Raw genomic sequence first — 71,554 nt, forward strand, 5'->3', positions numbered from 1 at the left:
GGTCCATTCTGGGCTACTGCAGAAACATGGTGGACTCAGCAAAAGAGGACGTCTTCCCTATGCTAATATGAAGGGCTCATTCTAAGGTAACAAAATATACTTTTAATACTGATTAAAAAGACAGGTTTATCTTGGCAAAGTTTGTTCACTTAACGCTTTTTGCTCTGAAGGAAACAAAAGAATGCCCAAATATGCTAGATGCTGACGTCCTTTCGTGGGATGTGTGTGCAAACCAAAATATGAGTTCTGAAGTTAGAGTCAACACAAACTTAGCATTTCTGTGCTTCTTCACTGACTGCCAGGCATAGAGATCAGCTGTGAGATTTCTGAAGGAAACCTGCAGCAAATCAGTCCATTTATCTAGATCATCATGCAAATGGAAAAAAGCTTTCAGTGCTTCTGTTGAAAGTACTAAACCCTACCTTAGGTGGCAAAATATAGGACGTTGTTCTTGTTTTTTTTTTTTACAAATATCTCACAACAGTGCCAGTGTCTCAGTGGGGTACTGTTGTATTTCAGGTGGTAGATTAGTGGTAGTAGAAAAATACAAACAAAACAATGGAAGATAAAATTAGTCAAACTTAGTGGACCAAAACTTTAATAAAACCCTTTATTGTGTTTGTCAAAGTCTGGTTGCCAGACAAAACTTACAAAAGTTATCATTCAGATTCTACAACACATTTATACATGACTGTGCAATTCTGTGTTTACATGGATAGTCCTGTCACCTATTCTCAAGTAAAGCAAAAGACATCTGGGTCAGAGTAACAGGAGTCAACAACATAAATATTTGACTTGGTAGAGAGGCAAAGTAATTGATTATATACAACAGCTTAAGTCACAAAAAATACATTACATACATTAAACAGACAAAACCAACATTTTGCCGCTTCAATTTTCCCAAGTCAGTCGTAAGTCCAGTTGTTATGCAGATATTTACAGATTCTGTATGTGTTCAGGGCACAATACTTGGGTTCTTAACACAAAAAATGAGTAAAAGGCGTCATGAACTTTCAAATGCAAAAAAACTGTTTCCATTTCTTAACTGTTCAGCTGGAGCTGGAACTGATGACATTTGTGCACTGAGGTTCACAGAAGGCGCCAAAGCGCCCATAGATGTCTTTGGCTCGAACAGCAAAATGATAAGTGGAGCCAGACTGGAACTGGGTCAGAGTACAGGCCATAGGCAGAGGAAGGGCCTTCACCTCCCCAATCTTCTTCCAGTGCTGCTGAGCTGCATTGCTGTTAGAGTTGTCTTGATGGAAGGCATAAAGGTGATAGCTATCTACAGCTGCACAGGTCCGATCAGTTTCTGCCACACACCAGGACAGCACAATACCGGTCTGACTTGGCACCAGCTTCAACTGAGGCTGCTGGGGATGTGATGTCCGTTCAGCCTCAGGAGGTAAGCGCGGAAGTGCAGGTGCAGCAGGGAGAGGGGGCAGTACCATGCTGGAGGCTCGGGTTGGCGTAGCAGTGGTTACAGCCCGGGATTTTATAGGGGAGTCCTATAAAAAAGAAATCTATTGTTATTGTTACTCTAGCAAAGGGGGCAAATATGATTAAAACAGCTATTTCTTGGAAAACAAAATAAATATCTGGTGGTCATTCACATAAAATGAGTACTGAATGTTTTCCATAAGCTGGGATAAATACATTCTCATACATAATTCATTTCAAACAACTGCCCATTGAAACTTTTAAAATAATTTTTAAAAAATGTAAAAAAATGTGTGCACTGGACAAAGGCAGCTTGACTAATTGTAGCTTTATAAGCAGCCTGTTATAGATCCACAAATTTGACATTTAATATTATATGCAAATAAATATTACTGAGAACATCACAGATACATTATAGAATCACAAATCTGTATTTGCTCTGTGAAAAATATGTCAGATGCTGTTCCAAGTCCTCACCAGCGGGGGGCGGTGGTGGACTGTCAACTGAGGCTTGCTGGGAGGGTTCTGATGGCTTTGAGGAGACGACCTCGCTCCTGCACCTGAGGACAAAGTGCACATTAGAATGATAGATGTATAATTTAGATAATTACAAAAGACATATACTTGTCATGCTTTTCTTTACTATGTTTTTTTAAAAACAGAATAGTGCCCAATAGTCAGGCTTAACTGTTAAGCATGGCGTTATATTTTGGACACAAAATCAAAATCAGTCTTTCGCGTCCTCAATATAATGTGTTGGTCTTACTGTTAGGAATGCTGATGGTTGGATGAGGACGCTGGGTTGGTGAGGGAGCTGCAACAGTGGCACTCTTCACTCCTGTCACTGGAGAGCATAAAGTATAACATCTTAAGACTTAAGCCAACTTTTCAATATGTGAAGGTATAGAAAAGAAATCAAGATATAAAAATGGATTTTATTGCACCTAAACCTTACCTTGTACATCATCGTCATCCTCAGTGAGATCTATGACAGAACCTTTGGGACGTGCTGTGGGAGCAGCAGCTTTGGATGGAATGGATCCTGTGGCTTGGTTGTCTGAGAAGAGAGACAAAAGTATTGAGCAAGAGATACATTCAAGAAAAGAAAACAGATGATGACGGATGACAATGTCTGGAGAATCCAGCCCAGACATTTTCCAGACATGTATCACACAGCATGAGACGTAAGACAAGTTCTTACCTAATGAAAGTCACAGACATATGTAACTTTATGTTCTGCTTGTTCGACGGTTGTTTAATAAATTACTCGTACCATCTCCCTTACTGATGAATTTTGTGGTGCTTACAGCAGCGAGCAATTGTAACCCACTCGCTTGCAGGGAATTTTCCAGAAAATGACCTGCTGTATTCACACATGGGCTCAATCTGATATTACACAAGACTTTGTACTAGGTAAGTAGCAGGTAAAAGTCAGTTTAATGCTACTACGGTTAAAATCTGTACAACTTCAGGGTTGCTGTGCATGTATGAAAAGGGCATCACAAACCCATAATCATCATGTCTTTATATGTCACTGACATTACCAGAACTGACCACATTTGTACAGATTTGTACAAGCTGCTGACTGCATGACTGCAGCCAAGATGACATTTAAAATATGCCCAAAAATAACCTTAGCCTTGTTGACTAAAGCACACCCCTACCTGTCTTTGATGTCAGAGATGTCCCTTGTGGGGGTCCTGGAGCAGTGGAACCTGTTGCTGCTGGCCCAGACGTTGCAGGTGAAGAAGCTGAAGACATAGCTCCGGCTACAGAGACAGACTGAGCTGGAGTCCTGGCTGTAGTCACAGATACACCAGCATTGGGTGTAGTTATCCCACCAGCTCCCCCCTGGTACATGGTTCGGGTAAGAGCGATCTGAGTGGAGGACATCTGGCCAGTGGAGGCCTGTAGCGCTGGGACAGTGGCAACAACGGGGGTAGAGGCTGCTGCAGTGGTAGTGATGGGAGCAGGCTTGAGGATAAAAGTGGTGGTGGAAGCAGTGGTTTTGGCCTTGTTGAGTGAGCTGGCTGCAGACAAAGAGGAGACAGGGATGTTGACCAGCGTTCCCGCCTGGCCATTAGCCATTGATAAAGGCAGCTGGATTAGGAGCGGCTGGCCTGTAGCCATCATGCCACTCCCATGGGCTGTCTTCAGCAGCAGGGTGCCTGTGGGACTCTGAGTGGTGATGGCAGTGGCCAAGGTACTGGCGGCATTAGAGGTGGAGGTGATCAGCTGTAGGATGGGGGCCTGTGAAACTATGGCTGTGGAGGTGGACGTTGGTGTTGGAACTGCAGCTGGCACAGCTGATGGGGCTGAATTTGCTGAGGAAAATGGGAAAAACTTTGTTTCAGACAAGTGTTGCTGATATTTTCAACTCTGCCTCTGCTCACAGTCTATTAAAAAGGTTCAAGTCAAAACAAAAAAAACAAAACAGTTCTTCATCATCTCCTCACACTGCTTATTGCTATTTAGGGTAATTGCAGATTAAATGATGCCCTGGTAGCCTAATGGTTTAAGACACACTGCAAACCGCACACTGGTGGTTCAATTCCAGTTGCTGGTGTGTTTCCCATGTTTCCAGTCTCTGTGCACTTTTGACAATCAAATTTAAGGAACAATGCCAAAAAATAATGAAAAAAACCCCCATCTACAGTAGTTCCATCTGACAAACTCCATCACACTAATTTAGTCTAATTTTCTAGTCCACTTATCTGCACTGTTTGACTTCTCCCACCTGTTTCCCTCAATTCCAAACCCATCCCTTCTCACTGAGGATGTAAAGTCCATGTTCATTGCAAGGAAGGGACATGCCACCAAGTGCTTTGATTACACAGGCAACACTTTAAAGGATTAATTCACTGCTAATCTTTTTCATTTGCTGGCTTATAAGGCATCCCTTATCAATATCGAAGAAAACCCACATCCCTCTGGCTCGGAAGGGAATGTTACTAACCATGGTTACACCAAGCGGTCCTTCCCCCTTATCTCATCCAAAAGCAAAGACCAACAATTCATCCAGTAGAATGGAAATCTTGCTACTCACCAGCTGTGTTGGACAAAGAAACCGTAGCTGTAGTCTGTTTTAACTCCATGGAAGTCCGGACCGGCCTGTTTAGAAAGATTGCTTTTGCTTAGAGCTGTTTAAGCTTACAGTTGATTATGTCCACATCAGGAAGACGACTGAACGTGTTATGGTGTTGACATTTAACTTTATTCCATTTCATACAGTCATCTCTGAACAGCTTGTGGCAAGTTTCAACCTCATGACAAAAGTACATGTCTGAGTTTTCATTAAAGCATTAATCAGCATGTCTCAATGTTAGTGTGGTACCAATTCCACGTTTAGTGTACGAGTCACCAGGGATTACTACTCCTTTCAATATGAAATATGTTTTTATGAACGCTGATGACAATCTAAGTGCAATGAGTGTGATATTTAGACAAAATGTTTAGTTAATTCAATGACGCATTATGACAATTGTCCCAGTATGCTTCTGTTCCTGTTACATAAGACGGTCAAAATGACACTGTAGTTCTTTCATCATATTCTCGAAAAAACTCAGGTCTTCTCTTCACTCGCAGTATTTCATTGATAACATCACGAATCTCTCTCCAGCTGTCACAGGACAGTTCAGGGAATCGACGCTCAATATACATTCTCATTGTCCTCCTCAAGTTTGTGGGCAGCGCCTCCTTGCCCAATAATCCAACATAGTTGACCTTGGCAACCCACTCACAGTAGACGTCATATGGGACTAAGTAGCGGAACACGTAGGATGCGTAGCGGTCAGCTCTGGGATTCCCTGAGCTTCTCTTGCAGTTGTGGTACAGCACTTTCTCCAAGTGGGAAGTGATTGTGCGGAGTTTAACGTCTGCTCTGCATTTTCCTTCACTGTATTCGGCCAACTTTTTTGCCATGGCAAAGTTGCGTAACACACTTTTCTGCTCTTCATCCTCCATTTGCTCTTCTTCCTTCTCCTTCTTGACAGACATTGCAGGAGTCTTACCAACAGAGGGCACCACCCCCTCTCTGGGCACCACAGCCTGCGGCTCCACTGTCTGCCGACGGAGCACGCTGTTGGGAGGAGAAGTGCAGTTTTAACTACACTCTGCACTGCCTGAGGAAACGCTCAGACTTCACATTGTAGAACGTCACAAGACTCAGGACCTGGACTCACGCGGGTGGTGCAGACTGGGAAGTGTGTTTGTTTATTCCAAACCAGTCTTAAGAAATATTTTGAGTGAAGTTAAACGTTTTAAAAGTTGATCCTGACAAACCGAACAAGGGACATGGAATCTTGGTTTCCAAAAAGGTATGGATTTGGAGGATGTAAAAATTCCTTATTCGTTCCATTTGTTTTAAATTCAGTCTGTTAGTGTTTACAGATAGCAACCTGGGACAATGTCAACTATTCACGCAGTAAACAGCTCTGTATGTAGTACTGGCTTCAGTCCGGTATTGTCACGTTCATACAAAGGCCAAATTATATTCACACAAAATACAAAAGTGCACAGACTGCTGTATGATTCAAAGAACATATGTAAATACATTTATGCTGTGGATTTGATTAATTAAATATTTACACACATAATGAAATGGTCTGGCAAACCTGTGAGCTTGCTATGAAGATATATATTTAAAAAAAACTTCCAAAAACCTTTAGAAGGTCATTGCTAAATTCATAAGTTAAAATATATAGTATGGTTGGCAGGAATCTAAATGATAACTGGCTCCAGGCATGGAAACACTTACCGTTGGACTTGAGGATTGTTTACAACAGTTGCAGTCTTGGCAGCAGTAGCGACAGTAGCAGCGGTAGCAGCAGCAGCAGCAGCAGCAGCAGCAGCAGCGAGGGCCTGCAGGAATCAGACAATGTGACGTCAGAACACTGTTAGGTAGTATCACTTGCATACCAGATGCAAAGATTTCATCAAGTAAGTAAAACCATTTCATACCTCCTGTTTCCTTTTGTTCTCAGACGCCTGATTGGCCTCTCCAAACTTTTTTGCTAGTCGGGCTATCTTGGCCTAAAAGAAAAAAAAAAGGCAGGAAGGATTTAGATTTGAGCCTTGAGTGAATCTCAGCATTTCTTAACTACATATAACTATGAGCAAGACAGCCTTTCAATGCTGCATGTCTTTTCATTATAGAAAAATGTATTTAATAAAACATTAACATCTACTTACTTGAAGTGTGTTAATGGCGGTTTGGTGTTTCGTGGCACAGTCGATATTATCTACTCTGCCTTTCAGCTCTTGGAAATGTTTGTCAAAAATGGTCATCTCCAAGACCCTCAACCGTTCATCCACTAACTGTTGCACAATCTGAGAAAGAATATCGGATATAAGGGCAAAAAAGTGTCAATTTTCAATATCCAAATTCATGAAAAACAGTTCAGTTAGCTTACACTTTGGGGATGAGCAGCAGGATTTGCATACAAACCTTTTCAAGTTTATGGTGATTGCCAGCTTTTGCAGTAATCTTAAATTCCAGTTGTGCTTCCAACTCTTCGCGCTCCATCCTGGGTCTCTTACCTTCCCTTTTCACACTTTTTCCATCTTTCTCATAACCCTCTGACAATGTGCGCTTCAATCCTGAAGTGGAGCACTTGTCCTCTTGCACTGCTTGGGGAACAAAGAGAAAGACTTGTTACCACCCTGTATGTGCCACTTATTGCCCTTAATTCTTTTATGCATAATATGCTTTCTGTTTTCAGTCAGTCTCAGTTGAAGTAGGACCAAAATAAACAGGAATTCAAGACAACGGAAATAGCATTGAAAGTCTTCCTGTCTCTGATTACATGTTTTTATTTCTGATATTTTTATCACAGAAAGCCAGACAACATAAATACATGTCACCTTCAGTGATGCAAGTTCAATTGACCTACAGGACAGGTAAAGCAATGACAAACTGGGTTCCTATCAGAAACTATAGCCCAGTGACATGGCAGCATTAACAGGATTTGCTTGAGGTGATACTTTGCATTACCCCAATACCCCATCTCAGACTCAGGATGATCAGTAAAGCATATATTTTTATTTAGGGGCAGTAATGCAACACAGCTTACTTGTTTGATAACTAGTTATAAAACAATATGTTTTGTTTTAAATCTGAACAAACTATTTAGCTTACATATGTTTCAATACCTTGGGACACTTGTGTGTGTATGTGTGTATTCAAAAAACACTTATGCTCCTTTTATCGGAAAGAAGATCAAAGTGCAAATACTATCAAACATCAGAAGCTACCGCAATTTCTTGCACAGCATATTTAATTTAATGTAATATGAAAGTGTTCCTAATATCTAACCATTTGATTTATTGAATTTACCAATTATAAATCATGCATAAAGTGTTCTCTGGTTCATTTTCTCTTTAGATTTCTGCTAAACTTCATCTATAGGAAGATTATCTTGAAGCGGCCTGACACGTGATCTACACTCTGTTGTACCTGTGTTAGATGGTGGGGTGGACGATGGCCGAGATGGCTTTGCTGTTTGTCCAGCTTCCGTTTTTTCCTTTTTGATCACCGCATTCACTGAGTCCACCTCCATCTTATCCTCTTTTACTGTTGCTTTCTTCACATCATCTTTGTCATCCTCCTCTTCTTTTATGTCCTCTTTTATTTCCTTTTCCTGTTTTAGTTCCAGGGAAGAAGAAGGAGGACAAGGAGGAGAGGAATCGGAAGTGGTTGATTTAGGGGAAGAAGGCTTTTCATCTCTTATTTTGGCTGCGGAGGCCTCAGCATCCTTGGCCTTTGTAGTGTCACTATCTGTTTCCATTGGTCCTGTGCTGTCAGATACTGAAGGTGGCGCAGGAGAACATGGAGCTAAACCTTTAACAGAATCTTTGGCAGAATCCACAGTGGAGTCCTCTTTTGTGGTCTGTTCCTCCTGAGGAAAAGCATAAATGATTCATGAATGAAAATACGTTTTTAGGACTCTCAGTTCACACTTTGAACAAGTTCAATGTAGACCCAAGTCACTGATACTATTCGACAAACAATTTCCTAAAAGATTCTAAGCCTTTTACCTTTTTCTTTTCCATCTCTGGGATCATCTCTTTTCTCTCCTGTTCCTTGGATTCTGTTAATACTGGTGTAGGAGACTCGTTTGATGAAGGCAATGGAGAACCTTTCTTTTCTTCCTCCTCCTCGTCGTCCTCCATCTTTTTCAGTTCAAAGTTTATAGAGTGGAATGGTGATGTAGGAGAGGTGTCCTCCTTTGCTTTTGGACTTTGTGAAGAGGCAGAAGAGGGGGACAGATTTAGGGACAGGAAAGGAGCAGGAGAGCTCAGAGAGGTCGGAGAAGCAGGTGATGTGGTTTGGGGAGAGTTTGAGTCCAGGATGCTGTTTTGTTCTTTGTCCCCAACTTTTTGTCCATCCTCTTTGTGCGTGCCATTCATAAGCGGTGGCGGAGATGGTTCGGACAGACTCGGAGTTGCTGTCAACAGAGTGCTGTGAAGAGTCTCCAGTTGCTGTCGATCACTGATCTTCATGGTTTTCCTAGCACGGAAAATCTTCTTCTTCTCCTCTGTCACAACAACTTCCATTGCTGCCTGTGGAGTGACAAGGACAAATTAGATGCTATCAAAGATGAAGAGTCTGAGAAAGATTCACAACACCAAAGTGATGGCTGGGAGAGTAACAGCACAGCCTCTCCCACCTCTGAGTCTGCTCTGATGTTTACGCAGTGCATAGTAAAGAAATGGCTGCAACTTTTAAGAGGAAACACTAGAGGTCACTGTGGAGCCCTGTGTTCTTGTTAGTTCTTTTCTAGAAGGATCTTCTTTCACAGATCTGCATACCAAACCGGACGGTTCCCCAACAGCCTGTTTTTTTCTATAAATTTGACTCCAAGCCATCACTGTTCTCTGGGGATCTGCCTGATTGCACATTGTTGTATCTGTCCTGAAGTAACAACACTCAAGGTGCAGCTCAGTGTGACAGAAACCCTGTTTTTAAATGTTAGTCAGAAAAGCTGTTCTGACAAATTCCCCTTGCTTTAATTTTTTTGGATTAAGCTATAGATTTCATGTTTACCTGAGCCCCAATCCAGTGAACAGAAATGACATTGAACTTAACAACAGGAGCAACCCAACTGTCATCCCATCCCCCCACGTTCCTATTGGTTCAGTCCTCAGCGAATCAGAACGGTCCAACAGAGGCTGTGTTGGCAGCAGTAAAGAGGTTATGCAAAACATGAAGGATTTTCCGTACATAGTTTTGAATGTTGCACAAATTGTAGTTTTGGGGCTAGTTTCTTCATGTTCATGCATTTAATGTGCACATGCCATATTCACCTCTTGATTTTAACTAAGAGCACAAGCAAAATTAGAAATGCATGACAGCTTAGCTGCAGTAAAATTCTCATTTTACACTCAGTGGCAAACAAGAAATGATATGATATGCCGTTTTATTAAATAACATGCCATGCATACACTAAATAAATCATCTGTGAATCACTCACCTTCAAGCTGAAAGGATGCTGGTCATGGATTTACCAGAGTTCTTAAACAGAATTCAACCTGAGGGAAACACAGATGTTTTTTCTTTTAGTAAATTGTATATCATTGCTTCAGACTTGGACTAAAATATCAAGTATGTATGAAATTCACAGTCAAAACTAATGTGTAAACCTAAATTTAGCTCCTCTGAATTGGGCAGTGATTCTCCCTTGAGCTGTAACTGAGATCTTAAGTTCAAAACGAGACATTTAATTATGAGGTCAGTAAGAATTTAATCTAACTGAATAGAAGATTGTGTTGATGACAAATTAAATCCACATCTATCAATAATTCATATAATTACATCACATTATAATAGATCACCCATTTGGACACAAAAGGCTACTATATGCTGGATATTGATGTAACTCTAGAGCCCTTTGATGTGCTGCATGTTAATGTTACGACAATCATTGTTTTATTTGCCCATAAAGTTTTACGTTAGGACTCTTTTTTGTGTAGTAATGCAAAGAGGTTTTTTAATGTGTTAATTTGCAGTGTTAGGAGTATTAGCAAATCTTTTGTTTGTTATAGGAATTTGTGTGATGACACTAATATTTTGGATGTGATCACTAAGACATGATAATTTGATATAGGCTCCTTCTTATTCAGCATTTGTATTAAAACACAGCTTGATTTCAAAATACAAAGATGGTGCAATACAACAAAAATGTTTCCGGTGACTCAACAGCTATTTGCAGGCAAGAGAACCTTATTACAGACAAGCATGCTAGGCAAAGCACACACAAGTAAACCAGATAATACAGCCATGGTTCAAATCACTTCACCAACTCATAGTTTTAGTTAATAAAAGCTACAGTATGTTCAGCCAACACAAGTGTTTATTTTTCTTTGCTCCTAAAATGAACCCAGACTGTCTGTTAATAAAACTGCACCAGTATAAAAAAAGGCAGAGATATTTAAATGGTAGATACTATATATAATGTAAATCTGCATGCTGGTTTAAGCACAGGAACAAAGCATATAAAGCCAGTCACTATTAAAGTAATCTTTCGTGGTGAGAGCAATAAAGCAACCTGCCTCAGTTTTACACTGTGAATTTGGTTAGCTTTACGGTGGCTGCATTGCTGACCTGCAACACTGCAGCTGACAGAGCAATCTGAAAAGGCCTCGTTCTTTACTTTTTCCATGTGCAGTTTTCAACTTGGCAGACTGTCACATGTGTGCGGAAAAATGCAACATTGACTGGTGTGGGATGGGTGTAGACATCACACTGTAAAGCTGAGTAGCACACTGAGACGCTGGCGCATACGCACAACACTGTGCTCAGCTTTCATACCAGCAAACATGCTTCCTGCAATGACCTCCAACTCCTTATTGTAAAAGGATATTTCAGCATGATTGCTTTACCTGAAAAAAGCATCATGCAAAAGTTATCACAAACAAATAGAGTGTTGCACATTGCGAGCACAATCACTGGTACACTTAACATGCCAATGTTATTGCACACTGCACAGAGCACAATATCCCCTCCCCCCATCCTATGGCCTCATTTACAGCGCCTGGATTCAGTGCAGAAACCCAAAATGGCCGTCAGTCCTGCTGGCTGCTGCCAGGCTGAGCTCTCAGTAGCTAGCTGAACAGGATTGTCCATCAGATATATCAAGTTGCAGCACTACCCGGCTCACTAAGAATTTTATGTTGAGCCTGAGGCTCGAGGCTTGTTGGTAAAGCCACAAAGAGAGATTATATCAACTTCATGATACTAAACAAATATGTTAAAAAAAAAGAGAAAAGTTGGACATTCCTCTCAAAACATTTTTAAAATGTTTATTTTCTATTTTTCCAAACTATCAACTCACACAATACAAGCTGGAACTAATCGACAAATATTTCTACTGTGCTGGGTGACAAAACACAGACTGCTATGGTCTATTTTTTTGTTTATATGTTCCATGTATATTAGCCATAAGGATATTGTGGTAAAAATAAGATATTCGAAATATCCTTTTTCTCCAATCAAGTTATCAAGTTAACTTAGTAGATAAACCCATATCAGGAAAACATGACTGTCTGCAGCTATCAGTGAAGTCCTCTGCTGAGCCTGACTCAGGATAAAGCAGCAAACAATCATTACATGTGTCACATGAACACGGACAGGTTGGGTGTGGCATTTAATGCGCACCTCAGGTTATGTCATCAAAAACTACAAAATACATTTTTAAAAAGGAAATCCACTTTGTTTTAGATTTATTTTCTCAACACCATATTTATAAGTACGGCACTCACACCTGTGCCTCTACGCTGTCTGATAAACAAAGTCTGATGAACAAATGGGAATATTAATTTCTGACTTCTCACACAGACAACTGATGTCTCTGAGGTTAAAGTGCATGGGTCTGAATTTACACCATGTAACGCTGTTTGACGCAAGCTTGTTTCCTGTGATAGTCTGCACTGACTGCTGATACAAAACACTGACTAGTCATCCTTAAGTTTGTCTTTCTCTCTACTAAAATCATGCATCTTCTGCCAAATGTATCACCCGCAGGATTAAACTGGAGTCATCAAGCCAACATGCTCCAGTTTCAATGCACAGAAGAGAGGGATTACACAACTTCTAACACATTTTAAAAATGTATTTATGTATTATGTATTTTCAGTTGTTGCATGACTAGAGTGTGTTTGATAACTTTGCTACCACACATAAGAACGAATTTTCACAAATGACTTTGCGCTAAACTGGAGGCTTCACAAACAGGAAACGAAATGCCCATCTTTTTTCTCTTTTATGACTGAGTTTTGACTTCATTTCTCTCGAGTAGATGTTTATTTTCTATTCTCTCATTACTTTGCCTCTGCAACGCATTGTTTAAACACCAGGAAACTAGTCATGGAGTTGCTGGTCAAATCTTATTAAGTGGTAGCAACGCTGTCAAACTTGACATGCAAGTGTCTCTAATTTAATAGACCCAACAGAATAAATATTTTGAGAGCAGTGACTACATGGTCAGCAGAACTAAAGCAGGAGGACTCAAGTTCAAGGCTCAGTGACAGAATGCAAACAACAGAAACACGTCATTCCAACTTTTCAGTCAACAGGAACGTCAAGACTTTCTCTTCCTGGAACAAATACATTCTTGGTTCAGATGTGGAAGATGAAACCACATTTCAACAGATTTCACGTTATTTGCTCATCAAACTTGACTAACACGATTCAAGGCTTTTCTGAAGATAATGGGTAATGAGTTGATGACCATTTTAGTACAAGTCACTTCTCGTTTGGGTAAATTAACTTGCATGTACTACTTGGAAAAGCAAGTCCACCTTCCAAGAACAGCTTACAGATGTTGAAATATGTTTGTGATGAGGTATCATTCATCACGGATACTAGCTAGGTATGTCCTTCTCCAACATGCTGGACTCTTACTGGTACTAATGAAAGCAATTTTTAAATGGATCAGTATCACATATGAAAACCAATCAATTTCCAACCTATTGTTTGCTGTAACCCAGTGTGCTCGAGCCTCATCGGCTGTTATAAGTGCCTCATTGTGCTCCATTTAAAAACACTGGCAGGTTCAATGAAAACATCCACACTGACAGTGTGCGTCAGCAACTGAAGCAAGTGGAGCCACTTTGGGACAAAAAACTGAAGCACCATCGCCATTTTGTAGGTGCAGTATGACTCTGAAGTGCTGCTGAAAACTGCACAAACGCATCTGTATTATGTCTGTGTTGGTGATGATTTAAGGATGTCCAAATCATTCTGCTACAACAGCTCAGATTAGCACTCATAACTCTATGGATATTATATATAACACCACATGACCCACTAGTTGTTGTTTTTTTTAATTATAGACTGCTGAAATATAAGCTATATGTAATTATTTTCTTAATGTTGTGCTTTTTAAGTACTGAACATATCACAAATGTATTGTCTTACAAACTTAAAACACTATTTATGCTTCTGGGAAGATTTATGCTAAGGATAATAAACAAATGAATGTGATCTGGTGTAATCACGGCAATGCTACATTAAATAAAAATCTTTCAATTCAACCTTCATTGATGGAGCATCAGGGATCCTTCACACCTGTGTGATACCCGAGATGTGAGAGTCACATACAGAGCAAATATTGCTGAATTACAAATGTGTAGATGGTGCTATAAATACAAAGGTAAAGCTGTGTGTATGGACACATCATGAGTGTATCTGAGCGCTATTAATTTAAAAAAACATGTTTACTCCTGGTGGCGCATGCAGTACTGCAGATAACAAAATGTCCCTACCAACACTGTTGATCAATCAACTTAATTAGTGAAAAACCACAGCAAATTTCATCACATGCTGTGTACAGGCCATTATTTACGTTTCCCATAAAAAAACAGATGCATAATAACTAAAACTCTACATTTTTGGACTAGCATAGCACCCTCTGCAAGTATCAAAAGCTTATCTTAACAAGAGTGTGAAGCTGCATTAGAAAAACTGAGTTAGATTTAAATGAGAGCGAGACAGAGATGCTAAACATGCTTCAAAAACAAAGAAATGTCAACCTTTAGCAGGATGTGTGGGATTGAGGCCTTCCATGTATTTGTTGGTTGAGGGAGCAGGGAACGGCTGAGAGGCCAGCAGGAGAACATAAAAGAAAGGAGGAGGGACTCTGTTAGGACTAGTCCATCTTGTTCCTTGCAGGGGTGTGTCCTATAACAGAGTATGTGGCCTAGATGAGCCTATAATAAGGTGTCACTTCAGTCCTGTAATAAGAAAAGTCAGCCTAATGCTCTTGAGAGAGCAATCTGCTGTAATGCAAAATATGACACACCAAAAATGTGTTTTTTTTTCCTTTGTTCTTTTTTTCTTTCCAGTGACATGGATACAACAAACACATACACATCAAATATTGTGTCTACATCATTTTATTCTATACTATTGGTGGTTATCAATACAAACCCTAGCTAGCAGCGCACAGACAGAGGGGAAGTGCACTGCACAGACAGTTGCTTAGCAACACCCATCCCCCAACTCTAGCACAGACTAGTCCACAGTATGGAAATCTACAGCGAGCATGGACTAAACCATTCTGACTCAGGGCAGGGGGGGGGCCTGTCCTTTATAACAAAAAAAAACATTAAAAAAAACCCACAGGCAAAAAAAGTGTGATAAATAAAAGGTCAATGATAAAACTGTAAGACATAAAAATAGTGCAGAGTCCAGTCCTTGACGTTGTAATCCTGCAGTGGGTATGTTGAGGATTCACCACCGTAAAATATTAAAGATGTGTTTCAGTCCATTAATACCATGTGATGGCTTTAAGCTGATTTCTGATGTTGCAATAGTTGAATTTATTCTCACAATAGTCATACAAAAGACACTAAGAAACACTGACTTAGCTGTAAATAAACCCTCTGTTAGGATTTCGCTGCTGACTACCATATATTTTATATACTGCCTGCATACATGTAACTTGCTCACTTGAGTCTGTATGTTCAATATACTTGCTACCACTAAGCTGAGTACCTAGTTAGTCTCAGCCTACCACTATCCCTCTAATGGCTCGGGCAGAGGACCTTACTCAGGTCGTTGTAAAATGATCTCCCATGTTAGCGCTCCTCCAGATTACACTAGAGGCCAAATGAACAAGCTGCCAGGTGAAAAAAAGAAAATGTTGTGTCTGTTTAAAACTCTGATATCAGGTGAAATGCTCTGTGTAGTTATCAATAGATTCAAACTTTAAGGGTATGTCTCTGACACACACGCACACACCCAATAATGCTGACATCTATAACAAAGCCGAATCATAAATCTGTACTAATCAGCCACAACCAGTCAAACCACAATATCTTTTTTAACCACTGGAAATGTTAATGATGATTCCATTCCAGACATGATGGCTCATCCTTTCAATAGTCGCTGTATGTCAGCGGTTTCCATCATTGCTATTGATGAGTTTAGTTTGCTTGTAATGTTTCATTTGTTAAAACAGTACAAAATATATCCTGTACACAATCATAGGTTTTTCATGAATGTCTCTTTGTTTACAGACACTCTGTTGCCACTTTCAAGATAGATCAGCACAGGCTCTGGGGAATTTCTATTTCACTTTTTCTGAAGGCGAAAAGTAAAGAAAACAGCTGAAAATCTAATTGTGTGGGGCACATATTCTGTCCATCTCTCTATCAAACAGATGCAATTAAATAAACCAACTAAAAACTAAATTAAATAAAGTAGTGGAAAAATCTTTTAGCTTTGACAGGAGGACTTGAAAAACAAATCTATGTTTCAAAAGATCTTACAAATAAATGTGATGATCAATGGCGCACATGGCCAAAAAGGCCCAAGGACAGGCCTGAAGTAAATGGGAGGAGCCTCCTTCAGACTAATCCATCTGACCTAAAGCCAGGATCTTTTTAAAGCAACTAGACCCTTTTAAATATCTGTGGTAACAATTACAGACCAAGTTCTGGACAATGTCTCATTGTTTGAGCTATTAAACAATAACCAGTAAAACTGTAAACAGTAAAACTAACAAAGACACTTCAACATGACAAAGCACCACAACATGCACTTTAGTCAGAGACTAGCTAGCAGCGCACAGCCAGCGCTAAACACCAACAACACACTCAACCTATTGCAGCTGCACCCTCCCCTCCCCCATCTCTCGCTCCGTGTCTCTCTCACACTCTCTGACACTCACACTCACACACACACACACACACAGTCTCCCTCCAGCCTCTCCAAGTCAAACATGGATCAAACCATTCAGATCTGGGGAGGGAGTGGGGGTGGGGCGTTAAAAAAAGAGATAAAGGATTAAGGATTCAGGTATTCGAATAGTCGAAGTACAGATTTACTTAATGAGGGCAAGGTAATTATCACACAGAGAGTGATATACTACCGCTACAGCCAAATAAGCACTTTGCACAGAAACATGAATATAATTACTTCTTCATGATTAACTACAATTAGCGCAATGGAGGCTGATTATTTCAGTATTGGTCAAGCATGCTTGATATTTATAAGCAAGAAAAAGCGCTTTTTAGCCACACAGTGCCATGCTAACTGTGCACAGACAGAAATTAGAGCACAGCTTGTGAGCAGCCTGTATCCGCCCAGCCTCTCCCACAGCAGACAGAGCTGCTGCTGAACGGACTGAACCATTCACACACAGAGGGGGGGATCTCCATTCAGGAGGAACAAAGAAACACAAGTGAACAAAATGTTCACTGAAACTACACTCAACACATTTCTACTTCCTTTAATGAACTATGCAACAATATATTCTTCACATAACAGTTTAAGTCATTTCCTGATTTGTCTCCAAACAGACACAAATATGTATTATTGAAGAGGAAGTAGCACACTGGAAATGTAATTTTTGATTACAATTAACTTTTATTTCTGTCTTCATAATAAGCAGTGTTGTGTGAGTAAATAAAAGCTTCCTGTGCGCTCTTTGCCTATCCCCCCCTCCTGTTACTGCAGAAACACAAAATGGCCACCAGCGCTGCTGCGAGCAGCATGCTGAGCACAGGCACGAGCAGATCCTTTAACAAACTCCGCCTACTAACCAGAAAAAAACAAGTACAGACTCTGCAGAAATCTCCATACTCTTACATGGACCTCGAGGGAAAACTGAACAAATATCTACTTCTAAACCTGCAAATGTGATTGAATGATTTTGATTGATGTTATCTTTCTGTCGCCTCAGTGATCACCTCTGAATGCTGGTTTAGAGTTTCACTACAGTTATAAGAGCTCTCATGGGATCTGCTCACTGCTCAGCAACACACTAAACTGAGAATGACCTGTTATCTTTTTTGACCTCATGAGTTCAGAGCTTATTGTTAAATGTTTTATGAACTTAACTCAAGATAACTGGGTAAACAAATAATGAAGAAAATGTGCAACAGCTACATTAATCTTTGTCTCCTGCAGGCTGCCGGAAGGGCTTCAACCAAAATGTCCAATTGTGAACCTGACACTCAGCTGCCTCAAACTGTCACGCACAGGCGATGCTGTTAATTCAATTAATTAATGCAAAATAAACCACACCAAACACTGAAAGATGACTTTTCTATTTGCTATCTGACATTTTTTCTATGGAGGCTAAATACTGAGTGGAAAAAAAAAACATGTCAGCTAGTGAGATCAGAGTCTGCATTCCTACATTACTGCGCACGGTACGCAGTCCTCCCCACCCCCACCCTCACTGCCTGCATCTGGATCCACTGAAACCCAAAATGGCCACCTGGTCTGCTGTGCGCAGACACATGGAGCCATCAGAGCCTGCTATTATGTAGCAGAACATCTTGTCATGTCACAGCAGCACAGCATCATTGAAAGTAATTGTTATGTGCATACTTCTCACCAGGACATTTGATTTCAACTTGAATAGAGCAATTACAATATTTAGCGAAATTAAACAACATTTTAATGTTTAGATTATTCTAAAGCAGGTCGCATTGTCACTTACGTAGATGTTACAATTATTGAGATTTCACTCAAATCTCTTGATTGAAGCAACTCATTCATTCGCTTGCTGTGCAACCTGTTAAAAGGCTGTCTGTATTTCCTATTTTGAACAATAAATCCCAAAGCCTGTAGTTACTATTAATAATGTTGACTTATTTAGCTTGTACATTAATTCAATTGCAAATAAGAATAATAATAATAATAATAATTTTCACGGTGAGTCTGGTCTCTTTTGATATTCTCCTTGCTAGCTGATTTTACAAAAACCTGCTTTGCTGCAGACAGAGACTGTGTGATCAAGATGGTCCAGAAAGGAACTCTGTACAGGGGAAAATAAATGCCCTCTATGTATTGCAACCTAGATTTAATGGAGTTACCATGTTCTTCCCCCTTTCTGTGTTTCCTCTGGGAGCTCCAGTTTCCGATCATAGTCCAGTGACATACAGGGCAGGTGCTCTGGAAACTCTGAATTACCCTGAGGTGTGAAAGTGGGGGGGGTGTTTGTCAGTCTGTGTTACCTCTGTGATAGACCGACAACCTGTCCGCAGGGTTACACTGACTCATAACCAATGTACCAAGATAAAATGTACAAACAAAGAGCTCATGGATGTACTTTAATCAAACATGTAATCACATGAGCAATATCACTAATTAAAAACTGATGAATAGATCTAGAGCAGTTGGTTTATCTTGTCAATCTCATTTATGTTGTGGTAAGAAGTAAATCTAATCTTCTGATATGTCTAAGACAAACACATATACATATAATGTATTTTAACTATAATAATACATTCTACATATGCTACTAGGTGTAGAAAATGTGTGCTGCAATGCAGGCTGTCTGAGCACTTAGCTCAATCATTTAACAACAAACAAATTAAGTGAACTGCCTGGCAAAGTAAACATTAACCATACATTCAGATATCCTGGTCAAGTAGAAGTGCTCCCATTTCCCTTGTTCAATTGCACTTCACATTAATCTCACTCATGGCCTGCAGAAAACTGAAAACTCAATCCCATCAGGTCCCATCCACCACCTACAGCTGTCTATTGCATGCTTTCCCACAAGCTCAGACAGTTTTGCTTATTACATTTTATATCTGCTATCCGACAAGCATGAAACCAGACGGAGCCAAGACTTTGAGTTATTCTAAGCAGCAGCTGATTATTGATCTTTCCTGTGACATTCCCTCATGTATGTCTATTTGACTCTTGTTTTCCACCCTGTCACGTGGGTATTTTCCCTTCAAATGTTCGACTAGGTGAAGAGCCCCAAATATAATTTTCTACACATTATTCAGAATTTAGCACCTAAATGTGTGAATCTGTTGCCCATACTTGGATCAGGCACCTGTCACACACTGGGTAGTTTTTAGGTAGGCAAATGAGAAATGGACAGAACATGAGAGTTAACAAATCAAATATATCAAAATATACTGTTATTTCTTGTTATCAAATCATGGGTTAACAGTTCAACAACAATCTAAATAGAAGTGCTTCCTTTCCTCCTACTGCCCAAACATTTGTACGCGTGATTTGGATTTTTTTCTTTTCCACAAATGAAGGCTAGCAAGGGCTGGGTAGAAGGAAAAAGGGAAGAAAAATAGGAAGAGGGTGGGGGAGGGCAGAACCAGGAGTTTGAGTGTGAATCAAGAAAGCACATGGTGATTATGCTTTAGCCATATCCTACTGAGGAGGCTCATCTCATGGTTACAAAAAAACAGGCCAATGAATGTTGATTGACACACTACAGAATAAACAAAAAGCACCTGGGTGGCAAACAGAAATAAGGTTCCCTCCAGAGATAAAAAATAAAGGCGCTCTTTGTTAAATGTGGAACTGAAATATGTGCATGCACTAGCTCCATTTTTGTTTTTACAAGCTAAAGAGCAGTTTTGAAGGAGCTACAGTTGAAGTGAGGTTGGATAAACCATAGCTAGCAGCACACTGTCAGATCTGAAGTCCACAGACTGACACAGAGCGGCAACTCCCCTCCCCCACACCAGCAGTCGGCTCCAGTCTGGAGTTATACAGCCAAGCATGGGCTAAACCATTTCAGCAGAAGGGTGTTTTCAGTTTTCACTAACGAGGGAGGGAGCTAAAAAGGTGAATGACATATCTAAGGTTATCTAAACAATGTGAAATCTATATATGGAAGTTTAAAACTAAATTAGTTTATTTAGAATATGAAAAAAATCCTACTGATTTCTAATTTTCCTAAATTGGCAGAAATTTCAACCCTGACCCTGAAAGAGCATTTCATTCCCCTTGAGATATTTGATTAAATATTATTTCTTTCTAACTTATCTATCTTCAAGTCTACACTGCACATTTCAGTTTTTCACATGAAAGGCAAGGAAAAAGTAATGCTGTTTTCATGGTAGGATAAATCCAGTGCTTTAAGCTTCCTATTCCTCTCTGCCTAAAACACACATTTTGAGTAGAAAGTAGCTATGAGAATAAATATTGTTTTCTGTGACAAACTGGCATACCAAGCAGCTAACATTTCCCTGAGCTCAATGATTTGGATTAGTCAACAAGCTAGGCTACTCGACACTTTCCCCACCCCCACTCCTTTCCCTTTGATGGATTGCCTGCAGTGACTGCTACAGCATAAAATGGCTGCTACTGTTGTACTGCGTATATCAGGAAGAGTCCCTTTTACCATGAACACGACTGATTTCGCCTGCTTATGAGTATCTTGTTACTCTATTTAGTTAAAACACATGACATCTGTTGCTCCTCTCCCTGCTGGTTTGTTCTCTCAAGGTCTTTTTTTTTCTTTCTGCAAGGCGTAACACATTTTGGTATCTGAGGTAGCTCTATTTAAACTGTAACACTAGGTGAATGTTCTTATCATTATTTATATCTCTGTGTTTAGCGAGCCCTGAGACTAATGTTCTATGAGTAGAAAAAACTAATTTAAAATCCAGCTGACATTTGTAATAGTGCAAATAAATCCATGCTTGGTCACCTTTCTCAACAGTATGTTGTGTTGTCGGGTATCATTATCAATACCGATACCACTTATTGATACCAATATTTATTAATGGTCTTATTGGTATTTCTATTATCTGGTGTAAGGATGACATATAAAATAAACAGTTATTTATTTACAAATATAACAGTAAAATTAGACGTTCTTACACCTGATACTAAGCGTGTCCTGGGTGAACATCAGTTTCGATATACCGACACCCTTTAACTGGTAACTAACTGGTTTATTTTTGAGAAAGGTTGTGATGTAGCTTTTGTTCGTGAGAGCCGTCCAGCACTCATGGTCAGAGCTAGCTTGTCTGACCTGGTTAGTTTAACTTTTAACTCATCCCTCAAAGTGTTTCCAATGTGTTCAGTCACTGAAATATCCATTTCAATCCTTTGCCTTCTACAACACTGATTAACAGCATATCGGTCTCAATCATTCAGCAGACCAACTAGGTTATGGCTTAATAACAAAGTAACACCTACATTGTTACAGATAGCCTGTAGGATTACCATGCTATCCTAACAGTGACTCAACGGCGTGATTTCTGAGTATGCAGCACTATTTTTTGGCAACTAGTATTTAAGGTGCACACCTTTGTGACACTAGAATTGGCAAAGAATCCATTCAACAATTTCAGTTACTTTCTAAAACTAACGATTGAATGAATGCGCCTGCTTGGCAAAGTTTGTGTGCGTGGGTAATATGTAGGATTTAAATTTCTTTAAGTTTTCAACTGGACCATCCCAACCAAATGGTACCATGACTTGCACTGGCACTGGTACAGGTTCCCAAAACAAGTAGGCTTACATAGCTAGCTAACGTTAGCATATGTAACTTCAGTTTCGTCTTGTGGCAGTAAAGCTGCAGAGTGAAAATGAACCACTGGTTCGAAAAGTTATTTTTTACCACTGTAATTCCAATTTGGGCCTCTCCTCCCACTGCTAGGCTGATGACACCCTGCTATTCTTCCCATTATAGCCATCTGCCATTTGACTGGAGGCTGCAAGATTAATAAGACTAAGCTTGTGCTCCTTTAGGGTAAAGATGTCCAAGACCTTTGTATGACCACTGACAAAAATGTGGTGATACCTACTTGGACGGCTGCTGTTATTTTCTTTAATACAACATTAAGAGGACTGTCGCTATCCCATGTGAGTCGCTACCCGATTTGAGTTGCACATGCGCAGTCGCGTCCGCCATCATGGACAGCTAATTACGGCAACTCCACTTGGACAAACTACTGTTGTAGGTTGGATAGATGTATTTATACATGTTTTAGCAGTTGGATGCGAGTCTGCACAAAGTATAGAAACAATAGAAGTTAAACACAAGTTTGTACATCTGTATGTAACCAGAAGTATTAATACATGAGCCGTTTTTTGCGCATGCGCAATGTCACTACCCAATGTTAGTCAGACCAAGCAGCGCAGTGTTTTTTTTGTTTTGTTTTTTAATATAAACTTTATTAATATATCCTGATCTGAATTAGCGGCTGATGTGACTGGGACCTTTTTTTTTTACTTTGACTCTACATATTGTATTTATGAGTATTAATGTGAAAAATACAAAGAAACACAAACTTTCCTCTGGTCACGTGTGTAATGACTGACAGTTCTACACTCCCTCTGCTGAAGCCCTGCAGTAACTACGACAACACTACTGCTGCTGTTAAATTAACATTATACAGCTAAAACATGAGGAAACACAGAAATAACTCTTATCACAGTGCTGCAGCTGACAAAACAATATTTAAAATACGAGATAAACTATAACCGTAGAGATGTAGAAAGCACTCAAAAGTTAATATTTCTCACAAATCGCGATTGAGTCGACTGAATAATGTGTTTTTTCCAAGCAGAGTTGCCATACATAACTGTCCAATATGGCGAACCTTGGCGGACTCAACTGCACATGTGCGACTCAAATCGGGTAGCGACTCACATCGGTTTACGGGTAGTGGAAAGGACCACTGCAACTCCTAGCTAATTCACAATGGAGTCACCCAATGGTGATCAAACTTTCAACCACAGTGCTTCTCCATTCAATAAACTGGCTCCCTGGTGCTGCCCGCATCCAGTTCAATACTGCAGTGCTTACTTACAGGGCAGTGAAGGCCATCTCTAGCTTGCTTGACTGCCACTTGCACTATCTCTATCTGGTGCTCTCAGCTCACTAGTCTCTTCCTGTCTTCTTTTTAAAAATGGCTTTGGAAGTCATCAGCAAAGAAACACTTTAAAATTAACATTAGCTGCAGCATGACATTAGATTGTGTTTCTCCAAGCTGATTCTTATTCAGCTTTCTCACCCAAGGCAGCTGTGGCACTTCTACAGTCCCAACCCCTACAGCCAAAACATAACCTCTTTCAAATAAATGGGACGACGTTTTCACCGCAATGCCTGATTTGGTATGAATTTAGCTTAACTCTATTTTGAAGTTCCCCAGAGCTCAATATTGGGCCCACTCCTCTTTTTTTCTTAAATATCCACAATCTTTCACACAGTTGTCAAATTTTACTCTATTTTGCCAGTGGTCCGGACTTTTTAGTGTTGCAAATCCAGTTGCCTCACAAGGTGGTGATAGATGGCCATAGACAGATGGTTAATCCACTCGCTTGCCAAGTATTTTTTGATAGTACCTGTCCTTTTCCAAACAGTTTCCATGGACGACTTCTCAGATGGTTCTGTGCAACAAACCATCTAGCGCCTAAGGTCATCTCTCTGCTTAACCTTTGACAAGCACATAGTGCTCATCTTCTTTAAAGAAGTTCTGTCTTGTGCATCAGCTGCCTTGATCTCTGGTGGCTTCTGCACTAACCACAAGGAATGTCAAAGCAATCCTCAAAATATTGGTCGCTGTAGAATGAGGTACAAATTGCAGCCATATTTTAATTCTAAAGGGAACACTGTATCAGATCATTCCTCGCCTTGTATTCTGTCCACTGTACGCCCTTCTTACATTCAAAATGATGCAAAGACACATGTGTGTGTGTTGAAAGGGAAAATATGTTCTTATTAAGAAACTATGACTACACTTAAAGATTAACTACATGCTCAACCTCTGCTGGATTGGAAGGCAGACTCTACCAAATGTGGCCTCGTGGCTCCATGGTGTGTGACGCAGAAAGTCAGGGGACACTGACGTGCAGAGACAGGATGAAAAAGGGCAGGAAAACAGCACAAAGAACTGGATTTCCTGTTATGATTTGAGAGTCTGATCTGTAGAGGTGTGCAATTTGTTGGCACTGAGTTGTACCTTGAAGTGACAGAGCGCTTTAAGTGACCAACATCAAACAAACTTGCTGCCTCAAGTTCAATCATATTATGCTCTTCAGACAGCTTCAGCTGTGAACACTGACAATGTTCACATTACTTGGAGCGCAAAACTGATAAAATATGTGTTGCATTCACCAAGTGTGGAGATAGTGCACACAGCAGCAGAAGTATTACTGGCTAGTAATGGGGCTTTACCATGATACAGTTCTAGCACTACTCAGCTCGACCTTTTTTTTTTGCTTTTCTATTAGGGATATTACCCGGTACCTTTTTAGTACCTGCTCTGACCAGGTAGCGAGCCGAGCCGATACTAAAATGTGATGTCAACAGACTGCCGGCCACTAATTGGTAAGAGAGTGTCATCACTGGAAGAGTGATTAGCGCGACATCCCACACAAGAATCAAAATTTTTAAATACCGCCAACAACAGTTACAGTGAATTTTACGCCAGTTCGTTTCATGCGAGTTAACATGGCTCCTTTGCGCAAAACTACACTGTGGTCCTTCGACAAGGTTCAGACGTTCCTGTGTCACGGAAGTTTCGTGCAGCGAAAACAATGTCTGGAAACCGTTTTGGTCAACTCCCACCGCTTTGACTCTTTATAACCAGAGATATAACAAAGACAAACCGGTTTCATCTCGTACATGCGTGATCATTAAATTTATTACGAGATAGCCACAGGCAGCCACCGTGTACGGTAACACTGCTATCAGATAATTGGGTTCTGCTCTATTGGGGTGTTAAAACATACCGTAGCATGCTCTTGATTCAATGGTGAGAGCAACTTTTGTAAAGCACATGAAGTAATTACCGTAAATTCCGGACTACAGAGCGCACCTGATTAAAAGCCGCATGCTCTAATTTTAGAAAGAAAATCAATTTTGTACTTGTACAAGCCGCACCAGATTTTAAGCCCACGTTGTAATATGAGATATTAGCTAGGGTGTCCATCGGTGATTGCGCCCCCCCCCCCCCCGCTACTCTAACTACACACTGTTCATTTAGGGTGCACTAGGCAACCGTACCGTGCCCAAGCACGTTTGCCCCCTAAAGTCCGGATTATTTGGCTAGTGGGAGTGCAAGTGTACCCTGCTTGAGGGAAAAGAAGCCAAATTTCCAGGGAGTCCCTGGAAATCGACGATTTTTTAAAAGGCAACACTAGCTGAGCCCTGGTCATATCAAGCAACACTAAATGCAACGTGGCACCATTATGCTTATGGGTTCCCAATCCGACCATTTTTTGTGTATTATTTTGTCATTATTAAGGCAAAAGAACTCAATTTATGTCCATGGACATTATCATGAATAGGCTATAGGCTTAATATTAGTTTGCATCCAGCGTGCTGCTTGGACTTCATTACATCTGCTGCACCGCTGCTACCACAATTATCAAATGGTAAATTTATTGTCTGTGACTGTGACCCTCATAAAAGTAAATCTGCATTATATAAACTAACGAAATTCGTTAAAGTCATTTGGCGACTTCTAAGTCATTAAACTAAGTCTTACTTTTACTGGAGTAATCTACCTCGTTCGCACCTGTCATTGTAGCCTACATCTTGTATTGGAAAACTTTGAATTAAAACTTACCCACTGAGAAAACTCTCCCGTTCTCTCCTATGAAGGAGTCGGACAACAACAACGTGAAGAACATGAAGCAAAGTGAAAAAATAATAAAGTACGTAACAACAACACCCACGAAAAAAAAACATGCATTAGCCGCACCGTTGTAGAAGCCGCAGTGTTCAAAGTGTGGGAAAAAAAGTAGTAGTCCGGAATTTACGGTATTTAGTTTGCTTTAGGAATTGACATTAGCTTACCAAAGCAATTGTACAAGGGCTCCTTCTGTTAGACTGGTTTGAATTCATCAATATTTGCAGGCAAAAGCAATTTTCAGACATGCAATAAGTATTATTGCTGGCTTCATCAAAAACACAGTAAAAATATAGAAGTGGTGGCCTTTTGTATTTCAGACAGGTGTCCGTTATGTAAATGTTCCTTACAGCTTTATTCAGATATGACAAGACATGCTTGCACAATAATTGGCACTTGTTGCATGAGAGGGAGCAGAGAGGGAGAGGGGGTAACTTGGAAAGTATTTATATGAAGAAAGAAGACATTTCTATTCTTTTACAGGCTGTATCAGTTACTAAATGACTAAATGGCCATAGTCTCCACCAGCTAGTGAGGTTACATCCACATTAATATGTTTATTGTAAAATGTATAACCAATGTTAGATTTACGCCTAGCGTCCACACTACTTTAGTGTTTTCAAAATCTGCTTGTGTTTCCATTGGTACAAGCATGCCCAGTGTATGTGAATAGTCATGTGATATGCATTTTGGGGCATGCTAGTTTTAAAATGAAAATGCATGAATGTGGATGTAATCTGAATCTACTAAAAATCGTATGCAGTTTGGTAATTTATTAGCGTTTTGTGGTTTACTTAACTGTATTTATTCCCTTTGTATAAAAATTAGATAACAGAAATAATTTACTGCTGATAGTCAGCAAAGACATGTTTACTTTCTATGTGAATGTTTTACCTTGCACTGCTGTGGCCATTGTGTTTATCCAACAGTAAGATAGATGTGAAATGTTGAAAGTGTGTCGGAAATGTTACTAGATCTGACCTAGTGGACCAAGTGATCAGGAAACAGTCAAATAAAGCTGATATCTAAGGAGCAGGAGAAGGGGGATTGTCATAAGTTGGCCGCAGTCAGCGGTTACACCATAACCCGCTTGGTGGCGGGTCAGGCACACTTTTGCTCAGTTCCACAGATGGTCCATCTTGGGCGCAACTCAGTACATTTAAACTGGCAATGTAAATGGCATGGTTGGTCTTGGCACAAACAAAAGTGATAAAGGGAAAACCCTACAGGTGCTTATTCAGACATGAAGCCAACAAATTGCTGTCACATTTATGTAACAAAATGCATGTCTAACATTATAAATAGGGCAATATTACACAACGGGATTTCTTTCATACTAAAAAATGGCTCCCACAGTTAAATGAAAGGAACAGACACAGTGAAAAATAATGCACATGGCAATAGGGAGGAGACATAGGTGTGCAAGCCTTAACATGTGAGACATCTACCCCTGTACCAACCTCCCTCTAAAATCTAAAACACTGAAAAATCACCACCGTCTTATTTTAATATAGCACATGGGTGTAACATTGTACGGTGTCTTTTGCACCAGTGTCTAGTTTTTGAACAAATTGTATCCTGTTTACAGTTCATAGAAACCATGTCCCTGATTTAAGACATTTCTTGTGTATCATTCTGAAGATTTTTGTGTTGTGTTTAAGTACACCGAGAGCAACTAAGTCAAAATCAAATTCCTTGCATGGGTAAACATACTTGGCCAATAAAAATCATTTTGATTGTGAGTGGGGTTTTATTAAAGTAGAGATATAAAACACAGCTTTATAGTCTACTTTGAAGATGAATCGTAAATGTCTTGCATGCATTCATGTAGTAAGCACCAGTTTGGTCCGTACAAATCACAAATTAAGATAGATTTTGTGTAATGGTTCCCTCTTAAAAATACATACACAAATGTGTAAGAATGACTAATTTATTGTGGCCTATGTGTGAAATGCAAAGTACCCATTTAAAACAAATCAGTTTTCTTAATTATCAGCATGTCAAGATGTAAATGATGAATAGCCAACAGTGTATTTTGAGAACCAGGATCATATTTCTTATCACTCTTATTTTCAGCCTGAAACACAAACCGGCTGTAACTGGTTGAAACCAGTTCTTGTGGATGTTGGCATTGTTTTAAAAACTTAGACACAAAAGAAATTTTAGGAATAGACTTTTCTATAAAAAATGATAAATACAGGATTGGGACCTGCTATCACTCTCAGATTGATTTACATCTGTAATGTTGGTTAAAATGCCATTAAAATGAGGCAGGATATTAAAACTATAATTAAATGAGAAACACACGAACTGCAGATTCTTTTTTAAGTTACAACCTAATCAGTCCTGTAATTTCTGCTCATATTTATATGGTTAAAAAAAACAAATATACTCTGGGTTAACATTTTAAATCAATATTCACATGCTGATGGATGCATTTCTTATTCATATATTTGTTATGATACTTGCATTCACACCAATATGGATTTAGTTATATTATTATCCGCTAAATAAATATTTAAGATGCATATTATACACGTACTTTGGAATTCATAAATTAGTAATATTATAGAGTGAGTCTTAATACAAACATTATTCAGAGACAGTATACAGACAGGTTCTTACACATGTTGGAAATACTGTGTATTACATGACATGTTCATAGTTCCCCTATGTGGATAACTATGGTAAATGTTATAGCTGAAATAGGTTCTCATCAATCTGGTGTTATCGTTTTTTTTTAATTATGAAAGAGTTACAGAACATGCATGAACATTTGCTCTCCAACATCAACCAATTGCCTAATATCACAGAGATGATTCAGCTGAAATAAAAGGTATTATATCCTCCTTTTAATTATGCTCAATATGAGCAGATTTAAGATTCACAGTAATCTCAAGTATGATGTAGTTAGAAGAACTACTGGTATTTATCATCCATTATAGAAACGACTGATGTTGGGGTTTGTATTGTATAAGGTGTACAAGGACCTGTGTCATGGACCAACAGCTGCACAGAATTGACTTAGACTGGGCTACAAACCTGTGTATACCACGACTGAGAACTGTGTCACTGCAAGACTCAAAAACTCATGTATTTCTCCATATAAAGAAAATGTGAGGAGCTCACTTATACTATCAAATTTTCCTACATTACCATTAAGTGTTTTTTACATGTAGCTAGCTCTACAGATTTTTGTAGCAGCTGTACAATCAATATGACATTCTTATCAATCTAACTATATGAGGTTAAACTAATTTAGCAACGTAAAAAATAACTGACTTCTAACATTCACAGGAAAGCTTTTGAAAAATGTAGGTGGAGCCTTTTTAAAGCTGCTTCCTCTTCAGCAGAAAAAACAGACTGTGTAATGAATTACAAATGCACCATGTGAGCACTGCCACTGAGTGAAGTGGGGGAGGGGAAACTAAAAACAGGACTGTACCATATTCCTAAATGGTAAAAACAAAGCAAACCATACTGTTTCTAATTTATGTAGAATAAATTGGGTCCTAATTGTTACATTATCATGGACATGATGAAAACAACCAAAATCTGCACACTGCCAAATTCCCAAAACTAGGCCTGACTTATTGCTCTCTGCTTTACAGAGAAAACACTCAATTGGTTACTTATCTATAAATTACTTAACTTAAATCAGAAGAGCTGCTGATTTTTTTCTGTTTTTGAAAGCCACAAGACAGGGCAAACAGAAAAAAATGCTTAACTCTTGTAATACCATTGACATTAAGCCACACCCACATCTTAGGACAGTGCTGGTGCATGGAAAATTACTGGACTGTACCACTTTAGACCAAGAGGGGGGTTTAACTGCAAATTGTAGAGAATGCAGCAGTTTCTTCCTCTTCACTCCAGCTCATTTTTATATTCTGTGCCATTCAGGCTTAGACATAGTGTTCATTTTCATTTTAGGGATACTCTCTAGTAATCTGCATTAAATTATAGAAACATCTAAAAAAGCCAGAAACTCTTCGTTCAAGCTGTTCATGGGCGATACTTGAAGTTAATTTATAATTATTCTATTAACCACATTACTTATTATCTCAGGGTAGACAACTTTTCATCAAAGTCTGTCTCCCTTATTGCCCCTCCCCCAAAGTGTTACCACTGCATTATGATAGATGAGCTTGCAGCTTGTATTAACCCTACATTCTGTATCACTGAAATATACAGTAGGTGCCTTTTTGATTTGATATGGGTTGGACCTTTCAGACTTTAGTGAGTCAGGTACAAATACATGACAGACGCAAATGTGTATTTCCAGATGCAAATGAGTAGTCACTACTGAATTCCATTTAAAGTACTTCAAACTGGTATCAGACTATGCAAAACACAAGCGGTGTGGGGGCATCTTATACTTCAGTCCACAGAGAAATGGGTCACTTTTTTCCTTTTTTCATATAGCATGTATTATCATAATTATCACAAGTGACAAAAAACAAGAAAAAAAAGGAAAAAACATAGGATACACTACCTGTGTAAAAAAAGTTCTGCTAATGTAATCGTAATCAGAATCCATATCTATTAAACCATTCAGTAACTTTAAAAAAGTAATGTTAGCTACAATCATGAAAACCGCGGAACATCGTTGATGCAAAACAACATTGAAGGGATGTGTTTAATATGATATGATCTGCTTGTAAAAATGTTTTATTATTGTAAGCGTAAAAAGAACATTTCTGCTGGTGAAACTACTATCCTAGCAAGTAATGTTACTTGCTTTCTACACCCGCTGCAGTGCCAACAGTTTGGGGCTTACTGTAAAAGTCACCAAAAGTACCAAAAAACAGAAGCAAAAAAAATATTACTTGACCAGCTGTCAATATTCAACAGTCAAAAGAAGCATGTTATCTGCTAGTGTTAAATAATAGAAGAGCTGCTGAGCTAGCATGCTAGCTGCAGTACCTCGACTCACCGACTTTTCGCGTCGTCAAGCGATGTTCCCGCGATTTTCAGTCCCGGTCAGTCGAAGACTGTCTCCGCCTCCTCTTGTGCTGCCGTGACTTTACAACTCTTCTCAGCCGTGTTGTGTACAACCGTTGTGGTGAGGATGTGGTTTCAGTGGGGGGCAAAATCCACCGGGTTTCAAGGTTCACCGGGAAAAACCAGCGAGCTGTGCCACAACAACAGCGTACGACTTAGCCGACTGCTCTCCTCTTTCGAATCACGGATAGACTCCTCCTCTTCGTGCACAGAAAACACTCTAGAACCATACGTCACCAGCGGCGGCGGTGGCGGTTGGTCGACAGATACCGAACGGTTTACTCTCAACGTTCTTTTTTTCCTTCCGTCTTTTCAGCCTCTCTACCGGCGGTGACGGTGCTGAAGTCCTTAACTAAAGCCGGCAAGGTAGGTATGAACCGCTGCAGGACGTGATAGATCGGTTTGTATGGGTGATCTGGCAGAAGTAGTACACGTGTGTTAGAGCAGCAGCTCCTCTGCCTGGAGAAACCAAACTGCAGTGAGGCTGAGACCAGCTCACAGAGCCAATGGTTGGAACAAGGGACAACAGGGAGCAGAACATTAGCATGAGGAGGGGGGGGAGGAGGAAGCAGAAACCCGGGCTGAGGGGAGGGCTTATAGCATGGAGGAGGAGTCGGTTAACGACAGCCTGAGAATTTGTGTTAACTTAACTACAGACAAAGGGTCAAACTAGGTTTTGAAACTAGGGTTGAAATGTATGCATCACAGGAAGTTAGGGTTGTGTTTGAGTTGTCCCCTGTGTGAGTGTTTGTTTGTGTGTACATGGTCGCCATTTCTTTGACCATGGAGTGCTGAGTGGTAGGCTACGCACATTGTTTAATGATGATTTAATAAATATCACATATCATGAAACTGGAGGTCAGACTTTCAAGATTACAGAGAGAATACTGAGCCATTGTTGTTAATTGAAAAGGCAAATTTTCTCAGCCTTTACTTTTTTTCTTTTTTGCACCTATGGATTCTCACAAGAAGGCACAGACAAACACTTTTTATTTTCTTAGCTTTCAAAATATCTGAACCACCACATTAATGAACAACATATTTTCTGTAGTTTTTTTTTTGTGCCTGCTGACATTATACAGCACAGTCAGCCATTTTGTTGAGTCACTTGTGTGCATGAAACCTGTAGTTCCCCAGGAGACCAGCAGGGGGTGGATTATAGTGCCGTTCTTATCATAAGCATTACAATGTTTGTTCCTGTCCATGAGGAGCAAACCTGTGCATCAACTGTAGTCTGTGTTGGGGTGAGTCCCCTTGCAGTTTGTATGTTCATACTCAAAAATCCATATGATCAGGAGTAGGAGGTGATAACTGCAGATGCCCCAGGCCATGTGCCTCTCTCTCTTTCTCTCACACAGTCTCGCACACCAGACAAGGCCTGCAGTGCTAATCTATTAAAGAGAAGGCTTTAGGTTTGGCAAGTCTCTCTTTTTGACCTACATGCGTGAACAAACTCAGCTAGGCTACACTGTAACATATTGCCTTTGCACTGACATGGAACTATAAAATGAATGAAATCAATGCATTGCATATTTGCATCTATATTCAGGAAACACTGTAGACAGATCATAGGATCCATTAGGGAGAAAAAAAGCAGGATTATTACAGGAAACAGCCTGAAAATCAAAAGTGTAACTGCTGCACCCTCTGTCTTTTTGAATCAGTGGTAAATAAAAAAACAGACGTTGAAATGGTTTACGAAGTTGTCACTACAAATGTTTCTTTACAAAAATCGTGCAAATCGCTGCAAATAAGAATAATCTGTTTTTTTTGTTGCCATTGTTTGTTTAGTCATGTTTGTATTTGTCTTAATAAATTGATAGTCATTTATTCTCATTTGCTGTATGCTGTAATTTAAAGCCTCTGTGGAGCTCTGACGCTAACTGTCTTGTTTTTGTTTTGCTTTTACGAAGATTTTTTCTGTGGGCATTTTTTTCCTTTTTGACAGCTCACAGCAGTAATGAACAGGATATATAGGAAGACAACAAGGGGCCAGAAAAAAGTCAGTATCCAACCGTAGATCATTGCAGTTTCATGGTGTATCTTTTAGGCCACAAGTTAAAAAGATACAGGGAAGAAAAACAGCAGTGACACAAAGTCACACTTTCACAGTTGTTTCTAACTGTGTGGGTGTGGCCTGATTTGTGTGTCATAAGATACACAGAAACACATCTCCATTATTAACTATACTTACTTTGCAAAGTGAAATGCTGCCATATTTTTTATTAATATAATCATATTTATCGGATTTGATAATTTCCACTAAACCATGTAAATTAAGGTTTTAATATGACAAACAAACTTAGCTATATTCAAGCTGTAACTTGATATGGTTTCACCATAACTAGAAATATCCCACTGTTATCTCTCATAGTCACTTGAATAATCTAAACCCGTTTTACATACAGAGAATCAACAGCTTTTGTAGATATTGAGAAATATTAACCTCAGTAAAGTGATAGCCTGTTTAAAGAACCTGGTTGAAAATGAAAGTCCGTCAAAGGAAAAGAACCTCTCAGTGAACATGGCGTTAGAGAGAACATGTGTTGTTGCGCGATACACATTTGATCCAGAGAAGCACCATTCAAGAAGTACATGGGTCCACTTGTAGAAAGTCCAGTTATGTTTATATAGTCAAACACATTTCATGTATGAAACTTCTTTGAGACTGGTCTTCCTGTATCTAATCACAACAGTCACTGTGAGCGAGCACAATATACAGTGTAGCTTGAGGAAAGCAGCATGTTTTTTTTGAATGACATTAGACGACTTAATCCAGTTTACCTGACAATGGCTGGCTAATCAAACGCCTTGCATCGCCCCACATTACTTCACATTGTTAGTGTTTGCACTTCAACAAACTACAAATCTGCAACCAAATACCAAAGTTTAGATTTGCTTAGTGTTTGACTGGTGCTGTCAGCCCATGGTCCTTTTCTGTCTGTAAAAGGAAGGAGAAATTGTACACCATTAAGTTAGATCAATATTTCGCTATGCAGACCAGCTAGATAGCTCTCTGTCACAGGGGACCTCTGTCCTCTATACAACCCTGTATCAATCATTTGCTCACACTTTTTTTTTCTTCAGAATTTGGTTTTGTGGGCTCCATGCATGGTTAGAAAAGCTCCATAAGGAACCCAGTTGAATTAGAAATTAAAAAATGTCACTTCCTCTTTTGTTGTCCCTCTGCAAAACCAAAAATACTGCAAGATTTGTCGCAGATTTTCAATGCTTTTGGGAAGGAATTGTTCACTTGAAATATAACATACAAAGGATTTTGTTTTTCTTGTATTTTTATGAGCACTGGAGCTGAAATGGTTAAGCCTGTCCTGGAAGCCATGGGTTAGCCTTACAGAATTGGCAATCAGGTGATTAAAATAACAAACAGTGTGACCTTTGGATCTTGAACATGCTGAGATACTTTTATGGCATTTTGCATGTTAGATAGAGATAATGTGTGTAAAGGTGAAATTTCAACCTGGAGATTGTGCACGACTCATAAAGTGTTGGGGGACAAAATGGAAATGATTCGTCCTCTTGGGTGCATGGATCTCTTCAGTAAATTTCATGTCAGTCTTCATCAGAAAAACTCAGGCCAAAATCATCAAAAATCATTGTCTTGGGAAAATGTTGTCACTTAGACATAATGCTGTAGACTCACATGCCCCCACCCCCACTATTGTCACACACACACACCCCTCCCCCAAGATACACACACATACACAAAACAAACCACATATTCCAAGTTCAGGCTTGTATAGGACATACCATCCTGTTCAAATTTGACAGCTCTCATGTTGAGACCCAATGTTCCTGTTCTTCTTGTTCTTCACAGACAATACACACACTGTGAAGCTGATAGGACTATATACTTTATCATATCAAAATATATGTGCAAGCAACAGTGACCTGTTTGTGCTGCAACCAAGTTTCAAAGGCGACGAGAGGAGTGACGAATAACCAAGCACACACCAAGGTCTCACTCCTTACTTTTTTTCATAAATGAATTTAAGGCATGTGCAATTGATGAATTTCCACTCTGACCATTCTAACCTATACTTGATTGAAGGTACAAGAAAAAAATACGGTCATGTTGCAAATATGAAGTATGAAGTATGAAATATGAGTTTATCAAAAAATGTTATCCTCTGGGTAGCATGACTGTGTTCACTAAATTTCAAGTTAGTCTTAACGTTATATTTCCATATCTCTTGTGTTCAAGTCCAGATTTTTGGTAATAATGGTGATGCAATGATGACCTCTAATGGCCACAAGATCTACAGCAAATTTCATATAATTAGGGCCATTAGTTATCATAGAACTAAGTGTTGATTTTTTTTTAACCTAGTGGTGATACTGAATGCAAGATCAAAAAGTAATCAAAATCATAGGAATCATCCTCTGGGTACCATGAATATATCAAAATACATGGTATCTGTCCAGTAGTTCCTGAGATATCTTATCAAGGCCACGTTTTACTGCATCGAGTGCTCAGAACACTGCTGTGTGTGGACAAGATACAATTCATTCCAAACTTTTTGGTTAATTTGTGTGCATGATTAAAGTATATACAGAGAGCCAGCACAATAGACCAGCCTTTCTCCTAGAAGCATGCAGTGCAGTGCTCCTAAGGAGTTAGGAATGGAATATAGGATAACAACAGGATAATGAATGGATTTCTGATATTTTATATAAAATCTTTAATGAAAGTTAAAATTGGCCGCGAACAAAAAAAAATACATTGGGGTAATCCTTAGTGAAAGAAACTGAGAAAAAACAGCTTGTTGGCTTTCAAAGGTTTTTGTTATACTGCCACCATCTGACCAGTCAGAGTAATTGCTTGTCTAAGTTACCAGGGGAGGTCTTGGTAGCGTAGTCTTACTGACCCCAGAAAAAGTATTGAGTGAATTTCAATACTTTTATAATGGCTACTGATTTGACAATGAGTTAACAGCTAACCTGGCCCTCTCCAATTCAAAAGTGCTAAAACCAGCATATTGATGAGCTGGGGTGTTTATTCTCAGTGAGGTTGGTAGTATTAGCAAACTCTGTTAATATAATGCGATGAATGTCAAAGAATAGCAAGAGCAGAGTGTACACATCCTAAATAAAATTAAAAAAAAAATAATAATAATAATTTTAAAAAGCAGAAAAAAATGTCTTAAAAGATCAACAAACTTTAAAGCAATATTTCCATCTCACAGAGATCTTTGTCAAATTTAGTTTGACTTCTGCCCTCATTGTTTATGGCGCTTACAAGGCAAATTCCTCTCTTAATCACCTTCAGTTTTGGGACATTTGACAATGCTTGGCCAGACATTTGGTGAGCACTTGCAGTGGTGTACACCTCAGTATTGCCCCAAAATCATGGTATCATTGCTTATACCAAAAGGCTTCAGGTCACAGGAAAAACAATGTCAAGTCCAAGGTGTCATATAAATGGCTCTTGGTATCATATACTGTATATAAGATTGAGTCAAGAGCAACTGGACATATATATATTTCACTCCCACAGAAGTTAAATGCCTGACACTTCCCAACAGTCAGTCAGAAATGAACAAGCCTTCTGGATGAGAGGTGAAACATCTTCAAGAATCAGCTGCTCTCAACTCAACCGTCTTGACACTCAAAAAGGAACCAAGGGTGTTATAATCTGCCCAAGTGGCAGCAAGTTGTATAGGACCTAAAATAGTGCCTTGTGGCATACCACAAGACAGAGCAGCAGTTGCAGACACAAAGTTGGTTAAACATTCAGAAAAAAGTTATAAAAATGTAAAATCCCACTGCAAGGTCAACATTATATACACTAAATGAAGCAGTTTGTGATGAATATCAAAGGCATTTTCTGTACCCCACCTCTTAAATGGCATTCTCACTGATCTCCACAATTTGTCTTGCAGGTGGTGAGCCCGCAAGGAAAGGATGATTATTCCGTTATACCAAAGAGTGACCACACAGTTTGTTAAGGGTAGCAGTTTCATATATTACAAGTTACAAGTTTTTCATATGATTTTTTGGAAATTCACTCAGCACATACTAATATTCATGATACACCATTATTCATGAAACCCCTTGTAGGATTGCCAGTATTTTCATTTGAGATAATTTTAAAACTGAGACTGCAGTTTTTTAAGTTCAATACATGGTGTATGTAACAATACAGCTACTACTAATACTAGTAATAATAATAATACAAATCCCAAATATTGATTTCAGCATAATGTATGATGTGTAATATAAATCACGTAATTCAATCATTGTTGAGACATTAATGAAAAAAACTTTCCAAACAACATGAGAATGTGCTTTTATTAAATAAAGAATAAATTACAATAAATAAGACATTAATGTATAAATAACTCAATATAACACTGGAAATTATATCAATGTGTCACACTAACTTTGAGAAAAGTGTTTATTAAATAAATTTACATTGTGAAGTTGAACATATTCAAAGGGATGAGTGATAGGTGTATCGTTGGCCGTCTGCTTAGTCACAGGAGTTAAGACAGCAGTCCTGTACCTCATGATGCTGCGATTCACTGCACACATCACACATTCAGAGATAGTTGATAAGTTGATGTCATGGTGCAGTGATGTGTGAACTGATGGCTGCAAGTAAACAGGCAATATGGACACAAGCATGCACACATAAGCGCAGAGTAGAAACAGATTTTGTCATACTGTTTAAAACTTTGACTGCACTAAAATCACAAACAACTGTTATCATTTTGTTGCAGAGGTCACACTTCATATCAAATTCACACAAACGTATGATTATATAAAATGATTCAACTTAAAAAATTAGATAGAGATTTAAAGATTGGATTAATTGTAGTTTTGGCATATTTGTGCTCTACTGCAAATATTAAATGGCAGAACAGTATAAATATTGAGATCCTGAAGAAAACTTAGTAAACATTGATTGAAAGTTGATAATTGATTTGGGGTATTGGGTGATATTATTAAAGCATCTTGTAAACTTGACCTGGAAAGTTAGATTAATTATGACTGATAGCAGTGAAGGATCCAAACTCTATAAACTTAATCAGGAAATAAGACTGGATCGGACAGACATTAAAAAAAAAAAAATCTCACCATTCGGAACATCTGAGAGGATACTGATTTGGTCCTCCAAGTCTCTATTTCATGTACTATTGAGTCACTGCTGTTACATGGCAGAATGCTGCCACCAAGTGGTGAAGAGGAGAAGGTCAAATTTTAAAACACCATCAGCACAAATATTGGTTAACACTTCTTAGTTTTGCCGTGTTCACAAGTACTTTGCATGGCACAGGACATCAAATAAAAAATGATTATAATTTTCAGGTTTCTTTTCACCATCATGTACACCAGACTTGTGCACAAGTACACTAATTACACCTGTGTGTCTGTTTTTAGTATCATAAAATATTCTTTTTGTGAATGGCCACTGAATAAGATGAGGGAATAGTGCATTAAACATTCAAGTCTAATGAATACAAAAACTGATTAAAGATTGTGTGTTTCAAATACTGGTTTACACTATGTGTGAATCGTTCAAGCTGAGTAAGCATGTGTATGAAATTAGATATTTTTAAATTACTTTATTGGCTTTTTAATTTCTGTTAAGTAAGACAAGTTGAATTTAATGTTGCAGGCTTTTATATTAACATTAAAATCATGTGAATCTGTCCATTTATTTGACAGAATAGGTCGCAACCTCAATTGAATTCAGGAAAAAATATAAATTTACTGATCTGTTTCATAATTATCCTCTAGTCATTATCCGTCATTGCAAGAGCAAAGTCGGCCAATGCTAATTGCGGAAAACACAAATGCAATGGACTACAGTTCTTTGCACTATACAAGATGCTGCGTAACAAAGCTGAGCTAAGCCGTCCCCTAACTGTTCAGTTTGTGTTTGTGCTAGTATGGTGAATCATAGAAATCACAGAATCTGCAGTATGCACAGTCATGCACCCTGTGTCCACTTTAATTACTCTCACACTGCTTCCCACAGAATTACATTTCATATGTGAATGACGTTGCAGCTGTCTCTCATCTTTGTACGCAGGTCTGTGCATGCAAACTATTTTAAAATCAAGAGAATAAACATGAACAGGGCAAAAGATCATTAGAAAAAAGTTTTCTTCGTGATGGTGGGTGTAAAAGAAGAGCATAGCTTGTAATCTTTGTTAAACCCTCTAGACTGTAAAGCTACAGAGTTGTTTCTTCAAATGAACAGTTGCTACTGTGATTTGTTTTAAATCAATTTGTATAGTCAACTGCATTGTGCCACGTGTATCACTTCTATACAAAGGTTATGATTTAAACATTTAGAATAAATCATTTCATTTATCTGAATCCAGACAGCAGTTGTAGACAAGGCTAAAACAAATTTAATGACAGACTTAAAAATTTGCCTTTTTTACACATCATTATGTGGCACTTCCTAAGCTTGTAATACCTGGAAAATGAGAAATGACAAGGCATTGGCAGTAGATAAAATTACAATAATGGCACTAAGTCTCTGGCTGGGACTGTCCTTTCATCCAGATATTCATAGGAATAGAGCTAGAAGGGTCTGATATGTGTTTGTGGGATGACGTTGGGGAAGAAAGTGGAGAAAGTGACGGGTGGAGCTTGGACTCAGAAACATATGACATGGCTACATGACACCAATTTATACAGATTTAAATGTTTTCCAAGCATGCAGCGATGCTGTGATGATAATGATGATAATATACTGTAGATTTATCTATCAGCTTCATTGCACTGTTTTTGCTCTCACTTTGAACGATTCCCCTATTAGACTGATTACAGGTTGCTTTCTTGGGTGTCATTGGCGGATATGGGGTGCAGACCTCCATTCTCGTTCAGTCTCTTGGCACGGTAGGTTTCATAGTGAATGTTATGAGTGACCTCCTTCAGATCCTGTAGATGAGACCTGAGAAAAAGAGGTAGAAGACCAGTTTGCATATATTTAGAAGAATGTATCAGCTTTATTATTGAGTTTTATTTAATACAAGTCACTGATCCTTAAGTTTTGGGTTTAATACAGCATTAAAACTATCAACTGTAAAAACATCACTGGATCAAGAAGTGATTAGAAACAGTGGGATCTGACACAAAGTTTTGCCCCTTGGGGACAGAGAGACGACCTGCAAACAACACTCCTAAAGTTATTGAGTTCCAATATTCACTCTCTTTTAAGCTCTGTTTTGGTTTTCACCTACTCCTGAGGGAAATATCTGGCTCATTAGCTACTAAAGGGTTCACTATGTTCACCAGCTAGTTGCTAATTGTGTCTGTTTGTCATTTGCTGCCAGGCAGGTAGTTTACACTCAGTCAATGCTTTTTTCTATAAAAATGCTGCCTGCTGGAAATGAGTTTGATGCTTTAAAAGAATTTACTGATGCATGTGTTTTGGGTTTATGCATACAGTCCTAAAATCCCACTGCAAAAAAACAATAGTAAACATGGTGCGCAGGTGGTGGAGTGGTTAGAGCGCATGCCACATACACAGCCGACCCCGGTTCGAGTCCCGATCGGAGGTCCTTTGCTGCATGTCACACCCCCCTCTCACTCCCATGTTTCCTGTCGGTCTACTGTTAAATAAAGGCGCCTGTGCCAACAAAATCTTAAAAAAAAACAAAACAATAGTAAACATGGATTTGCCACTGAGTAAACCTTCAGAAATACCTTGTCACAGGCAAACAATTATACCTTCTTGTTTCTACAAATGATGTTTCACATATTAGTCACATTAAATGTTTAAAGTTTTCCACTACGGCAAATCCTAGTGTTTCAAATCAACCTTTAGGCCCAGTGATGTTCCCCATGTTACGATGGGTTTTTGACACCCTATTTTTTTTAAAAACTCTTACCTGATCAGGAAATCTCTCAGCTGAGCAAACTCACAATGGTTGGTATTTTCAACTGCAACAAAAGATCATATGAACAGAATCAAATGTCATATCTTTCCATAAATATCTCTGTAGCTAAGGGGACATACTTTAAATGTTACTTAAAAAGAAAGGCCACATAACCCACCTTCTACAACTCCCCATGCTGTTTTCCTCCCCAAAACACGTTTGCCATTCACTTGATATTCTTTGTCACTGCCCACCACAGCGAAGGGCATCGCCTCCTGTAGACAAAGACAAGGTTCAGTGAACCGGCGGGATTTTTTGAGATGAAACAAGTACACAACATGCCCCAGTGCCCTGACATTCTGCTATGAGGAGGCAACGCATGTGTGTGTGAGGAGGAAAGCTGTACGTTCTGTGCCTTTTTTTGTTTTAATGTGGGTCAAGATGGGTAGAAGGGAGGGGTGGGAAATAGAAGAGGAAGAAAATCATTGGGACAAATGCGTCAAAGAAAGAACAAAACCACTTACTCTGATCTTGTCATTGTCGCTCTTGTCCTCCATGTCCTCATCAAATTCTTTCTGTGGGTAAAACTCAATCCCGCTCATCTCTAGCTCCTTCCTCACCTACAGCACAAACCGCAGCCAAAAAACAACATTATTAACTAATAATAAATCTCATATTGATCTGCCATTATGGAAATTTGTGAGATGATCTGTGAAACACTCACCCTCTGTTTGAACTCCTGTCTTTCTTCAATGGTCATCGTGTCTGATTTTGCAATCACTGGGATAATGTTGACTGAGTGACTCAAGCGCTTCATGAACTCGACATCTAGCTGCCGAAGACTGTGACAGGCAGGCGGGCAGAGAAAGCAGAAAATAGAGTAAGTAGAGCTGTTATTCTCCCAGGCTCATATGTGCGTGCAAGTAACAAGGCGATCAGGATAACAAATAGCAAAGGCACCAAGATTTTATTTGTCATATGTCTCATTACCTTTGCCTCGTCTTGTAGTAATTATAAAAGATTTACAGTGTGAATGGTTTTGATAAGTGGGCTCATCATTGGACAATGGTTGCATCCCAGTTCTTGTTTGCATGCGCACAAAACATTCTGTCGGTCACAATTACTCAAGCTAAGAAGGATGGGATACCCTGGCTGTAATGCACAAAAGACTGTATCCGTTTATCCACTAAAGAGCAATTTCACAGTTGTCAGCAGGAGCTAATTGTGAGGTGTTCGGAGGAGAGACAAGTGTGTCTGCAATATAAAGCAGCACACTTGATTTAGGGCTTTGCTAATCTAAAATGAAATGTTTTGAGGCACAAACACCATGTGTTTTATATCTGGTGTGCTGTTCTCTCACAGCTTCAATGCCTATGGCAACAGATTACTAAAATCTAAGATGCTTAAGGATGATCGAAGTGATTACTTTGCTACTCTGGCCTTGACAAAGTTTAACTCACGAGTGTCCAGTTGGGGAGATGAAATAAAGACAGCAGTGCACCCTGGTGTCAGGGATGCGCTTCTTTCTGGTGATGTTGACCTCCTCCTTTAGGAACTTCTCATACTGCTCATTGATATACTTGGAAATGGGCTCCCAGCTGTGAATACAAAAACATTATTTGAGCAAGAAAAAGAAGGCGAACAAGGAGGAAAAGAAGAGATGACTTAACAACTTGTTGATAGACTTTTGTGGAACTAAGAGTCCTTTCCATGTCACTCTTGAAAAGCAGCACACCTGAACTATAATTCAATTTTGAATAATTTCGTTTGGGACAAGTGAAAATAGTGCTCAGTAAAATAACACAGTAATGATATTCATGAGGCTTTAATGATCCAGAAGATGGAAAACCCACCAGTTGTCATTATTGATTTGGTCTCCAAATCCAGGAGTGTCAACAACTGTCAGCTTCATCTTCACACCACCCTCCTCGATCACTGTATAAAAACACACAAACGAACAAAACAAATCACAGCTGCTGCTTTGTAAATGAAAATACAATTAATCTTATGCAACTGGATGTTGAATGTATTTACCAAATGTTCATGTTTAGTATAATCAGATAAATAAAATGAAGTATGAAAGATTTGATGGGAGATTCTGAACATCTGCATGTGATACCACACTGCTGTGTAGCTCCTCTCTGACGCTGCCGGCAAGGGCATAAAAATGTCAGGTCAGTATCAACCGCAGGCAATGTGTGCATGATCATGTAAACTGAGGCAACTAAACACAGACATATCAGCACTATTTCCCTGCTGCTGTATAATAATGAATAATACTGCATATGATGATGTCAGTCAGGCGGTTTTACCAGTCCCAGATAACCCAGTCCCACTAACACCAGGGGAAGGGCACCAGATTCAGACATTTTCAAACACTGCACAGTGGAGTTAAATATGTGAATTTGTTATGTATTTCAGCTTATCTAGAGCTCTTTATAAACCAAAATGGCTAACTGGATTGTTGCTGCTCAGTTCTGCTATTCCAAAAGAAAGCTTCTGCTTGGTGGAAGATTTCCACAATCACACGGATGTTTTTAACTCTGTAATGAGTGAAACAGTCCTGACTGCATTGTTAGCAAATCACAATTTGAGCAATGTTTACCTCTTAGTGCCAGTTGTCAGCAGAGGTCATTATGGCAACACAGCTATTAGTTCAGAGATTTTCAGCAAAAAACCTTTTTTAGGCTACAAATGAGGTCCTCTAATGCCACTGTCCAACTTTTATTAGGTTAGAAACAAAGACAGAAAAAATAGCCCAGTCTCTCTGCGTGACACCAGACTCTGATATTAGTAGAAGGGAGTGAAGAGACCCTGTGCTTTTTTAACTGTGAGGCTTGTGCATCTCGTTTGACGTTTCCTATTATAATGAAAATCAGACACAGACAAACAAAATGGATTTGCACTCTGAGAAGATTTAGTATGAAACAAAAGCGACAATTTCAAAAGCTCAGTCTGTCAAACAGAAATCAAACAAATACGTAAAAAGGCTCTGATGCAGCCACAGTATGTGTGTGAGCAAAGATGATCTCGCTCTAAATGAACAAATCTGTCCAACAGAAAAACACCTCTCCTTTCTGAAAATCCCCACAGCGTAGGACGTTACTCATGGACGAATTTGTGTCGAGGAAAAACTGTCAGGGATCCAGAGGGAACAGTCTGTACTGGCTGATGACGGTAGAGCTGTCTTATTATATCAAGCTCAGATAAATGAACACGTGGCCACTAACATGTTATCATATTTTATATTGTAGCTAATAATAACTACAAATTTCAGATGCAGAATCCTTCACAGTTTATAATGACCTGTGTTTATTGTTTACAGCATGAGTAAGACTGACAGTTACTCCTCCTCCCTGTCCTGCAGTAATCTCCAATGTCTCCCACCATTAAGCACCACTTGACCTCCACTCCCACCTGCTCCCAATCCCCTCATTAGCTCCTCAACATATATAAATACATACAGTACCTGCCCCTGATGCTGCATTCATGTCATATCTGAGTTATTGTAACGAATAAGAAATACTTCAACTACAGTAACCAAAGAAATACAGATGCCTGTCACCAATCAATGTAATTAAACCAAATTTTAATGGATATGGTTTTATATTCACAGTGTTTTTATCTTCAACCAATTCTGTAATCATATACTGATGACGTGAACATTGGCGAGCTGGTAAGATGGGAATCTTCGCATATGATGTGATTGCAGCTTTAGCCTCAGCTCCCTGTCAGACTGTCTACTCTGTCTCAGCAGTCCAGGTTTCTTGTGACTTGTTGTACATGTCCTTGTCCTTTTTTGGGTCTTCTACCCCCTTATCCTGCCCTTTTTGATTGGTTTGCCTGTCGTGACCGAGATTTTTGATAAATTATCATCAGTGATATGAAACAGCTAGACAACTTTGCTAAAGAGAGAAAATTGAACTAAACTGAAAAATCACTTTCGTGTAATGAAGCCTTTAAAACCAGGAAAAGACCAAATCACAATATTATGATATCCACAGTGTAAGACGATACCTAGTCTCATATCATGATATTGATATAATATTGATATATTGCCATATTTGAACTTACACTGACACTGCAGCAGAAAAATGTGTAATATCTAAGGCTCAGACCCTGGTCTGTGTTCTGCCACTGATCTGTCCTTCAAAATTCAGCTGAATCCACTTTTTAGACATTTTTAAGACAAACAGGAAGAATAACCCTCTTCCTACTTTGTTGGTAGAGATACCCTCCTCAAATCAGGCATGCTTCCACACATACAGATGATAGTATTAAAGCAGGAAAATGGATGTTCAGCACAAACTCAGAAGGCATATCTGAAGCACCACCAACAACAACACACGATCGAAGCCTCTCACATAAAGAAGTTGAAGGAGAGTGTTTGTATTTCAGCTGTATCTAAACATCGGACTCATCAGGCAGCTACCAGAGGGCACTGATATAAGAAGGTTATATATTTTAAGAACACGGTCAAAGATCCTTATTTTTCTTTGTTAAGGTAAATGAGGCTATAAATGGCTGTCTCTAAAGAAAGAGCAGCAGCTCTCTCCCTCTACTCACCATGAGACACGGCTTTGATCTCCACAGTTTTTGGGATCTTGTCATCGCGGGTCCACCCTGCGTTCCTCCTGCTCACCTGGGACTTGAACAAGGTGTTCACCAGAGTTGACTTCCCGAGACCACTGTGACCTGAGAGGAGGGGGAGGAGAAGATAGAAGATGAACAAGGCTGAATAGAATGAGACAGGGAGGTACGATGTAAGAACTTTGACTGCTCTGCTTTCAAACTTCGAGATAATAATGATAAAATTGACAACAAAAAAAAAAAGTTTTTTCTGGCATAGACGCCTTTATTCGACAGTAGAGAGACAGGATATTACGGGAGAGAGAGGGGGGTGTGACATGCAGAAAGGTCCGCCGGCTGGGACTCGAACTGGGGTCCACTGCATATATGGCATGTGCTCTTAACCACTCGACCACCTGCACGCCCAATAGACAAAATATTTGAAGACATTTTGCTGGTTTTGTGTAAAACTCTTCACAGGCTTCTGTGACGTACCTACTACCATGATATTGAAGTCGAAGCCGGTTTTCATGGTCTTCTTCCTCATCTGCTCGATGATGGTGTCGATGCCGATGTACCCCAGCAGAGTGGACCCAGAGCCAGCGTTGAGGGAGCTGCTGAGACCTCCAGTGTGTGCTGCTGCAGCGTGACTCCCAGTATGAGCTGCATTGTGGCTCACAACATGACTGGGGCCATGACTCCCGATGGGGACTGGGATGCAACTCGGAGGTTGAGCTGAGACGCCACCTCCCCCGATGCCAGGCCCCTGGGGCGGGAAGGGGCTGGAGGGGGATGGAGCCCCCACATTTGGGGGCTTGGCAGGGACAGCTGGTTTGGGTCTCACTTCTGGAGGAACTACGTCTGACATGTCTACAGAGGAGAGGGAGAGGAGAATAAAAATAAAATTCTCCAAGCACAAAAAATACTCCCATATCACAAGGAAGTAGGGCAGTAGAGCAGCAGAGGCCCCTCTTCTGTACCGTGAAGAAATTAGATGTCAGTAGGGTTAGAGGGTTGGTTCACCAAAATAGCTTTATCATAAATATATACTAATATATACTAATAATATATACTAATATCATAAATATATACTCTGCCATGTACATCTAGTCACACAGATTGTTGTTTTTAATGTACTTTAATATTTAAGTTCATAGATACTGACCACAGTGGTCTCAAAGGCCTAATTAAATCATATTATAACTGTTTGTGATTGTGATTAGTAGAGATAACCCTCCATCAAAATGTTACATAACAGAGATTCACAAAGGAAAAAACTACTACTGATACTACTGCTAGTACTAATACTAGTACTAGTACTGCTGATACTACTACTACTACTACTACTGCTGCTGTTACTACTATTACTACTGATACTACTATTACTACTATTAATAATAACAATAACAATAATAATAATAATAATAATAATGATAATAGCAGGGCCTTTACTTTTTTTTTTACCAGCAACGTAGCTGCTGACTTTTCTAAATGTAATAGAGATGTACACTGACCTTATTAAGTAAATTGGGTACTAGTCTGATCAGACAGATCCAAATTAAATGTTGCTTCTTCATCAATATGTATCGCTATTTATTAACTAAGTATCATATTGGTACTCTGTAGAGTTACTGTAGACTGGTAAATTGTCTAATATGAGCTTACTGCAGGTATTAGTGTGCGTGATGGCATACCATCTCATAAATCAAGAAATTCACTGACAGATTGTTGTAGCCCTAATGTTTTTAAAATCTTTTATGTCTATGAATCTTTTTTAAATGATTTAAACACTCAAATATCAATATCAAGGGCCATATATCATGACCCATATTAGTTATGGTCAGGCTACCTCTGAATTTAGGTATCATAATTCAAAGTATCCGCATGATTTGACACCACTGGAGATAAGTGAGAAAACATTATTTTCTGCAGTTTGGGTGAATCAATCCTTTAAGTGAAGCAAGTAGTGCAGGCAGATGGTAACAAAAACAGGCAAGTTACAGTAAGTAAGCCCCCCAGGGTGTACACATGGAGCAGCCTGCTGCCATGCTCTCAGTCGCAGATACAGATCACACAGGTTAGTGAGGCAGTGGGCTGTCACTTTAATTCACAACACTCAATGGTCAGGCTGCCTCTCTCTGGCTGCCCTCTTACTCTTCACCACGCTCACTCTCTCACGCACGCACACACACACACACACACACACACACACACACACACACACACACAGAGGACATTACATTGACTTACATTATTTTTTTGGAGAATTATCCTTACCAGAACCACAACCACGACATGCAACATCTCAAACCCTAACCTTATAACCTTATCTAACATGTAAACCAAGTCCTCACCCAGAATCAATTATTTACATAATGGGGATATGCTTTTAGAGTTATGTCCCCACAACATGAGAAATACCTGGTACACACACACACACACCCACACCCACACACACACACACACAGATCACCACATTTGTATTTCAGCATTCATTTTGAGCTACATCCTGCAGGCACATCACACTTGAAGATGAGGCTGAACCAAATATAGTTAATAGCTGAAGATGCTCCGCTGACATGAACACTACGACCTGCCTCCTCAATAAAATGAATATTTCTCTTTGTCCTCGGTAGTCACGCAAATTGTGGGCGACACATTATGGCTCCATTTTGAAATTAGGAACGCATTTTCACTGGTTTTGAAGGTTTATCTCCATCACAGTCCGTCGACCCCATTGTCTCTCTGAAGTCATGCTGGATAATAACGTTAACGGCTAACGGCTGCACCATGTTAGCCGTTAGCTTCAGCCCGCTGATGTTGAGTCACACTCACCGAAATCCGGTCAGTCGACCTGCAGATGAGCCGGGGGAGAACACGGGCTTACTGGTAACTCACTGATATTTGCGTTCTGGGTCCGGGACCAAATGATGTACGTCCACCACAGAGATAATAAGACGAGGAGCGGTCATGTGATTAGTCTGGGTACCTCTCTACTCCTTCCCTCCGGCCGCCAGCCCCCCTTTCCCGTTACCAAGGCAACAAGAGGAGAGGGAGTGAGGAGATGCAGCGCGCATGCGCAGTATGACTACCTCAAAGGGACATTAGTACAGTGTCTTCTGTCTTTGATGGAGACTATTTGAGGACACATTTTAGGACACTGCATTAAAATGAGGTAAATAAATTTGAAGTTCAATGTCAATCCTGCTACATATAAAGGACATGTATAGGATTGAAATTACGATTCTCTCAGACGGTGAGGTAGACAACAATAAAATAAACAATAATAATAATAAAGTGGCTGGTGCTGTTTTGTGTGTGTGTGTGTGTGTGTGTGTGTGTGTGTGTGTGTGTGTGTGTGTTGGGAGGGTATGGGTGGGAGGTGGGGGGTAATGATAATAATAATAATAATAATAATGATGATGATGACGATGATGATAATAATGATAATAATAATAATAATAATAATAAACTTTATTTATAGAGCACCTTTCATACAAAGGATGTAGCTCAAAGTGCTTTACAGATAAAATAAAAAAAACTACAATACAACAACTGCAAATGAACAGAATTTGAAAAATAAAAAAATTTAATTAGACAATTTGTAAAAAAAAATGTTAAAAGTTAAAATGACACTAATTAAAAGCCAGATTAAATAAATATGTTTTCAGCTGTCGTTTAAAAATGTTCACAGAGCTCACATCTCTTATAGCTTTGGGTAGACTATTCCAAGATTTTGGAGCATAATTAAAGAATTCTGCGCTTCCTATTTTCTTATGGACATTTGTGTGTATTTAAAAACTCAGCTGTTGATGATCTGAGACCTCATGAAGGATTGTAAAACGACTATAGGCAGTCCACCCACCTCCAAGAGGTACAAAGGTAGATGAGTCAGAGGTGTAGTATGATGTTGTTTTTAAAAAACTCCAGAAAACTAAAAAATGATATATTTTTTCGTACAATATCTCTTTCTTGTTTTGTTATTTAGTTCAAACTTTACAAAGCCTCATTGAAGGCAACGCCATTGAACAATCATAACACACTGACATACTAATTAGAACAATCACAAATAATATTGAAAAGTAAAAAATCTATAAGAGAAACAAATGTCTCTGACTTCAGTTTGTTTTCAGTTCATGTATACCGCTAACCATTCCTTTCCAGTTCAGAGTGTAAATGAGGAACTATCAACATTATATGAGGAAAGCTAGTTTATCCTTTGACCTAGTGTCGGGGATGGATTACTGAATGGGTCTACCAGGCAGTGTGCCAGGGGACCACAGGGTCAGGAGGCCCGTAGACCAGAAAGGCTCGGTTTGAAGTTAATATTTTTTGTTGGAAAGTCGCAGAGCTCAGTTAAATGTCCTGATCTTGCTTTTTTGTTACTGATCCCGATCAGTCTTTTAATATTGATATTTTGTCAACTGAATCCAACGCAATGTTTGTGTTAGTTGATTTTTTCCTCCATATTACATTTTCAGATCATTCTGACAAGATTTCATTGAAATGTAGTGAAATTAGTAAGTGAATTCAAACCAGTTTGACAGTAGAACACAATTTCTGTAAAAAGCAGCTTAGGATTTCTTTGATGGTTTTCTATGAAACTTTTATAGATTTTTTTTATTTTTATAACTTCAGTCAGACAGGCTCTCAGGTGCAGTTTTTGAACTGACAGCAACACCTGAGAGTTTTGGTTCAACTGCAAAATGTCTGCATTGGTCATAATTGTTTTGTATCTCTGTCAGTCTGGGTGTCTTGCTCCTCTCTAAGGGATTGGGGAGCCTTTTAGATGTCTGTGCACAGGGCCAATGGCCCAATTATAATAATAATGATGGTAAAATAATCCACCCATGTGTGAGTGAAAAAAGGATGTAAAATATCTTGACAGCTTAGCTAGAAAGGGCCTATAAAGGAATGTTTTAGTCTCATAGATGTCAGTAATGACCACCAGTCCACTCACAGAGGTCACAGCTATCTTGAATAATGAATCAAAAGACACTGTGGAATCTTCTGTGGATACTATTATTGAGAAAAACTGAGCAGTTTCACTTCATAAGTCCTCTGAACCTGAAACAATCTGAGGAGTGGAATAGATATTGCCTCATTTTAAAGGGTCACAAGTCATAAAGGTTTGTAGCACGGCATAATAATATCTTAAAGGGCCTCATAGTGCATCTTTGATCCTCGTTGGGGTATCTTCACTTAAACACCAGTAATTATACAGTATTTGAAAGTGTTGCTGTGATATTGTCTAATTTAGCTCCTTCAAAGTAGAAACAGGAAGAGAACCATAGATGAACACCCCAACGGTAGTACTCACACTGTTCTCTGCCCGTTCTTCTTTGCTTTCCTCTCTGTGTGCTCTCCTTGTGTTTGTTTGTCTCCGTGAAGCGCTGTTTTGCCTTTCTTTTTTTGCACTACTCACTTTGATACACTCTGTTAACCAATGTTGCCACATCTCTCTTCAGCACGTCTGTTACTCTGCTGATAAGGAGCAACTACTTAAGTCCCTCTTTTATCCTCTTTGACCACCTCCCCTTCAGAGTTCCCACCCCCTCAGACAGAATATTATTGAACTATTTTCCAAAATAGATTTTAAAAAATAAGTCAAAACAAGAGATGAAGGGGTTGCTTTGATCTGTGATTCGAGGAATTAACTATGTTCTTAAAGTCTCCCAAGTGGTTTGGATATCTCTGTACTCACCCACATACACTGAGCCCGGGTAATACATGGTCACGTAATAGGGGTCCTCTGGTTCCTCCATGATAAACACTCTCTCTGCTTGAGAGTAATTCAGCTGTTTTGCTGGGAGAGAAGCTGTTGTTGCCTTGTCTGGTCTCTGATAAACTCTGTGCTGTGGCTGGGATGGCGGGTCAAAGACCCCCATTGAACTGGTGCCAAAATTGTTTGTGTTGAGTGGGCAGGGCGCTGCAGACCAGCTTACACCACATTTTTCTGAGGGATATTCTAGTAGCTTTGTGGGTGCCCAGGGAAAGTCAGGTGCTGCTAAAATATCAGTTTGATTCAGCCCTGTGTCACTGAGATTTACCTCTTTGTGGTTTTTATTTTGCTCAGGGGATCGCTTATCATCTAACTGGTGTTTTAAAGCAGTTTGTGATGTGGTGCACTCAAGAGAAGCAGGTTGGCAGGCCTCTTGTGCCTGAGGTGCCACCAGACATGTTTTAGATTGATTTAATCTGTGCGCACACTGAGGAGTTTCTATTTCCTGATCAATGTATCCTGACTGGCAGCTGTAATCCTTTGAAACACAGTTGGACTGACTTACTCTACTCAGTACAGCCATCTGGGCAGTTTGAGTCAGGGCCTTTGACCAGAATCTGTGTTTCTGAGGGGGTTTTATCATTTGAGATGTTTGTTGAGAGAGTTTAGATGAATGTCCTGTGATTGCAGTGTCTTCTTTCTTATTCCTGCTGAGATTGGTGAACGCTGAATCCGCCTTTGTTTCATTGCTCAAGCCGAATCGCCTTCTTCTGGCCTCTACATTGGGTGAGACAGCTGTGGAATAAGACGTTTTGGGAGCCATTGGCAAAGCTGCTCTTCTCTCAGAATACATTTGTTCATTTGACGGGTGATTGGAGGCAATACTTGTAGTTTGAGTGTAATTCCTATACTGAGGGTAGTCTGTACATTTTCTGTGAAGGTTGAGGTTTAAGCGAGTGGCCAGTTCATCAAACACTGACTGAGACTTTCTTTGAACATTAGTAGACTTAATTGCTTCGGATTCTGCAGGAGATGCTTGTGTTCCTGCTATTCCCTGTTGCTGTTTGATGTTTGACTTTGGTTTAGGGATTGCAGTTAAGTCTACATTTCTAGGTGGAGGCTTTGGTTTATCTTTTGGAAGACTTCCCGTTTTACTTAATCCGTATGTCTGATGTCCAGATTCTCTGCTTGAAATTGAACAAGTTCTTCTCAATCCAGGATGAGTAAAGTCCAGTAAAGTTTCTTGGTCAAGAATGTCATGCACTGTTTCATTAGAGGAACTTTGTTTAGGCTCACATTTAGTATTGGAGATGGAAATCGATCTAGCACGTCTTTCTTTAGCAACAGGAGAAGGCTGTTTGGCCCCCTCGCCATCTAAACTCGTCCCATGGCACAGAGATGTTGGAGACGGACTCAATCTTGGTGTTGGGACAGTTAGAGTTGGAGATACACTTGGCTTGGGCGGTAAGAGAGAAGGATCACTCAACTGTGAGGCGGAGAGATGAAAAGAGGCACTTGGCTTTGGTTTCAGTGTGGGCGAGGAATTTGGATTTGGAGCAGGAAAAATGGAGATGCTGGGCTTTGCAGAGAGAGTTGGTGAGCTGTACGTTTTGGGTTTGGTCCTTGGGAGGGTTGAAGCTCGTTCTGCACGGTTTCTTTGCAAATACTGATAAGATTTACTCCAAGAAGCTTGACTGGATGTCTTGTCTGAAGCAGATATGGATGGACAAATTGGAATAAAGGATTTGGAGCTAAATGAAGGATGAAAAACATAAAAATATGATCAGCAAAATTAATTCAGTACAATATTTACTATATTGCATAACATGTATAACTGAGCTAGAGTAAAGCTGAATTTACCTGTCAGTGACTGCCTGCTTTGTGTTGTGCGTTTCATGGGTGACTCCCCTATCATCAAATGATGGAATTTGAATTGCTTTCTTTTTGATGACAGGCGAAGAGAGCGGGAGAGGAGACAACAAACAGACCGATGGATCCTTTGGCTCCCCGGAGGACGCAGATACTTGAGGTATCAAAGGTGCCAGACGGTCAAAAACACTCATCGTGGTTTGCATTAATTAAGAGGAAGGAGATGAAAGAATGTCTGGTGATAAAATTGAGGGAAGGGAGAAATGAAGGAAGGTCAGATGGTCAGATAGCAATGCAAATTTTTTTGTAAAAGTTTCACAATTTAACATTTTTTCAGACCCTTTGCTTTTGTAAATGTGGCTACAGCACTGTGAAAAAAATGACAAATAAAAGACATTTTTACTTAAAAGTAGGGAAGTATCTGAAAAACGCATTTAGAGTATCACAATCAATAGCCCTAATTTTTCAAATAAACTGGCCCCTGTGAGTATGTGTGTACATTATTAAATTTAAAATGATTGGTTTGTTAATGCATTCATGTGTATCATTTTACTGTTGTGGCTAGTAACTAATTTAATCTATTTTTTACATATTGCCAGGTAATTCAATCCTTAGCAATGCACCGTATTTTATAAGCTCATTTGTTTTCTATTAAACTGAATTCAGTGCAACTTTACTTATTCTATTGTATGCAGCAACCCACCACAAAGATCAACAGATACACAAAATTCACAGGAAAGAAACAAAAAAGAAAAGAAAAGCTTAATACAGTGAATACATTTAGAAATTAAAAAAAACACTGCATATGGAATTGTTATATATATACATGTAAAATACAACCATGTTAAAATTGTACTTAAGTACAGTAAATGTACTCAGTTACTTTCCACCACTGCAATCTAAAACAATGATCTTTGATGAAGATTACCTGCTTATTTAAGTCAAAAATTATGAAAAAGACCACTAACCTGCTATTTGAAGCGCTGTCTTTGTTGTTGACACACTGAGTGAGTAAATGAGACAAAGAGTGCGAGACAGGGAACAGAGAAGTAGGAAGCAGCGGGCACAGAAGTGCCATTCTCTCCATTCTTGGACACTGAGGCTGCTCTGTTTCACTCCCACTCTCATCTTGTTTGGTTCATGGGAAACTGTCTGTGAAATCTATGTCTGAAGTCTGTGCAGCCTGAGCACAGTATAGACACCTTCAATTTCATCTTAACTATTGATTTTGTCATGTATAACTTCATAATAACATGCAGAGAATTGAGGATTAAACAATTTTATTTTTGTATGAACAAAGGAAGCTCATGATCATCAAAAGAGGGCTGTTACACACCCACAAGTTACCTCATCATGCTGTCAAGTAAAAACAAAGAAAACAAAAAAAACACTTAGATAAATACTATTTTCTGCAATCTTGGTCCATCTACAGCAGAATAATCTTGGCACCTTGAATAAATCAGTTAAAGTCACTACTACACCATTTTGGCACAGTGGCACTAACAATCCACATGCCTCTCATGCCGAGAGAGCGAGAGAGAGAGTGAATACCCCTCCCCTCTGGCAACACATTAATTGCACTCATTGTCTGTCATTCACTTCACTAATTAAATGCACAATATAAGTAAACTTTGCGATACATGTAAAGTGATTGTCAAATACAAAACGTATGTAAAAGTTGGCACAAGTATAAGATGGCATGAAATTTACAAACACGTTTCTAAAGGGCAACATGTCCTCCACACACCTCATAATCTCTCTCTGCGTGTGTCTTCTCCTCTTTGTGCATTTGGCTTCATTTTAAAAAAATGCTTTGTCCCTTTGCTTCAGTTCTCTCTGATCTCTACAGTATGCAAGAGATCAGAGAGAAGTTTGAATGATAGGACCGGGCTTGCATTATCAGATAATCTTCCCTCCATCTTTCTCATCCTCCTCTTCCATTTTCTCTCTCCATTGTTAAGGTGTTGGCTCCCATCCCACCGGTGTCCTGGCAGCACCCCTGTCCAGATGGCCCGTCGCCCACTCCGCCTCGCCCTCTTGATCATATCAGGGCATTGTTATCGTCATCTCTGCAGTTCACACTGGCCACCAGCGGGTGATGCCGGATTGTTTTGTTGCTCCACTTGTGGGCATCCTGCAGCCCGGGCTCGAGGAAGTACAGGCACGCTCCGAAGCCTGCCAGCACCAAAACCGACACCAGCAGGTAGAGTGGGACGAACCAGTCCAAGAACAGCCACGACATAACTGCTGTTAGAGCGAAGTGATGAGAAGGTAGGGGAGGACAGAAAATGGTTGAAAGGGAGGAAAGACAAAAAGGAGGAGGGATGGATGGATGGATGGCAGGCGAGAGGAAAGATTTTGGGGAAGGGTGGATGAGCAGAGTTACTCCGTGGTACTTATTTAATTTAAAAGTACTCCTTACAAACACTGGCTCTCTACAGTGAGAGATATAACGCATTACCAACTGCAGCATCTCTGTGTCCCTCTATTTGCAGTCATTCCTGAGAAAGCCTCCCTGCTCCCTTGTTACAAATGTAAGATGAGGCACAGGAATGAAGACATTACACAATCAGCTGCCAGCAGGCACAATCTGTCTGTGAAACACTTTTATCAGACTGCAATACTCGATTTTAAATGTACAAACACACACAAACACAGGTGTTGCATGCTCCCTCTAAAAATAGTGCACAGTAGTAAATAAAGGCATGGTGCTTACCTGTAGGCTATATCAGTAGGTCTCTAGGTGTGTGACAGTATGCGATGCACAGCAGCCGTGAGTCAAATCAATCATTAGATTATATCCAGATGCAGCACTGCAGCTCCTACTACTGCATGTGAGACGGCTAAAATCACAGGTGCTCTCTGAGAGGCACAAGAGACAGAAGCTGCATGCGGCTTCATCCTCCAGCTCCCGGCTCTGACGTTCAAAGGAGGGGTGGGGGTTGCTATGACAACACCCCTGCTGATGGCTGAGAGGATGGAGGGAGTGGGAGGGAAACTTATATAACTATAATATTTTTTTTTGGTGGGGGGAGAGTAAGAGAAGGGAGTTGGATGAGAAAGCGGGGGGGCGGGGGCGGGCCCTTCAGATGTCTCTGGATGCTTGCCGCCTTGCTGCTTGCTGCGTAAAATCAATTCCACTCCATTTAACACCGAGGCCATCACACAGTTTATGTGACATTGAGAGGGAGGGGGGGCATTTTTGTGTGAACAGCACCTCTCATATCTGCGCTGACTGACGGCAGCTGCAGTGTTTTATAGAGTCACTCCCCCTGTGTAAGAGCAGAAAAAAAATTGTTTAAAAGAAAAAAATGTGTTGCTGTTTCTGAGACAAAAACGGCATACAGAGAAGATGTCCTACATACAGAAAAGTTGTCAGAGGATGTCATTGGTTTTAATGACACTTTTAGCTCAAGCATTGGATTCGATCATTGGAAAACTGCCGAATTACACAGATCGGCATCAGATGAAGAGCCATGATATCTGGCAGCAGAAATGACGCCATGTGACTTCAGAACTGAATACATTACACCAAGGAATGACAATGTTGTTTAAACAATACAGACCTGAACCTGAACGCTGAAGCTGATTTGAATCAAACATGATCTTAGTATGTTTTTTGCTTCATCGGTTTCATTTGTGGTTTCATGGTTTTTCATATTTGGTGTATTTGCAATATAATCATATATTATATAATATATATAATCATAAGACACAGTATGTCAGACAGAACAATGAGGTCCTGATTTATTTCTACTGCTGTCTCATGTATTTTCACAGTTCAACAAAGCTTATCAAAATGGAACTTAACATTACCAATACATATTAAACCTACAAATCATGAATCATGTGAACAATCAATATTTTTTCCAGGAAGCAGACGAGGTAGAAGGTATTATTGCCATGAGCAAAGTCAAGTCAGTGTAGTATAAATTCACACGGACACCATTTTGAAATTAACACTAAACAAAAATCTTCAGACAGACTGAATTTTCACTAATTTTGTCCTGCAGTCATTAGATGTTCTTTTTTCCCACAATCGTGTATTTTTAAGAGGTATTTATTTTTTGTTGTGTCCCCAATTGTGAAAAAGCTGATTTTTGGGTCAGGTTAAAGTTACAGTAAATCTCCAGGAAATGAGTGTAAGTCTATGTGTGTGTTTGTTTTGTTAGATTTTTGTTAGTTTGCATCTATGCTTTTCTTGTATGTGTGTAACCAGCTGTTTATATAATGATCTATGGATCTGCATTGTTCTTCTTCTGTTTGTATTCTTACTTACAAAACTAATAGAAAGAGCTTACAAAAAAAGACTTAACTGATGTAAATTTAATTCAGCAGCAATTTAATTTTAGCAATATTGGATTCCATTGACATTTCCACATTCAGACATTATTATACCAAGTAGCTAATGAAAATGTATAAGATGGAAAATGCATATATCATATTATGGAAATGAAGTGATATAATCAAGGTTTAGTGAGACCTAATGGTTACAATCTTTACAATGAAGATATATTTGTGCATTGGTTTAACTTTGGCATCCATCCACTAAGCTGGCAGCTGCTGTGAGAGCACTTTGGTCTGCAGGAAGTTGGACACAAACGGTGCAATGACTTCAGGATTATTCAGATGGACGTGATGATTGCCTGGTACTGTCACCACTGTGTGCTGAAAGAAGGAAAAATGAAATGAAAGACTGAGCAAAAGTTTAAATTGAAGTTGTTTAATTTGAATTGAGAAAAACGTTTTTTTTTTCATAAACATGGAACATTTTTTTCTCTCATGTTTTCCTTCATTCCTTCATGGGTCAATTTCATCTTTTTCCACCTGATCTAATCTTCTCTGTCACACGTTTTTTCCCTCTTCAGTTGAGAAGGTCCATCTTCTACTTCCTGGCTCTACAAAACCAGTTGTATCTCCTTTCTTCATGTGGGCTGATGTTTGATGAGGATACTTCATATCATAGCAGTGTAATTGGATGACAGTCTTTTTTGTAGTACTAGCCTCAATAAACTTTAATTAAAATAAACTTATTTTTTCCGCCAGGTGTAAGCCTGGATGGGATCATATTGGTGGTTATTTGTATCTGTCAGCAGCTATTCTCGCATACTACTGGTCCCATGAGCCTAATATTTTTTGTGCACATTCATGACTGTATGTTCAAGGACCTCTTATGATTGTGCTTTGTCACAATTTTTGAAAAAACTATTTTATACCACCAATAACTGCTGACACTTCACTTCTGTTAACCAGCCAGTAGGGGAGGCAAGTGATCAACAACCTGTGTCCATTAGGGCAAACCAATCATATTAAATGTCAGTACCTTGAGAGCGGCTTGTGTTGTGAGATTAAAAGAATATTGATAAGATTCCTTGTGGGCCTATTGCAAAGCTTAGACTTGTCTCTTTTCAGCGGTCCTCGCCATTTTACAGTATACAATACACAGCAGAAGGTCATTCCTGGCAAATGGCTAGACTAGAAATTAGACTTACCTAACCTTTTACAGGGCACATTTTGGCTTTTGTCCTACCTCAAAAACTGACATACATGGAAAAGTTTTGTCTCATCGTGGACTGAATCTGCAGATTAACTCCATACCCGACACATTATTTATCCACTTAAGTAAAAGATGCATAAATCCCCATTTTTGACTTGACTGGGCAAATTTGGCTAAAAATCTGCAGTCTACTGAGTTGAGTTAACTCTTCTAGATAAACTATATATAGAAATGTACCTGTATTCAGAAGCGTTTAATAAATGCACATCGTCAGTAGGTCAATCTTGGGGTTCATATGTAAAAATGTCCACTGAGACTTTGAGCTTGTACTGTGGTGCTACTATAGCATCAGTACATCTCTCTGCTACAACACACAGACAGAAACACACTTGGTCACACACTGTTTAAAACACTGACGTTGCTGGTTATTCATCGGTGCAGAAAGAGCCAAGTCTGTTACACATGTCAGCACAATTCATGTATTTTAGTAATGATGACAGTTCCGATGAGTAATGTGGATTTTGACTGTCTGATTAACCTTCAGCTTCCTGGCACGCTATAATAATTCAGTCATCATGGTAAATGTCTTCTAACATCTACAACACTTCGATTTTGTCTCCCAAGATTAAAACTCACATTTCTGTCACGATAGCCTTGGAGAAGCGTGTTGGTCACTTTCTGTTGGTCTGATTCTGGAAATGTTTTACCGAAGCCTTCGTCTGCTCTAGAAAAACAGAAATTTCATACATCTTTAGTATGATATGCTTTGAGGGTAACGTGTTCACATTTTAAAACAAGAATAAGTCATAACATTATAATTCAAACATCCATTTCAGTCTAATGATCAAAATCTTACAGAATAACTAGGATGGAGGCTTGTATCCTGGACTGCATCTCCAGACTCTGCTCCAGACTGACACGCTCTATATTTTTCTGAAAGCAGAAAACCAAAAACACATGTACTGTACGAGCTGACTGCTGCAAACACTTTTAACGGGGGATGTCGGGCTGAACGTTAGTGGAGGGTTTGTGAGGTTAAAAGTGACTTACAAAATTAATTCGCAGGTCTCTGGAGAACTCAAATCCTGCTAAAGAAAAACACATTCAGCTGCCAGCAGATGAAGGAAAGCAGAGTGAGATTAGCCCTCCCTGTGAGGAGAGGAGGAGATAAAAATGTACCTCTTTCAACTTGAACTAGACCTCGCTCTAAAAGGATGTTCACAGACTCTTCAGACAGAGTCGGGTTGGCAGCTAACAACCTGAAAAAGATATGAAACACCTCAGCCAACAGCTATAGTCAGGTACATTAACAGCTACTGGAAATCTAAGTCTGTTTAATTTGGTTTGATTTTATTATGTAAGATTATTATGTTTAACAGATATTATAGATATATACACTCACCTCTCAACTGCCTTCTCATAAGTGTAAAGTCTTCTCTTGTCTTCTGTCTGTTTTTCAAACTGCAGCATCTCATCCATCCCCTGCCTCATCACTTTGGATATTTCTGTCTTTGAGAAAAGAGATGGACACGATGAGATGAGATGAGATGAGATGAGAGAATTTTTCCTTTAATAGTTTGTGACATGCTTTATAGTAATAATAAAAATGTTGAAGTACTGGATTTATAGGTAAAAATCCAAAAGCGTCCAGGAGAATGAGGGCTTCCACCATCTCAGGATGCAGTGCACTGAACTGTGAAAAACAAAATATGGAACCATCATACCGGGTGAGAAAAAGAGGAAAACAGTGTGCAGTGATAAGTTTCATATGATGTATCTCAGTTACCATCGCAGCAATGTTGCCACCTGCAGAGTGAACAAATGATCGTCAGTCTTTTTTTTTGTGTCATGAACCTAAATTCAAATGGATTCAAGGTTTTGATTGTAAGGCAACAAATGATTATTGTTATAACTGATTTATCTATCAATTCATTCATTCATTCATCAAATCTCAGAAAATAGTGAAAATTGCTAGTTACACATTCCCAAAGTCAAAGGTGACACCCACAAATTATTTGTTTTTTTCCAAAATCCAGAAAAAATATTAGAGAAGCAGTAAATCCTCATATTTGACAAGTTGGGACCTGACAATGTTTTGCACTTTTGCTTGATAAATGACTTACATTATTCATCAGTTACCAAGTTTAAGATAGATTTTCTGTTGATTAAATCACAAATTGTTTCAGTATTATTTGATATCTTGATCACTCTACACACAGCACAGAATCATGACATGCCACTGGCAAATTGAATCAATTGGACCTGATTTTAAAAAGCAACATCAGGTCCCTTAAAGAGGTTTTACAATAGAAGATGTTTAAAAGCAGTGGTGTCAGCATGTGTGAATCAGGAGCATCATTTACATTTTGCTTAGTTTGCTTAGTGTGTGACTCACCCATACTGTGGCCTATGATGGAGAATTTTGTCCACTGAAGACCTGTGGGAGTTATTTTAAAGGAAACACCATGTCTGATTAGTTCTGCTGTATTTATAACAGCTCTGACATGCAGAGTACTGAGGTGATCAACCTCCGACAATGACATTTAGAGTGAAACTAATGGCTTGGAAAGGTCTTGAAACTTCTTGAACTCACACACCGTTAACAACTCTGCGTACATCCGCCACATATGCAGAAAAGGAGTAGAAGACTCCAGGAGGACGATGAGATGAAAGACCATGACCTGGCAGGTCCACCGCCACGTATCTGCACTCTGGAAGAAGGAGGCAGAGAGAAATGCATCGAACCACACACGCACAGTCTCACCTACTGTCATATTATTTCTTTTACAAAATGAGGGTGGAAGGGAAGTGACAGCTAATATATCACAGTCTTGTTTACTGAATTTGGATTACCCTTGGGTAGATGGGGAATGAGAGTGTTGAAGGTACCACAGTTGTCAGCCCAGCCATGCAGGCACAGCACAGGACGACCGTGATCGGGACCCCAGATTTTGCCTCTGATCTCCCCCCATGGGACTGGTAGAGAAAGCTCTGAAACTGGACACACAACACAGCCTCTAGTCTGCAGCGCCAACACTCTGATCTGACTGATATTTATTGTTTATATGAATCAACAACTACTGGATTTCACATTATTGTAACCTTTGATCTTGGCCTGTTTTGGGTTATTAAGAAATATTACCTGCTTGTTTCACTGTAGATGACATTTCAGTGTCTGATGATCCTCAGTCTATGTCTGCAAAGCTGAATAGCTGTTCAAAGAAAAGTGCAGAGAGGAAAAAATGAATTGAATGAAGTGTTGACATGTCCATAAAAAAAATGAAACATGCATGCAACCTTTGACCATTGGAACATAAAAACAATATATAACTACTCCGATTGGATGTTCAGGATGATGAGCTGTAATTACAGCCAATCATCATACACTGCAGAGGTGGGTCTTTACCTTCCAATGAGTCAGACTCATTCTGTACTTTTGTTCCCTCTGTAAAGTCTGTCAGGCAGTTTTCAACAAGGACAACAGGTCTGAGAGGGTGACATCTTGTTTCTGCTGAGAATGACACTCACATTCACTCCTGCAGTTACATAATCTCAAGTGGACTTTGTAGTTTCAGTGAGTGAATTTTACTGCTCAGCTGTGTCTCTTGAATATGCGTTTCCCAAACAAGCTTAACCAGATTACAGACAATTAAAAGTCTAGAACAAACTTCCACACTGAGGATTCAAATTTGGCTACAGTCAGTTGATTACTGATTACTGAAACACATTTATACATCCATATGTGCTCGGTGCTCAGTGTTTGACTGCAAGATTGAAACTACTTGCCTGGAGCCTCTGTGTATTTTTCCCTTAAAAGTACAAAACAGACTTTCATGACACTAAAATTAATGAATTCCCAATTATTCAGGTATCTACTTGGACATCTATATAACCTTTTGACTTTGCTAGCTAGGTCCTTTCATTTCATTCAGAGTTTTAGTTTAAAATAACTTTTTCTTAGTTTTATAGTTTGGTAAATTGTAACATAACTATATCTGCTACACTTAATGGATTAATCGATTAGTTTTCAAACTATTTAAGTAACTGCCAACTATTCTAATTATTGATTAACTGTTAACGAGGGGTGTGACGAGATCTCGCGAGACGAAAACGCGACGATATTTCTCGTCGAAGTGAAGTTTGTCTCGCGAAGCTATAGTTAAGGGGTGCACAAAAAAAAAAAAAGACGATCGGTTTTCTATCGCTCATTTGCACATCATGTCTTCTTTTTATAATGTTACGTGTTAACCTTGTTACAGCTTCTACCTGCTGAGAAGATCTCAGTCAGAAGTAGGAGATGAGGAGAGGAGCAGCAGCAGGTTAACCTCAGGTCTCTATACTGAGAGCCTGAGGAGGGAGGAGCAGGAAATCTAGCTGAACTGTGGAAGCCTAATGATGCCAAAAGTAAAATGAGTCACACCAACAAATTATAACAATTTATATGTTGTTCTACTTGTGTATTTATGTGATACAGGATTTGTGCAACTTTTATTTCTGTGTTTTTTTATTAGCAATGTGTTATAATTTGTGATAATTGTATTCTTTATTTAATTTATATTTATATATTAGAATTGTTTCTACTCTTTATAATTTACTTTTTGGTATTTGTGATTGTATCTAACTTTTGTATTTATGGTTGTTATTTCCATAAATACCAAAATGATCCATCTATAAAATATCTACATGGGGAAACCTTTAACAGTGCTGCATACTGCATGATAATTATATATTTAGAAAGTAGAACTAAAGTGATTCATTACAAGATGAGTAGTTAAAAAATTTCAATTTAATTTCCATTTTTGTGAATTTCAAATAAAAGAACAGTCATGTATTTCCTCATTGAAGTTTTCTTGAAAATATAGTTAAAATCTCGTCTCGTCTCGATCTCGTGAATCCAATATCGTGTCTCGTCTCGTGAGCTGTGTGTATCATCACACCCCTACTGTCAACCATTTAAAATATTTTTTTATGAAAAAACAAAACAAAACACATTCCAGCTCCTCAGATGTGAATATTTTCTTGAGTCTGGTTTCTTGAGTCTTCTGTGACAGTAAACTAAATATTTTGGGGTTGTGGATGAAACAAGACATTTGTCATCTTGGGCTTTGGCAGACAGGTATTGATTTTTTTTTCTTTCCATTTTCTGACATGTTATGGACCAAACAACTGACAACAATTGACATCATAATGAAAATAAATGTTAGTTGCAGCCCCGAAGATAACATCATTATAGTGAATATCTTACAGAACAACTAGGACAGAAGCTTGTAGCCTTGACTGCATCTCCAGACTCTGCTCCACACTGATGTGCACTGTGTTCTTCTGAAAGCAAAAAAAAAAAGGAAACACACATACTGTACCAGCTGAGTGTTAAACCTCCAGTGAAACAAAATACAAAGGTAACAAAGAAGTAGTGGTGAGTGTGTTGAGGTTAAAAGTGACTTACAAAATTAACTCTCAGGTCTCTGGAGAACACAAATCCTGCTGAAGAGAAACACATTCAGCTGCCAGTAGATGAAGGAGAGCAGAGTGAGATTATTCCTCCCCGAGAGGAGGAGAAGTGATAAAAAAAAGTACCTCCTTCAACTTGAACTAGAACTCTCTTTAAAAGGATGTTCACAGACTCTTTAGATAGAGTCGGGTTGGCAGCCAAAGACCTGGAAAAAAACACACATCAGCCAAATGCTGACTAAGCTACTGGAAGTCTAATAGTCCTTTTAAAATGACCAAGTAAAGAAAAAACCTCTCCACTGCCTTCTCATAAGTGTAAACTCTTCTCTTCTCTTCTGTTTTGGTTTCAAACTGGAGCATCTCATCAATCCCCTGCCTCATCACTTTGAGCAGAGCACTCTCTTAACTATAAGAAATACAGTACATGAGTAAAAAAGAAAGGATGAATAATGAAGATAAATGAGGCAGAATGCAAAAATACTCATATTCACCACTTGAATGAAAATTTAAATTTCTTTTCTTGAAAGCTTCAGATTGTATATTAAAAAAACAACTGATGGTATATTATAATGGGCACAGTGTGAACTATTACAACATAAATATACTGAATGTACTAATAATGACACTCAGGTCATGTCCTCACTCAGTATTTTTCTGGGTAGTTTGGAGATTTAGAAGCTGAGGTAAGTTTTAGACTCATGACTTCAGTATTTATAAAATCCTGGTTATAGTCTTTCATTTAAAACCATCAAAGCTTTGGAATGACTTTTGCATATTGAATACCAAATCCGTTGGTAAGAATCCATAAGCGTCAAGAAATATGAGAGCATCCACCATCTCTGGATAGAGTGCACTGAACTGTGGGGGGAAAACAATATCAACATAAGAAAATACAGCACTATAATCACTGTGTGAAAACAGATTTGATGCACATACCATTCCAGCAATGTCAGCACCTGTAATTGAGAAAGAAAGCAGCACTGTGTCATTTGCACTTTAATTATGTGGTAGATAGAAAAACATAGAAAGAGTAAAGTAGTGAAAACATGTCATTATGTTAACACAAACAGATTAAAGATAAATGCTGTTCAGATGCTCCGCTCACCCATACTGTGGCCAATCATGGTGAATTTCTTCAATTGGAGAGCTGTTGGGAATTCATTTCAGAGATCATCAACAGGCAGGTTGAGTATTTCCTTTCAAAACACTGACGTCTACTGAGGTTCAACTACATTAAAGGCAAATAATCCTGAGGAGGCCTAACTTTATGCTTAAACCACCACTTACTGTATGTTTGGCTAAAAATGATTCTGTAACTTATTGAACTCACACAGCGACCAGCGACTCTGAATATGTCCGCCACGTATGCAGGAAAAGAGTAGAAGACTCCAGGGGGGGTGATGTGAGGACAGACCGTGACCTGCACTCTGAGAGGAAGACAGACAATCAGATTAATCAGAGGAACTGACACCAAATCCCAAACACAGATACGACAGTCTATACAAAGGCTACAATAGAATTTTTGTGAATCATTTGTAATTTGGTACTAATTATAAAATAGAAACAAGGTTCAGAGACAACTATTTGAGTTCAGTTTGCTGAGTTGAGTTTATAAAAACTGAAGTTTCATTTAGGGCTGCAACAAATGATTATTTCCATTATGGACTAATCTGTTGTTTATTTTCTCAATTAACAAAATAATCTGTTGTTCAATAAAACGTAAAAAAAAAAAAAGAAAAAAAAAGGGGAAAGGATGTTCATCATAGTATTTTGGTGATGTTATCGGACATATAGTTTTTGTCCAAAAACCGGTCCCAAATCCCCAAACATCTGTTATCTGAGCTTTACAGTCGCTCAATAACAAGGAAATCCACCATCATTACACAGGAATGCACTAATCTCATCCAACACTTCCTCCAGCTGCTGACATCAGTCTGCCTGCACAGACAAATACCTTTTATTCAATCCTGAATTGTGAGATTGATATTATCATGACCTGATTATCATTTCATTTTTTTTACTGTTTATATTTCTTTATTGTTTCTACACTGCCTGGCCAAAATAAAAGTCGCCATAAAAAAAAAAGGTCACACTCTGTAATATTTCATTGGACCGCTTTTAGCTTTGATTACAGCATGCATTTGCTGTGGCATTGTATCAATAAGCTTCTGCAATGTCACAAGATTTACTTCCATCCAGTGTTACATTAATTTTTCACCAAGGTCTAGTATTGATGATGGGAGAGTGGGACCACTGCCTTTAGCTAGTATATATGCCAGGCAGTGTATATGTGTCTATCTTTGTCTTTCATTGAGCTGTATCAAAGAGGTTTCTTGAATATTGAATATTAAATTTACTATAAGCAATGCAGCAAATTCTCACATTTTGCTTGAAAAACGACTACTGATTAATTATCTTTTGATCGATGAATCGACTAATGAGGATAAACTGCTTTATTTAAGCCCAAATGAATGCTAATTCATCACTGATTTGTTAATTGGACACTTTAATCTCTGTTGCTGTTGAAATGTTTATATGATCTCATTTTTGGCATGTTGAGCTGATCAGCTCTGCACTGACTTAATTACTCTCTGAGTCATGCTGGCACTTAATTGGAAATAATTAATTAATTGGAAGAATACCAGCGGTGCTTTGCCTTTGTTTCCCCTTTGATCAGTACAAAAAAGTGTTTTACAAGAAACTTCTGAGAAAATAATTAGATAATCATTTGCTAATCATAGACCTGCAATGATTAGTTGATTGAAAGAAAATGAACTGCTAACTATTTTCATAATCAATGAATCATTCATTAGCAATATTTCAAGCAAAACTTCAAGCAAATTATTTGATGGTTCTGGTTCTAAAACGTGAGAATTTGCTGTTTTCTTGGTCTTGCATTGTAGGAAATTGAACATGTTATTGGTATTGGACAAAATAAGACATCTAAAGACCATAGCTTATGCTCTAGCATAGAGTGATTTTTCACTGTTTTATGATGATTTATAGACCAATCGATTGGTTGATAAATTGCAAAAATAACCGGTAATTAATTAATAATAGAAATGCTCTTTAGTTGCAGTCATAGAAAATGATCGACCTGTAATATAAAGTATACTGTCAGTTGACTTTAGCTTGAAATTAAATTACTTTTGGGTGGAAAGAAGAATTTTGCAACGAAAGAAGCTCATGGCGAAATTTTAGGGTAAAGTGTGAATGTGAATAGATAAAGTTGTAGGACTGAGGGCAGTTTTAAGCACTCCAACAACATGACCTACCTTTGGGCAGAAGGGGAATGGGAGTGTTGAATGTACCACAGTTATCAGCCCAGCCATGCAGACACAGCACAGGATGACCATGATCAGAACCCCAGACTTCACCTCTGATCTCCCCCCAGGAGACCTGCACAGACAGCTCTGAAACTGACACACAACACAGATGTCAGACTGCAACTTCAACACTCAGATTTCAGAGATTGAACAGCTGAAACTGTTAAATTAACAACAAATAGTGTGACTGTTATCAGACATTGAAACAGCAGCTGGCTGCATGCACTGCAGCCAGCTGCTGTTTCAATGTCTGATAAACTCTCACAGGATGTAACAAGGTTGCCAGATTTCACTGTGCTGATCTTCAGTTTATGTCTCAGAAAATAATCTCCTGTTGACTACATCAGCCTGCACAGAAACTTAAGTCTGCTGCTCACACAGTTTCGACAGACAGCTGAAATGAACAGTGGGATGCCTTTTAAAGAGCCATGTACTCATCGCACAGAAGCTACTAAGTTATTAGCATGTAAAAGACACAGATTCTGACCAGTACTAAATCACTAAACTGAGTGAATTGAACTCCACACAGCCTAATCAAATGTGTTATCTGCTTAAGCCATTGCAGCAGATGTTGCACAGTGGCCGCTTTAACGTGTGCATTGCTCCACAAACATTTCATTAATACCTAACTGGTCCATGAAACTTTAACAGAAACTTCCATAATATCCTGAAGCTGCAAGCAAAGATTTTCATTGGATAAATCACTAATAAAGGGGCGGGACTTAGTGATGAAGCCTTTAAACTTCTCCCTCGGTACAGTCTGTCGGGCGACATCGGTTTGACAACAGCTGATTGATTTTGCTAAATGATCTGATACAGATTAATACACTGTATAAAAATATAAGTATTTTAAAGGCACAGTCTGTCTTATAAACTTCTGCCCTGTGGACGTGCAGATAACTGAAACACAACTGACATTAACCAGAAGTTACTGTTGGACTGAAGTTTACTTTAGATAAAATGTTCAGTCATCAGCCAATGAGAAACAATGGATGGAGCCCTTCCAATCATTGCATTTAATATGATAATACTGTCAGTTAGTAGTTAAAAAAATACAAAACCAACCTTAAGCAATGCTCCTGAAAACAGGACCAGTAAAACTGACAATAACTATGCAGTCAAATGAAAGGCAAATAGAATAGTCTGCATTTAGACCTTCACAGCTGTAGAGACAAAAGAGCCTCTAAACCAGTCTGTTCTTGTGTTTATCTTTGCAGATAACATCACTTGTTTGCCTTTGTTGTGTATCCAAACTAAAAAGCTGCAAGCATTTAAAAGCAACTTCTGTGCAGGCTGCAGCTGTTTAAGGAAAACTGTTCATATACTGTAGGTGTGATAGTGTTCACAATTATTGTAACATCAATAACTCCCATCAGACTTTATTGGCATCCTTTCTTGTAAAAACTCATGGGAGCTTTGATTGCTGCTATATGTTTGTTAACTGACAATGTGTGTTGAACAGTTTTCCTGCAGGTGCAGCAAAGGATGCAGAATAAGGGCAGAATTCCCCAGGATCATGTTTCATCTTCTTGTAAAGACTGATGAAAGACTCTCTCAGAGGACAGGAGGCGTTTGGGACACAGGTTAACTCAGAAGTGGGGAGAGACTTTGTTCTTCTGTAGTACGACCTTCAAAGATTCAGCTAGGTAAAAAATCATTCCTTTGGTAACTTGGGTGGATAACTGAGTGAAAACCAAGAACACTGTGAGCATCACAGAAGTTACAGTCATTAAGTGTATGTTTTTGAACCTTCATTGGTTATCATCATGTTTTCTCTGCAACAGTAATTGTTTGATTCTCAGATGAACAGAGAAAAAGTAGAAATTAAATTCCATGTTTTAATTAAAAGGACAGTGTGTCTATGTGATGTGTATGAGACCAAACCACTGGCTTTAATCTCTCACTGAACAACATTACAGTATTTGAAAGCAAAACGGTGTAAAACAGAGAGAGAAGAAGAGGAGACAAAAACAGCAAGGAGGCAACTGAAGTGACATTTTCACCCACCTTCTCACAAAGGTTTTTCTTTTTTTTTTTTTTTTTGCTTTTCTGGTTTCCTTTGTAGTTAGAGGAGGAGCAGGATGCAGCACTGAGATGTGTTTTTCACTACCACACTCCAGACATTTAATTGCCTCTCTGTGGCCCCTTGCTACATGCCGAGTTGACCCACAACACTTAAAACAAATGTGCTTCTCCTTCAGGGATAACGTCTGGTCTTCAGCAGCTCTGAAACTGCTACATTTTTTGAGTGGATCTAGCTTTTCATGTACGGGGCACTACTTATTAAGACTTTACATTTACTCTGGATATAGTTGATGATTTGTGTACATTTCCAGATGTTTGGTTGACACTTTTGCCACTATTTCTCAGTTTTTGAGGTCTGGTTGCTAGGAGGGATTTAAAGGTAAAACTGGGGTCACGTCTTACTTTTGTCTGTTGTCTTTTAAAGCTGGATAAAAAACTGAGAGAGGGAAATGAGACTCTATATCTTATATATGGACACCAAGGCATTTCTCCTGCTGTAAGGTAATTTAACCACCGTGCAAGCCTGTCAGATATTCACCTGCTTGGTATGATCTTTGTTGGTAAATTTAGGAAAACCTTTGACCTTTTTGACCTTCTTCTGGTGAGCCATAACATTCCTCTAGTTGTTAACAGACATCAAATGGAGAGCTGCTGATGGGTTGAACTCATATACAGAGCTCTGAAGTCTCTAAACCAAATCATTTTTTAATTAAATCTAATTCCTCTCTGACTGAAAGGTGGAGGTCTTTGGTAGCATTTTGAAATAATGCCAATGTCAAATTTGAGGAGATCCAGACGAAGGCTCCTTTAAAAGGTAAAACATTCAGTCCTGTTGGTCTGGAGGAGTATATTTTATCTTCCATTTCTTCACTTTATTGTTGTTTGACAAAGTTTTCCTGTAATAGCACCTGTTTTCTCATGTGTAACAGATGAATTGTGCCCGCTGCACTCTCAAGGCAGAACTTTTCTTGGATGTTTGATAATTAATGTAGACTCTTTTGGTCAAATTACTTTTATGAGGAGCACTTTGTCATCATCTTATTGTACAGGTATAGCAGGTCCAGGACTCTGACACATTTTCACCTTTAACTTTGTTTATTGTATGTTTTGTCTCTTTTCTGGCAAATGACTTACACTCCAACTAAGAGTGTAGGTAGGTGGAGAGAGAATCTGTAGCCATAACTGTGCAAAAGCATACAAAAAGAACAATTACACACAAGGCGAAGAGGTGAACTAATAAAAGATCCACAAGGTGTGTGTGTGGAGGTGTGGATGGGCGTGGAGCATTGAGGGAGGGAGACAAAATTAGAATAGAAAGAAACTAAACATTAAAGAGGCACTGGATTATTTTCAATTTATTATCATATGTGCATTATTAACATGATATCAATACTTAATTTTAAAAAAAAGATCTCTTGTCAATACCAGTATACTGTGACAGCCTTATGTCAGAGGTGAAACAGACCAGAGAGGGCAGAGAAAGAGCACTTTCCAGCCTGGTGCAGCCAAAAAGCTGACAGGAAGAGGTGATTACTTCTGTATTTGTGGTTTGGAGTTGACAAAGAGATTATTAAAGATCAGCCATCATCTGTCTCTTTCCTGCTTTATCCCCAGAAGATTCATATCAAATTGTCATGTAGGAGAGGGTAATATGATGATACATACCCTTGACAATATAAAAGCCTTTTGCCAGTTTATATCAAGGTAGCTATTCTTTTAATGTCTTATTATGCCATTGTGAGCAGTGAATTTTCATGGGATTTTTCCATTTAATAATATATATATATATATATATAAATAAAAAGAGCCCACCAATAAGTAGCATATGGCAACTAGTTGATATTAAAACAGCTGGTTGACTGAGGATAAAGCAGCACGTTGAGTAAATGACAACTGCCAGAAACAAACATTTAAAACTTGAGGTCAGCTGTGT

At 39.1% G+C, this 71,554-nt stretch overlaps 5 protein-coding genes across 9 annotated transcripts in view; all 5 read right to left on the reverse strand.

Moving 5' to 3' along the window:
- Positions 1-595: 595 nt before the first annotated feature.
- On the reverse strand, positions 596-31,820 carry atf7ip (activating transcription factor 7 interacting protein). 2 transcript variants are annotated; one of them, XM_053338667.1, is made up of 14 exons: positions 31,238-31,820; positions 9,912-9,969; positions 8,476-9,000; positions 7,895-8,336; positions 6,887-7,068; positions 6,631-6,768; positions 6,400-6,471; positions 6,197-6,300; positions 4,487-4,551; positions 3,105-3,764; positions 2,396-2,497; positions 2,207-2,284; positions 1,918-2,000; positions 596-1,508 (listed from the first exon to the last, which is right to left on the reverse strand). In XM_053338667.1, the coding sequence occupies exons 3-14, from the start codon at positions 8,992-8,994 to the stop codon at positions 1,050-1,052; spliced, it is 2,904 nt and encodes a 967-aa protein (XP_053194642.1). In that variant the 5' UTR covers positions 8,995-9,000; positions 9,912-9,969; positions 31,238-31,820; the 3' UTR covers positions 596-1,049. The 2 variants fall into 2 exon arrangements, with proteins under 2 accessions (XP_053194642.1, XP_053194650.1); XM_053338675.1 differs by having other exon boundaries at positions 6,887-7,065; positions 31,238-31,819.
- Positions 31,821-38,917: 7,097 nt separating this feature from the next.
- Positions 38,918-51,470, reverse strand: septin3 (septin 3). 2 transcript variants are annotated; one of them, XM_053338696.1, is made up of 10 exons: positions 51,436-51,470; positions 46,227-46,601; positions 45,729-45,857; positions 43,016-43,097; positions 42,623-42,760; positions 41,887-42,004; positions 41,687-41,782; positions 41,341-41,437; positions 41,175-41,226; positions 38,918-40,234 (listed from the first exon to the last, which is right to left on the reverse strand). In XM_053338696.1, exons 1-10 carry the CDS (start codon positions 51,461-51,463, stop codon positions 40,105-40,107), a joined length of 1,245 nt encoding a protein of 414 aa, XP_053194671.1. In that variant the 5' UTR covers positions 51,464-51,470; the 3' UTR covers positions 38,918-40,104. The 2 variants fall into 2 exon arrangements, with proteins under 2 accessions (XP_053194671.1, XP_053194680.1); XM_053338705.1 differs by lacking the exon at positions 51,436-51,470 and adding an exon at positions 48,567-48,879.
- A 6,237-nt stretch (positions 51,471-57,707) lies between these two features.
- Positions 57,708-62,310, reverse strand: LOC128379092 (serine hydrolase-like protein). 3 transcript variants are annotated; one of them, XM_053338724.1, is made up of 13 exons: positions 62,226-62,310; positions 61,962-62,031; positions 61,673-61,816; positions 61,417-61,530; positions 61,215-61,256; positions 60,606-60,625; positions 60,438-60,512; positions 60,222-60,328; positions 59,999-60,078; positions 59,870-59,907; positions 59,676-59,752; positions 59,456-59,543; positions 57,708-57,990 (listed from the first exon to the last, which is right to left on the reverse strand). In XM_053338724.1, the coding sequence occupies exons 2-13, from the start codon at positions 61,984-61,986 to the stop codon at positions 57,871-57,873; spliced, it is 930 nt and encodes a 309-aa protein (XP_053194699.1). In that variant the 5' UTR covers positions 61,987-62,031; positions 62,226-62,310; the 3' UTR covers positions 57,708-57,870. The 3 variants fall into 3 exon arrangements, with proteins under 3 accessions (XP_053194699.1, XP_053194706.1, XP_053194692.1); XM_053338731.1 differs by lacking the exon at positions 62,226-62,310 and having other exon boundaries at positions 59,870-59,904; positions 61,962-62,062; XM_053338717.1 differs by lacking the exon at positions 62,226-62,310 and having other exon boundaries at positions 61,962-62,062.
- Positions 62,311-64,025: 1,715 nt separating this feature from the next.
- On the reverse strand, positions 64,026-70,231 carry LOC128365982 (serine hydrolase-like protein). Its single transcript, XM_053326622.1, has 8 exons — positions 70,160-70,231; positions 67,546-67,689; positions 65,601-65,690; positions 65,054-65,128; positions 64,563-64,669; positions 64,397-64,476; positions 64,266-64,303; positions 64,026-64,141 (listed from the first exon to the last, which is right to left on the reverse strand). Exons 1-8 carry the CDS (start codon positions 70,229-70,231, stop codon positions 64,061-64,063), a joined length of 687 nt encoding a protein of 228 aa, XP_053182597.1. The 3' UTR covers positions 64,026-64,060.
- Positions 70,232-70,724: 493 nt separating this feature from the next.
- The window catches only part of LOC128379148 (serine hydrolase-like protein), a 6,482-nt gene continuing 5,652 nt past the window's right edge, over positions 70,725-71,554 (reverse strand). Inside the window, exon 12 of the mRNA XM_053338784.1 lies at positions 70,725-71,554. This exon is cut by the window's right edge and continues 176 nt beyond it. The gene's annotated coding sequence lies outside the window, so the exon portion shown is untranslated.

The sequence above is a fragment of the Scomber japonicus genome, chromosome 2 (assembly GCF_027409825.1).
Source record: "Scomber japonicus isolate fScoJap1 chromosome 2, fScoJap1.pri, whole genome shotgun sequence".
NCBI lineage: Eukaryota > Metazoa > Chordata > Actinopteri > Scombriformes > Scombridae > Scomber > Scomber japonicus.

Coding starts and splice junctions, on each gene's coding strand:
- atf7ip (XM_053338667.1), bottom strand. CDS start 8,994: ATGGAAGTTGTTGTGACAGAGGAGAAGAAGAAGATTTTCCGTGCTAGG. Junction 2,498..3,104: donor ATCTCTGACATCAAAGACAG/GTAGGGGTGTGC, acceptor CTCTCTTCTCAG/ACAACCAAGCCACAGGATCC. Junction 2,001..2,206: donor AACCATCAGCATTCCTAACA/GTAAGACCAACA, acceptor CTTTGTCCTCAG/GTGCAGGAGCGAGGTCGTCT.
- septin3 (XM_053338696.1), bottom strand. CDS start 51,463: ATGTATTACCCGGGCTCAGTGTATGTGG. Junction 42,761..43,015: donor CAAATCAATAATGACAACTG/GTGGGTTTTCCA, acceptor TTGTATTCACAG/CTGGGAGCCCATTTCCAAGT. Junction 42,005..42,622: donor ATCTCCCCAACTGGACACTC/GTGAGTTAAACT, acceptor TGCCTGTCACAG/TCTTCGGCAGCTAGATGTCG.
- LOC128379092 (XM_053338724.1), bottom strand. CDS start 61,986: ATGTCATCTACAGTGAAACAAGCAG. Junction 60,626..61,214: donor CATCATAGGCCACAGTATGG/GTGAGTCACACA, acceptor TTCACTCTGCAG/GTGGCAACATTGCTGCGATG. Junction 60,513..60,605: donor GTGGCAACATTGCTGCGATG/GTAACTGAGATA, acceptor TGTTTTTCACAG/TTCAGTGCACTGCATCCTGA.
- LOC128365982 (XM_053326622.1), bottom strand. CDS start 70,231: ATGGCTCACCAGAAGAAGGTCAAAAAGGTCAAAGGTTTTCCTAAATTT. Junction 65,691..67,545: donor CATTCCCCTTCTGCCCAAAG/GTAGGTCATGTT, acceptor CTCAGAGTGCAG/GTCACGGTCTGTCCTCACAT. Junction 64,304..64,396: donor TCTAGTTCAAGTTGAAGGAG/GTACTTTTTTTT, acceptor GTTTCTCTTCAG/CAGGATTTGTGTTCTCCAGA.